The sequence below is a fragment of the Benincasa hispida genome, chromosome 6 (assembly GCF_027475165.1).
Source record: "Benincasa hispida cultivar pf3 chromosome 6, pf3_genome.v1.1, whole genome shotgun sequence".
Lineage (NCBI taxonomy): Eukaryota > Viridiplantae > Streptophyta > Magnoliopsida > Cucurbitales > Cucurbitaceae > Benincasa > Benincasa hispida.
The window spans coordinates 55,407,842-55,479,930 of record NC_143483.1 but is presented as its reverse complement, the minus strand read 5'-3'; the positions used below and the strand labels follow the sequence as shown (position 1 = coordinate 55,479,930).

The 72,089-nt window shown below is 34.3% G+C and overlaps 2 protein-coding genes across 3 annotated transcripts; one reads left to right on the top strand and one right to left on the bottom strand.

The window, feature by feature from the left end:
* The first annotated feature begins 28,942 nt into the window (after positions 1–28,942).
* Positions 28,943–32,201, top strand: LOC120079317 (adenylate cyclase). Of its 2 annotated transcripts, none has more exons than XM_039033469.2 (2): positions 28,943–29,840; positions 31,896–32,201. In XM_039033469.2, the coding sequence occupies exon 1, from the start codon at positions 29,238–29,240 to the stop codon at positions 29,832–29,834; it is 597 nt and encodes a 198-aa protein (XP_038889397.1). In that variant the 5' UTR covers positions 28,943–29,237; the 3' UTR covers positions 29,835–29,840; positions 31,896–32,201. The 2 variants fall into 2 exon arrangements, with proteins under 2 accessions (XP_038889397.1, XP_090171175.1); XM_090315049.1 differs by lacking the exon at positions 31,896–32,201 and adding an exon at positions 30,004–30,276 and having other exon boundaries at positions 28,974–29,840.
* Positions 32,202–33,050: 849 nt separating this feature from the next.
* Positions 33,051–35,582, bottom strand: LOC120080558 (uncharacterized). The gene is made up of 3 exons (XM_039035256.2): positions 35,133–35,582; positions 33,861–33,919; positions 33,051–33,777 (listed from the first exon to the last, which is right to left on the bottom strand). Exons 1-3 carry the CDS (start codon positions 35,256–35,258, stop codon positions 33,267–33,269), a joined length of 696 nt encoding a protein of 231 aa, XP_038891184.2. The 5' UTR covers positions 35,259–35,582; the 3' UTR covers positions 33,051–33,266.
* Between the last annotated feature and the right edge of the window lie 36,507 nt (positions 35,583–72,089).

The following is a 72,089-nucleotide window of genomic DNA, read 5'->3' as shown; positions in this document are numbered from 1 at the left end:
ATCAAGGGATAGGTTGTTTAAAACATATCATCGAACTTTTGTTTAGTGAAACAATAATAGGATGTCATATGCTATATTTTTTAGATCTAAGAAAAAAAAATGAAATAGAAGAAGAATAATTAGATCTAAAAGAACAACCATAGAAAGAAAATAAAAAAAAAAAAGAGAAAGGAGGAGTTGAGAAATAAAAGGGAAAATAAAGTCCATACGAGCTAGACAAAGAAAGAAGAGAGAAAATGAGAAAGACGAACCAGACGACGAAAGAAGAAAGAAGATGAGAGAAGAGGAGTAAATGTGAAGAGAGCATGAGAGAGAGAAATGACAAAGTAATTGAGGGAGTTGGGAGAGTAACGAAGACGGGCGGAAAAACGGGTGAGAGTGAGAGTGATAAAATGGTAGGTAATTAAACCCGTCGTTTTATTTTTATCAATGGTCGTCGAAGTTGGGCACACGAAGGTTGTAGGTAGAGTATGTCACTAAAGTTGCTTGTGCGAAGGTAGTCATTGGAGTTAGTCACTAGAGTTGTTGTCGGAGGTGGTTGGTAGAGCCCGGAGTTCTTCGTCGAAGTTGGTCGTACAAATGTGGAAGTAGTTTTTTTTTTTTTTACCAAGATGGTTGTCAGAGTTGGTTGCCGGAATGTCGTCGGAGGTGGTTGTCGGAGCTCGGAGTTGGTCGTTGATGTTGGCTACCAGAAAGTGATCATCGACGTATGTCGCCGGAGTGTGGTAGCATTAATCACCAACGAAGATCGATGGGTGGAACTATTAAAAACATTGGAGGGAGAGAGAATTGGGGAGAGTTAACCAACTCAACCCCAGCAACATTTAAAGTTGGTTGTCAAACATTGAGTTGGTAAAAAATACTAACTTAACACAACTCTCCTTGGTTGTCAAACACCCCCTAAATGGGAAATTGCCAGTTTTAACCCAATTTTTTTTTTCTCATTTAAAAGTAGCCTCATTTTTTAAATATACTTTTTTTAACATCTTTTCCAACTTTTCAGACTTTAAGTGGAGGGACTCACCACGTAAAAGTACAATTTTGCTCCTAAATTGAACTCGAAAAAACAAATCTTATCGCGAAAACTTTATCTTCCCGTAGAAGTTAGAGTTTTCTACTTCTTCTTCTCGTTGAGTTTTCAACCATTATTGGACTCTTTTCTTACAAAGACTCCACTACTTTTGTAAAAAAGATCCATCTTTCTTGGTCGTTGGATGTCTTTCGTTTCCCCTTCATTTCACATTTTTTGGGTGTATCGAACTTCACGAGAAAAATATCTCATCGTGAAGTTGTTACGAATGTGTCTTGTGAATTATTCGCAACAATGGGAATTTTGTAAAATAGCTTGAAAGCTCTCTGTCGTTTGTTTCGTAATGTTGTAAGTTTGTCTTGTGAAGTTACTTGACGAGACAAAAGACTGAAATCAACTCAACTTTATGAGAGATAAAAGTCATAAAGTTGAGTTGATTTCTATCTTTTGTTTCGTGAAGTAACTTTCCGAGACAAACTTATAACTTTACGAGACAAACGGCAACTATCTCATTTGTCTTGTAATGTTGTAAAGTTGGTACGAGACAACTTGATTGGTTCAACTTCACAAGACAAAAGTTGAACAAAGGAGTTGTCTCGTAAAGTTGAACCAACTCAACTTTTGCTTAAAGTTGGACAAAGTTATCTTCACGAGATATCTGCTTTGAACTTTATGAGATAAATCACAGAACACCAACAATAACTTTTCCACGTTCAATCATGTTCCAGTACTTTTCATTTTTCAATTCTCTTTACTTTTTCTCCTAAAACGTAAGAATTCTCCTTTATAACGTAAATAAGTGAAAAAAAAAAGTAAGAATTCCATTGGTTACTAAAAACTTTCTTTAACAAGTAATTTTTTGGCTCCATTTTGCCGACTTTTTTAAAAAATAAAAGACTACTTTTCAACATACTTGTTTTTAATTTAAGATATGTGAGTTAGGTAAGTTAGGTGATTTCATATTCAAGACAATTGCATGACCATTTATTGAGGGGCAAAATTGTATTTTTACGTGGTGAGTAAAATAATCGATGAAGGTTTGCAAAGGAAGTGAGGATTGGTCTCAAATCCCAATTTTTACAGAATAAACAATCTTACCGAAACAAAATAGAAACATTATGCATTTAATTAAAATTACAACATGCCAATTATGAAATTGAGAAGAGAGAAAAGGAAATAGAAATACTAACCTTTGAAGATCTAATCTTCTCATATGATTCCTCATCTCCAAAAAGTCACAAACTCGAAACCCTAATTTGGCCACCACCACAAAGGATTCCTCCTATTCTCTAGGATGAGAACCCAAGGAGTTGTGTGCTATTGGTATTTTGGAAGAGACGGAAAACTGAGAAGAAGAAAAGGAAGAACAAAGAACTAATTTCTTAGAGAAAAAACACTTTTGTGTGTTCTGTTTTCTTCTCTGTGAAATTCAAGGGAAGAAGAAGATAGTAACCACCTACTACTTTCACGAACCACTAAAAAAATAATTTAATAAATTATTTTAATAAAAAAGTTATTATATATATATATATATATATTTATTTATTTATTTGATAACTACCTTATCATATAATATATATTAAACTATATGTTATATCAAATATAACATAAGACCTATAGTTTAATATTGCATCAAATACAATTATTTTATAATGTATCAAATACATTATAGTAATTATATCATATATAATTAAATTAAATTAATTATATCACATGTAATTAATTTCCTAAATTAATTTGAACAATTCAAATTAATCTAAAATTGATTCTCATTTAATCCATAATGAGCTACAGAGGGGACTTTATGGACTTGTAGCTTAAAGCTCCAATAGTACTTGAATAATTAATTAAACTTCTTTAATTAAATTAATCAACATCCATTAATTGTCAGACACTTCACTAAAGACCGACAGTTGCACTCTTCGCACTATAAATATATTTTTATGTTCATTAGATATAACCAATCAATAATGCGATGATCCTTCAGAAATTGTTCATAAGTACAACTAGGCCAAAATTACCGTCTTGCCCTTGTATTACATCTAACTTCTTAAGTACCACTGATCCCTCTAATGAACATTAAGTCATGGTCCAACTACCTCTCTCAGGCAAGAAAAGGGTGTGGCTTCATATTGTTCTATTGGGGATGATGCCCTAAACTCTCGTTGGGTCCTGTAGTTTGTAAACATAGTTTTGAACAAACGCTTGTGATGTAATAATATATGATATTTTCTTCACTTTTTTCTATGGAACATTGTATGTTTTAATTGCTTTACCACAACCCAATAAACTAAGATCCTTGGTTGTCGTTTGTAACTTAAGCATGTATGTGGAGACATACAGGTGGATCATGTCTTAAGTGATAACCAAAATGGTCTATAGTACATGGATATAGAAGGGATACCTTATCTTGGTAACGATACGGATGCAACCCGCTTTTTATAATAGTTACAAATGTTGTGACTTGCTATAGATGGTCTGATCCTGATCATTCATGTGGAGACATGTGAGTGAGGGCGTCCTATATAAAGGAGTTTGTATAAGACCAAACCACGAAGTGTTATAGTCTCGTTATATAACGTCGTTCATGCAGATACTTCACTTCACTAGGATGACCATAGGTATCATGACCTCAATCTTGAGTGAGTTGGGAACTTCTTCCTTTGAGGGCGGTCCTTTGATTTGCATGAGTGCTAGTGGCTAGATCGCTGACTCAAACCTACCACTTTGGAGATTCATCTAATTTGGGAGCTGGGAACTCAGCTACACAAGATGGAATTCACTCCTTCCCCAAAGCAGGGGTAAGTGGATAGATTGCTCCCTTAAGGGCTGATTCTAGGGCTTGAACGATGTGGTGCCACACACCTTCTCATGACCCGAGAGGTGTCCACATATAGTAGGACTATGTTGTATTGTTCATTAAAGTGATTAGTGGTACTTAAGGAGTTAAATGTAACTACAGAGGCAAAATGGTAAATTGGCTCAGTTATACTTACGAGCATCTATGAATGGGTATCGTACTGTTGATTGGTTATATCCGATAGACATAGAAATATATCTATGGTGAGAAAAGTACATCTATCGGTCTTTAGTGGAATGTGTGGCAATTAAAGGATGGTGGATCTCATGGCTAAAGAGTTTAGTTAGCTATTCACGTATCATTAGAGCTTCGAGCCATAGGTTCATAAGGTCCCCTTGGTAGCTCAATGGATTCAAGTTGAAAATCAGTTTTTGGATCAGTTTGAAGTATTCAAATTGACAAGAGGTAGTTCGATTATATATGATATGATTGAACTGGTCAACTATATATGAAATGGTTGACATGATGTATGAGATACATTAGTTGGAGGAAAATGATATAAATATTATTTATATCTAGTGTAGGAGAAAATGACTATAGTTCATATGTTGCATTTGATATGATATTAAACCATAGGTTATAAATATAATATGATTATATTTATTTTTTAATTTAATAATTATGGGATAATTATGCTGGCTTTTTCACCGTAACCGAATGAGTTAGTGGGAGGTTGCATTCAGTTTTCGTAATTGAAGGATAAAATGAAAATGGTTTTCATTTTGCAAGGGATCCGATATTCACTCACCTATTGTGTATACTGCCTATCGCATACACGACAGTTTAGTGTTTACTAAACGATCGTGTACATGCACACATTTTCCTAAACGATCGCATAGAATTACCTAAACGATCGTCTAGCATTTTCTAAGCTATCGCGTGCTTGAGCGTTTTACTAAACGATTGTCTGTACGATCTCGCCCTTTTTACTATACGATCGTCTACCTTTACCTAAACGATCAAACATCCGTCTATACGATAGACACCCGATATCTCCTACTTGCTTGGTTATGGTAAACGATTGTTCCTTCCTCTTTCTTTCTACCAAATTCAATAGAGCCCACACCTCCTGGGTTCACACTCTGAGAATATCGAGGGTTCCGAGTGGTAGTGTCTTCCTTTCTGCCAAGTTCGTGAGGAGTCCGTTCATGGGTAGACGACAGTGATTTGGTGGATGACTGGTTTGGATGATCTCAGCGAGAGCGAGAGGTGTAGTTCGTTTGACGAGAGCGAGATTTCTATGAAGAAGGGTTCTTCAACTGGTATGTATATTGTTCTCTTTGTTGTTTAAAGTTCAAAGCATGTCGTAATTTATTGTTAAATGCATATCTAGTCTGTTTGATTGTGAATGCGGTAATTCTATAACAATGAGTTTGGAGTGATCTGGCTTCCGCTCAAAGGTACTCTTGGATAAGAGTTCTTCATGTTTAAGCCTCAGAATCAGCCCTTAAGGGAGCAATTTATCTACTTACCTAGACCTCGGAGAATGAGTGAGTTCCGTCTTGTGTAGCTGTATTCTCAGCTCTTCAATCAAACGAATCCCCAATGGTAGGCCTATTGAGTTGACGATTTGGTCACTCTCACCCATACAAATTAAAAAATCGCCTTCATAGGAAGGTGTTCACAACTCACTTAGGATTCAGGTCATGTCACCTATGGTCATCTTAGTGAAATGTAAGTCTCAATTATGAACGATGTTATATAATTAGACTAGTCGTTTCGTGGTCTGATCTTATACAAACTCCTTTGTATAGAATACCTCCGCTCACATGTCTCCACATGAATGATCAAAATCAAATCATTTGTAGCACTTTATAACAATTATAATATCTATAAAGCGGGTCGTACTTGTAGTGTCATCAGGATAAGGTATCCAGTCTTATTCATCTACTTCAACCATTTAGGTTATCACCTAAACATGATCTACCTGTATGTCTCTACATACATGTTTAAGCTACAGATGATAACCTTTGATGTTACTTTATTGGTTTGTGGGTTTAAGCTACTAAATGTCAAATAAAACATCTCATATTTTATTAAATAAATAAAATATTTGTACAATATAATTACAAACTATAGGACCCTACACGATTTAGAGCATCAACCCCAATAGTAGGTTCCTCCACTTAAAGTCTGAAAAGTTGGAAAATAGGTTTAGAAAATTAGATTTTAAAAATGAGGTTACTTTTGAATGGGAAAAAACTTTTTGGGTCAAAATTGACAATTTCCTGTCCTTAAATTTTAGTTAGTAATGATTCAGTCCATTTACTTTGAAATATGTAATAATTTACAAAAATAAATTTCTTTTGTTTATTTTTTTAATAAAACAACTCAATAAAATTTAGAAACCATAATATCAGCAATTAAAAAAATTTAGTTTCAGATTGACCTTAAGCCCTAAGAAAACAAAAAAATCAATTAAGGAACTTGCGTTTAGTTGTAACAATCCTTATAATTGAATGATTTTGCATTTTCTTAAAACTTAATTGACGAATATTTTTAGTTGTCATATTTGTTGATAGAGAATAGGAAAAAAATGTTAAAAAATACTTTTGATCCCGACTTTTATAGAATTAACATTTTAGTTTTTAAAATCTGTAGTAGTTTACTCCCTACCATGAAAAATCTTTTCAAATTCAAGTGTCAGCTTTTATTATGTAACTAGTTTCTATAGTTTATGAAAGGAATTTGGTTCCAGATTGATTTATTGATTAACATGTGTAGAAAGTTTCATGAAATTGTAATAATATTTGTTATTGCTTTTATTTGGCATGTAAATTTTCCTTTGTTCAAATATTGGATCTCTTCCAATTGACTTCGTGTTGGACTGTCCGGTTGGCTGTTTTTGGAATGATTCCGATCTTGCTGGTTTCCTTGTATGTAACTTCCTTGTTGATACCGTCATAAAAGGAAGTATGAGAATGTTTCCTTTTTTTTTTTTTTTTTTTTTTTTTTTTTTTTTGTGAACTGATTGTGGAGTTGCGGTTTTTAGTGTGCGACCATTGCAAAAAGCGAAGAAACGATGAGGTCTGCAATTTTGTTATCATGTGTGGGCAAATCCTTGAAGATAAGCATTGAATTTAGAGGGAGCCTAAACGTATAAGAGCATAAAGCCCGAGCTGAGAAAAGATTTTGAGATAGGTGCCGACAAGTTTAGGAGGAGTCTAAATAAATTGTCTATCTAAGGTTTACTGTATTACATGATAGTGGTTCTATCAATTGAGTTGTTTCTCTTGTAAACCTTCTTAATTATATCGAACTACTTTTTTATTTGGGCACTGTGCCCCATAGATATAGGTAAAGTTATACCGAACTAGGGTTAACATATTGTATGTTATTTTTCGTCTCTACTTGTTTCTTTTATCTCATTACTTTTGTCAGCATCATTATATCCATAATCATATAAACAGTTGGCTGTTTGTATGTTTTTCTTTTGGTATCAGAGGGGGTTCAGTTATTATATTTCCGTTAATTGTTTGCAATGGAACCAATCAGAGAATATGGATCTACTACTAGACCTCCAGTCCTTGATGGGACAAATTACTCATATTGGAAAGCTAGATGACTGCTTTTCTAAAATCAATTGATAGTAAGACCTATAGAGCTGTTGTAAACGGGTGGACTCATCCAATAATCACTGATGAAAATGGCAAAGTTTTCTACAAACCTAAGAAGGACTGGACAAAAGCAGAGGATGAGGTTTCCCTAGGAAATTTTCGTGCTCTAAGCGCAATTTTCAATGGGGTTGACAAAAGACTGTAGATTCTAACTTCGAAGTTTAAATATTTAAAAATAATTGAGGATGAAACAATAGCTGATTTAATGTACGTATTCTAGACATTGTGAATGAATCTTTTACGCTTGGTGAGAAAATGTCAGAAGAAAAGTTAGTTAGAAAGATTCTTCGCTCTCTGTCAAAACGTTTTGATATGAAAGTGGCAGCCATTGAAGAAGCACATGATATTGCCGCTATGAAAGTTGATGACTTGTTTAGGTCTCTTCGTACTTTTAAATTGACATTTGATTAGCAAACTGATAAGAAAGGTAAAGAGTTAGCATTGCAATCACATGTGAATGAAGACCTCATCTAAAACAAAGGAAAATAGAGTGAAGAGAGCCTTGCTGACTCACTTGCTTTGTTGACAAAACAATTTAACAAAGTATTAAAGAGACTGAATAAGCGTCTTGGTCAGTACAACACACCTCTGTCAGAGACAACACTGAAAAATTATCATAATATGCATAAGAGTTTTAAACCTTTGGGAGCGAAGAAAGACAGTGAATGAGGTTTGAATGGTAATCAAAATGGCAAGGACAGAACCTTCAATTGCAAAGAATGTGAAGGCTTTAACCACTTCCAAGTTGAATGTCCTAATTATTTGAGAAGACAGAATAAAGAACACTCAACAACCTTGCCAGATGATGATTCAAATACTCGTAATGAGTCAGAGGATGAGATTTGTGCCCTGATTGGTTATACAACTATTGATGAGTCCACGATAGTGAGTATTGATATTGAAGAAGCAGACAAATGTGTTGTGAATTGAGTTAGAATGTTCCTCAGCTAAAAAATCTTACCATTAAAGAAGTGTATGAAAAATGGGAAGAAGATCTGCTTGCACTGGAACAACAAAAAGATCATATTTAAAAGTTATTAGAAGACAATCATTGTCTTTTGAGCACTATATCAAAATTAAAGAAGGAACTATAATTGTCTCAACAACATATGGATTCAATGTCTAAATCTATTCACATGTTAAATATGGGTTCGAATGATCTAAACAAGATTCTCAACACAGGGAAGCAAGCTGTTAATAGAAAAGGAGTTAGGTTCAGTAGTCATGGGAAGTCTGGTTATAGAACCACATTGTCATTTAAGATTGTCTTTGTCTTTTCTCAAATCCTCACATGTTTGAGCTAAATCTAGATGATACCATCTGTGACTCATGCTGAAATTAGTAAGCTTCAGAAGAAATGAGTTGTGTCATTACTGTGGGAAAGCAGGTCATATACGCCCCTTTTGTTTTCATCGTCTTGGCAGAAAGGAATATAAAACATCAAGAAACTCCTCCTTGAGTCTAAGGATCTTAAGTCATGAGAACATAAGAGTTACATCTAAGATTTGTGTGGCATGTCAAAGATAAAATTCTCAAGAGAGAATGTCTTGCAATGTGGCCTTTACCTTGTCACACATCTCAAACTAAGAAGATTGGTACTTTGACAGTGGATGCATGGGGCACATGACAGGTGAAAAATATTTTTTGTCTGATCTAAAGGTATGTGGCTCTGGACATGTAACCTTTCGTGATGGAGCTAAAGGAAAAGTGTTGGGTAAAGGAGACTTGTTGAAATCTGGTCTTCCTGCTCTTCGTGATGTCATGCTTGTTAAAGGCTTAACTACTAATCTAATTAGCATAAGTCAACTATGTGATCAGAGATATCAAGTAAGTTTCTCTAATGAGTGTTTAGTAAAAGATGATAAAAACATGTTAGTTATGACAAGTTCATTCAACAGATAATTGCTATCACTAGTCCCCTGATGCTCCTATTGATATTTGTAACTCTTCCAAAATGAGTGAGGTTGAAGTGTGGTACAAGAAGTCTACGATCAATAAGGAAAGAAATAAATGTGGAAGCCATTCTTGGATTACCCTTCCTAAGCGCAGAAAATGATTCATTCTTTGGTGAATGCCAATATGATAAACAAGTTAAAACCTCTCATAAGAAAATGACAAAGTGTAGTATTAGAAGATCTTTGGAGTTACTACACATTGACTTGATGGGGCCCATGCAAGTTAAAAGTTTGGGAGGTAAGCGGTTTGCTCTCGTTTTTGTGGATGACTTTTCTCGATTCACATGAGTAAGATTTGTCATAGAAAAATCAAACACTTTCAAGGTGTTTCAAACATTATGTCTTCAGCTTCAGTGTGAACAAGAGAAAAACATCATTCGTATTAAAAGCAATCACGGGAAGGAATTTGAAAATTCTCAATTTCCTAATTTTGTATTTCTGATGGGATTCTACATGAGTACTCTGCTCCTGTAACTCCTCAACAAAATGGAGTTGTAGAAAGAAAGAATCGCATAATCTAAGAGATGGCCATGCTTCGTGTTAAAAGGATGCCCTTTAACTTCTGGGTAGAAGCATTAAATATAACCTGTCATATTCACAATCATATTTCTCTACGCCTAGGAACCATCATCACTAATTATGAACTTTGGAAAGGAAGAAAACCCAATGTGAGGTATTTCCATCGGTAGCTCATGTTATATCCTAAGAGATCGAAAAAATAGAAGGAAGTGAGATTTTAAATCTGACGAAGGAATCTTCCTTGGGTACTCAACAAATAGTAGAGCCTACAGGGTTTTCAATAAGCGAACTCAAACTATGATGGAATTAATAAACATTGTGGTCAATGATGTAACATCCACAGTAAAAAATATTAATGATGAAGAAGGTTAGATATTTTTAAAATCTGAGAAAATATTGATGATGAAGAAGGTATGATATTTTTAAAATCTGAGAAAAATAGTGAAGAAGAAATATCATAATCATTTGATCTTGATAAGGATGCAATTGGTTTTATTGATGCTCCCAACATTGTTACTGACATTCAAACTCTTGTAGCTGTTGAAGGTGTTGAAGTTGATAACAGTGATAAACCTGCACCATTCATTAGAATACAGAAGACACATCCTTCTAGCAACATAATTGGGAGCCTGGATTCAAAAATAACTACTCGCAAGAAGGATAGAGTTGACTACCTGAAAATGATTAGTAACGTATGTTTTACATCATTAGTAGAACCCAAAATTGTGAAAGAAGCCTTAAAGGATGAGTGTTAGATCAATGCCATGCAGGAAGAACTAGAACAGTTCGCTAGAAACTAAGTATGGACTCTTGTTCCGCACCTTTAGAATGTAAACGTAATTGAAACCGAATGGGTGTTCAAAAACAGGTCTGATGAAAACGAAGTTGTGACTAGAGACAAGGCCAGAATGGTTGCCCAGGGCTACTCCCAAATTGAAGGAATTGATTTTGATGAAACTTTTGCTCTAGTTGCATGATTGGAAGTTATTCGTCTTCTTTTAGGAATCTCGTGTCTGCTTAAGTTTAAATTATTTCAAATGGATGTCAAGAGTATGTTTTTTAATGGGTATTTAAATGAAGAAGTATTTGTTTAACAACCCAAAGGGTTTGTTGATCCAACATGTCCTCAACATGTGTACCGACTTCAGAAAGCACTCCATGGTCTAAAACAAGCTCCACGGGCATGATATGATTGTTTGGCAGTTTTCTTAACAAAAAATGGTTATACTCGTGGTGGAATTGAAAAAACCTTATTGATAAAAATGGATGCTCAAAACTTTATCATAACTCAAATCTATGTGGACGACATCATTTTTTGGGGAATGCCATCGAATATGGTAGATATCTTTGTTAAACAGATGAAGGGTGAGTTTGAAATGAGTATGGCGAAGGAACTCTTATCCAAGAGAACCAGTGAGTGGAAGCAAGATCTTTCTAAGCCTATTGTGAAAGAATAAAATATTTACAAACATATAACCACATTTATGCATCTTAAAGAAAATTACAACATGCTTTCTTAACTTAAATACAAAGGAAATCGAAAGACATACCGTTGAACTTTTCTTCACGTATTCCCTCGATCTACACTAGTTAGATGTCCCAACAAAGTCTACACGATCACGAACACAACGAACACCCATTGTAATCACAAACTGTATGATCCTCAAATGACAACCTTTGACACTATCTCTCGGTTACCTTGGTATCCTTGGAGTGAGAATCCAGGAGGTGTGGGCTCTGTGTGGATTTGGTAGAGGGAAGGAGGATGTATACGATCGAGTTACAAGATCGAGTAAGTGGGAGAAATAGAAAGTCTATCATATAGACAAAAGGTACTCGATCGTTTAGTAAACAAGGTAGTCGTGTAGCTAACTTGCTTGTCATTCACTCTCTCAAAAGGCTATTGTATAGCTCTCTCTTTTTCACTCGATCAATGGTATGCAATAATGCGATCTATCAATGTAATGAAAACTCTTTTCATTTTATTCTTCAGTTATTAAAACTGAAAATAACCTCCCACTTGCACGGTTAATGGAAAAAAGTAAATAACCAACTAAAACGATTATCTCATAATTGTTTTTATTATAAATAAATATAATGACTAATTTATCATATTATATTTATAACCTATAATTTTAATATCACATCATATGTAATATTTAAACCATAGTTCTTTTCTCGATTTAGTATAAATCATATTTATATCAATTTCTCCAATTAATGTATCTAATTGAACCAATTTAATTATATCATATATAATCAAATTCCCTCTTATTAATTTGAACATTTCAATCTGACCAAAAAACTGATTCTCAACTTGAATCCATTGAGCTACCAAGGGGACCTTATGGACCTATAGCTTGAAGCTTTAACGATATGTGAATAATTGACTAAACTCTTTAATCACGATATTCACCATCTGTTAACTGTCGGGCACTCCACTAAAAACCGACAACTGCACTTTTCTCATTACAGATATATTTCTGTGTCCATTGGATATAACCAATCAATAGTACGATAACCCTTCATAGATCGCTTGTAAGTACAACTAGGCCAATTTACCATTTTGCCCCTATAATTACATCTAACTCCTTAAGTACCACTGATTCCTCTAATGAACAATACATCATAGTTCTACTATGAGTGAACACCTCTCAGGCCATGAGAAAGTGTGTGGCACCACATTGTTCAAGCCCCGAAATCACTCCTTAAGGGAGCAATCTATCTACTTACCTTGCTTCGGGGAAGGAGTGAATTCCATCTTGTATAGCTAAGTTCCCAGCTCCTCAATTAGATGAATCCCCAAAATGGTAGGTTTGAGTCGGCAATCTGACCACTCGTACCCATGTAAATCAAAGAACCGCCCTCATAGGCAGGATTTCCCAACTCACTCAAGATTAAAGTCATGTTACCTATGGTCATCCTAGTGAAATGAAAGTCTCTGTCATGAACGACACGAGACTAAACATTTTGTGGTTCGGTCTTATACAAACTCCTTTGTATAGGATACCCCCGCTCGCATGTGTCCACATGAATAATCAGGTTCAGACCATCTATAGCACGTTACAACACTTGTAACATCTACAAAGCGGGCCTTATCCATAGTGTCACCAGATAAGGTTTCCCTCTTTTATCCATATACTACAGACCATTTAGGTTATCACTTAAGGCATGATCCACTTGTATGTCTCCAAATACATGCTTAAGTTACAACGATTACTAAGGATCTTAGTTTATTGGTTTGTGGTTAATGCAACTAAAATATCTCATATTCCATAGAAACATTGAAGAAAAATATCTCATATTATTACATCACAAATGTTTATTCATACATGTGTTTACAAACTATAGGACCCTACGAGATTTAAGGCATCAAACTTAACATATGGTGGGTGAGTTAACACACTTTCTTGGTTTACAGATTAAATAAATGGAAGAAAGGATTTTTCTATCTCAGGAGAAGTATGTTAGGAATATGGTAAGAAAATTTGGGCTTGACAAAGCTCAACCTAAACGTACCCTTGCTGCTACTGATGCCAAAGTCACGTAAGATTATGCAGCTGAACGTGTTGATGAGAGTTTGTATAGAAGCATGATAGAAAGTTTGTTATATCTAACAGCGAGTCGTCCTGATATCGCTTTTGCAGTGGGCATTTGTGCACGGTATCTGTCCAACCCAAGAACCAGTAATATGATAATTGTGAAGATAATTCTAAAGTATGTGCATGGTACAGTTGATTATGGGCTTCTATACATTTTTTATACGAATCCTGTTTTAGTTGGATATTTTGATGCTGACTAGGTAGGATTTACTGAAGATAGAAAAAGTACATCAAAAGGGTGCTTTTTCTTGGAAAATAATCTTATCGCATGTCAAGGCAGAATATGTTGTAGCTGGCAGTAGTTGTGCTCAATTACTTTGGGTGAAACAAATGCTAGCTTAATATAATGTGTTTCAGGATATTATGACTTTGTATTGCGACAACATGAGTGCCATAAACATTTCGAAAAATCTATGCAACATAGTTGAACGAAACACATTGACATTAGGCATCCTTTTATCCGTGAATTGGTTAAGAACAAAGTTATTACTTTTGAACATATCAGAACAAATAAGAAGCTTGCAGACATCTGTACTAAAACACAACGACCGCAACACAGCACGATCAATCAGCAAACTCAAACCCAACGATCTCCAAGAACACGAACCCAATGAACGGCCTCCAAAAACCTCAACCTCAATCGAGTTGAGTAAGACACCACCACAATGGGTACCTTGGTATTCTCGGTGTGAGAATCCAGAAGTGTGGGCTCTGTGTGGACTTGATTAGGGGAAGAGACCGGAGGAATAACAATCGTGTAAATGATTAAGCAAGTGGGAGATGACAGTAGTTTATTATATAGACGAATGCCTAATCGTTTAGCAAATACTCTGTGATCGTATAGAAAATGCTCCGCGATCGTTTAGCAGACGACCAGCTAAGTGAAATATCAAAGTGTAACTCTACGATCGTTTAGTCTCTCTTCAGCTATCATTTAGTGAATCATATTCACTTGACAGTAATCCGTGAGTGAGTTTTCGAGAATAACAACTCTCACAACTTCTTTAGCCAATCTACTAAATTTACGAAAACATTTTTCCTATTATCTCAGGTTACCATGAAACTACCAATAGGCCTCCCACTCAATTGGTTATTAAAGAAAAAAATATATAATTATCCAATAATTAATATTATTATAAATATATATGATAACCAACTAACCATATTATATTTTAATATTTCATCTCATGAAACATATAAACCATAGTTCTTTTTCTATTTCAACTTAATGTAAATCCTATTTACATTAATCCTCCACTTGATGAATCTCATCACACCGATCATATCATATATAATCGAATTTTCTCTTATCAATTTGAACATTTCAAATCAACACCAAGAACTGATTCTCAACTTGAATCCATTGAGCTACCAAGGGGACCTTATGACCTGTAGCTTGAAACTTCAATGGTACGTGAATAACTGACTAAAATCTTTAGTCACGGAATCCACCATCTGTTAACTGCCAGGCACTCCACTAAAGATCGACAATTGAACTTTCCTTACTACAGATATATTATGTGTCTATATCAACCAATCAACAGTATGATAACCCTTCACAGATCGCTCATAAGTACAGCTGGGCTAATAACCATTATGCCCCTGTAGTTACATCTAACTCCTTAAGTACCATTGATCCCTCTAATGAACATATTATGACTGAATCCTATTATGACTGAGTCCTCTCTTCCAAAGAGAAGTTGTGGCCACTATGTTCAAGACCCGGAATCAGTTCTCAAGGTAACAATCTATCTACTTACCCCTCCTTCGGGAAGAAGTGAATTCCATCTTATGTAACTGAGTTCCTAGCTTTCGAATCAGACAAATCCCCGAAAAGGTAGGCTTGTTAAGTTGGTAATCTGGCACTCTCACCTATACTAATCAAAGGATCGCCCTCAAAGGCAAGAGTTCCCAAACACAATCAAGATTGAGATCATGTCACCTATGGTCGTTTAGGTGAGATGTAAATCTCAAGTATTAACGGCGTTATATAAATAGGCTAGTCATCTCGTGGTCCGGTCTTATACAAACTTTTTATATAGGACACCCCCGCTCGCATGTCTCCACATGAATGGTCAGGATCTACCATCTATAGTAGTTCACAACACTTGCAAACCTCTACAAAGCGGGTCATATCTGTAGTGTCACCAGGATCAAGTATCCCTCCTTAATCCTTATACTGCAGACCTTTTTAGGTTATCACTTAAGGCATGATCCACTTGTATATCTCATATGCATGTTTAAGTTATCACTTAAGGCATGATCCACTTGTATATCTCATATGCATGCTTAAGTTTACATCCAATAACCATGGAGCTTTGTATATTGGATATGAGTAAATGACAAATAAAATAATTCTTATTTTATTCATAACAATGTGTATAGATTACAAACTACGAGACTTCGGGAGAATTAGGACACCAATCCCAACACCTTCCGCTGCTCAAGAAAATCCTCATGTTGGATTTCCTTCAATTAGACACATTGGTGTTTTTTAATTGAAATACTTTCTTTTAAAATTAATTTTTCCTACTCAATCGAATCTCGACAAAGTTTAAAGTAAGGAAATTGTGTATATATAGAAAAAAGGTCATTCATAATATTAAATGAGATGATAAATCTCTTACAACTACTTCTACAACTATTTTTACATTTTAATTCGATTTATATAATATAATAACTTATATTTTGTGGGATGTATACCCTAAAACCTCGTAGTAATATATTAGTTTGAATCAATGGTTGATTATTTTATATGTGAGGTTGGTAACGGGGCGGGGTGAGGCGGGGTCGAAGATGCACTTCTCATCCCCATCTCTGCCCCATTCCCCGTTTTGAGGAGTCGAGATCAGGATCGGGGTCAGGGAATCCTCGATCGGGGATTGGGTCCCCACGGGAAAAAATTCCTTGTCTATCATTTTTTATTTTTAATTACTTTTTATTTAAAATCAATAAATTTTTATATTTATATTGAAGTGATACACTATTTTAGATAACAAGTTGATATAGTTATTGTTTCATTTATTTAAATTAATAAAAAAAAATATTTTACCATTTATTTCTTTTAAAATTTAATAAAAAGTTAAAAGTTAATTATATTATGAAATGAATTTTTTTAAAAAAAAACAAAAACAAAACAAAAACAAAAATAAATAAATATAAAAGTATATATATATATATATATATATTAAAAAATTTAAAAATTATTTGGGGTGGGTCGAGGACGGGGATGAGCGAGGATACCCTCCCCATCCTACCTCGTCCCCGGTTCAGGGACCCATTTTGGATCCCCGGTTTGACACCATCCCCAGTCAAATCGGGAATCCCCACCCCGATCAGGGTTGTACCTACGAGGACACTGATCCCGCGGGGATTTTTATCAACCCTAAACAATCCATTAAAAAACATCCAAGGTTATTTTATGTAATTTAAACATGTATGTGGTAAACAAACAGGTGGATCTTAGTTAAGTAGTAACCTAAATGGTCTATAGTATGTGGATAAAGTTGGGTGCCTTATCCTAGTAACACTACTGATACGGCTCACTTTGTAAATGTTATAATTGTTGCAAAGTATTACAAATGATCTGATCCTGATCATTCATGTGGAGACATGTGAGCGGGGGTATCATATCCAAAAAGTTTGTATAAAATCGGACCACAAAATGTTGAGTCTTTCTTTATAACACTGTTGCTAGAAGAGACTTACATTTCATCAGGATAACAATAGGTTGACCTCAATCCTGAGTGAGTTGTGAACTCCTACCTATGAGGGCGATCCTTTGGTTTATATGGGTGAGAATGGCCAGATTCACCGACTTAATATGCCTACCATTTTGGAGATACGTCTGAGTGGGGAGCTAGAAACTCAACTACACAAGATGAAATTCACTCATTCTCTTTGTTAGGGCAAGTAGATGAATTGCTCCCTTAAGGGCTGATTCCGGATCTTGATCAATGTGGGCCCTCACCTTCTCATTGGCTAAAGACGAGTCTAGTTATAGTGAGACTACGACTAATTTTTCATTAGAGGGATCAGTGGTACTTAAGGAGTTAGATGTAGCTACAAGGGTAAAACGATAATTTTGATCCAACTGTACTTACGAGCAATTTATGAAGGGTCAACGCATTGTTGATTAGTTATATCTAACGGACTCAGAGATAAGTATTTGAATATGACTCAAGTATTTATTATATGAATGATATTTGTATAAAAACTGTATGTTAAAATCAATGTGAATATGATTCATATTAAATTTATATAGTTTAATGAAAGAAATTGTTATTTGGATATGATTCAAATTAATTTTGTTTTAATTTGAATTGTTATATGATTCAAATAATATGATTAAAGTTAATATGAATATGACTCATATTAATACTATAGTTATATGAGAGATTTATAAATTATATGTTAGATATTATATAAGATATGATATATGGTATTTAATTATATTAATGTAATATAATGAATTTTTGAATTTTTGAAATTCAAATTAAGTATAACTCCTTGGGAGTTATTGAAGGAGTTATTTTTTTAACTCCATTCTCTCTGTTAAATGAGTGGCAAAGGAGAAAAATAAATGAATTGGTTTTTTACGTGAAATAGAGAAGGAGGAGAATGGTTCTCTCGGTAAGATCACTTCCTCTATAATATTCATCTATGAAAAATTATCTCTCAAGATCTCTCTTCTTCTTTCCTTACCAAAGTCTATAGGCAAGCTCACCATTCTTCCTTGGTTCTCTCCTTAAGAATAATAAGGAAGACTTCCTTGGTGGTGTCCAAGAAGCAAAGTGTTTGCTAATGTGTTTGTGATGAAGGAGGAGGAGATTTTCACTGTTCATGAACACCGAAGAGGAAGCGAGAAGATGGAATTTTCAAGGGTAAGTTTGATTTATTCCCTTATTCCTCACTATTTTCTTAAAAGCATGCTTAAGATATGTATATTTATTGTTGTTTTTCGTTTGCTCTATTAATTTAAGTTTCTGTAAGATGTATTTCAAAGACAAGTGATTGTTCCCTTTCATTGTATGGGTATTCTGAAACACTTCAATTGGTATTAAAGCCAAGTCGTCTTTGAAATTAGTTTTCTAACTTAACTACAAAGTTTTTGTGGGATTTAAACACTGCATTTTGAACGTATGGTGGTTTATACTGGGTTAAATCCTAAGTGTCAGATAAAATTTCATACCATTTTTAGATTTTGATAACAAATTAACAAAGAAAATAAAATCTAGAAACTTTTACTCTCAACGACTCTAGAGGGTTTCACCAACTTTTTGGACCTACGATCTTGATTCCTCTCCTCCAAAAATAAGTGAACACCACCAAAATGGTTTTATTAGTATTTTCCTTGGACTAGTGAGATAGAAGGAGGTGAGATCCTTTGTGGGAATTTTCTACGCTGAAAAATCTCAAAGACGAGGGCCAAAGAGAAAAAAACAATTATTTAATAGTGAAAGAGCTATTTTGAGAGAGAATGGAGATAGAAGAAGATCTCTCTCCCACTCCCATATAACTCCCATGTTATGGAGTTTGTTATAACTATTTTTTATTTAAATTCATTATTTATTTATTTAATTAATTGAATTAAAACAAATTTAATTTATTTAATTAAACAATAATAAATTCATTTAATTTAGAAAAACAAATTTATTCAAATTTAATTTATTTAAATAAATCAAATAATTATTATTAATCAAGTTAACTAATAATAATTAAATATCTCGTATTTAATTAAATATGCATTACAATCATATTCTAATACATCCCTCTCTCATAACCTATAGTTTTAATGCAATTAATTTGATTAAATCAAATTTAATTTAATTTAATTTAATAATTAATTAATTCTCCAATTAATTAGATTAAATTAAATATCATCATCTCATAATTGAATCACATTCAATTATTTTTCTCTCATATTACCTATAGTTTTAATGTATATCTAATACGTATTAATGTTAACCTATAGTTTTGATATGAATTCTATTCATATTAAATTTAATATTCGAACTCCCTCAAATATTTAGTTCTCCCATAAATTAATTTTGAATCAAATTAAAAATAAATTTATATTATAAAGTTTAATTAATTATAATGTATCACCATACGTTATATTCTTTCCCTTAGTAAATTTGAACATTTCAAATTACTTTAATTACCTCAATACCCTTAATGAGCTACCAGTGAGACCTAATGGACCTATAGATCAGAAGCTTCAACGATATGAGATTAATTGGCTAAACTCATTAATCAAGTTAATCAATATTCGTTAACTGTGGGTACACTTCATTATAGACCCACAGTTGCATTCTTTTCACTATAGATATATTTCTGTGATCACAGATATCGACCAATAACAGTAAGTTAGTCCTTCACGAGTATTCATAACATCAGTTGGGTCAAATTACAGTTTTACCCCTAGGTTACCTCTATAGCCTTAAGTACCAATACAACATGGTCATTCTGGTGAAATGTAAGTCTCTACTATTAACGGCGTTATATAAAGAGGCTATTCATTTCATGGTCCGGTCTTATACAAACCCTTTTGTATAGAACACCCATGCTCACATGTCTCCACATGAATGATTAGGATCAAATCATGTGTAGCACTTTACAACAATTGTAGCATCTACAAAGCGGTCCGTATTTGTAGTGTCACCAAGATAAGGTATCCAGTCTTATCCCTCTACTACATACCATTTAGATTATCACTTAAATATAATTCACTTGTATGTCTCTACATACATGTTTAAGCTACAGAAGATAACCTTGAATGTTAATTTATTGGATTTGTGGGTTAATGCTACTAAATGTCGACTAAAATATCTCATATTTTATTAAATAAATAAATCATTTATACGCTACAATTACAAACTGCAGGATCCACGAGATTTAGGGCATCAACCCCAACAGAGATGAAATCTCAACTTCGAGTATTAAATACAATTTGGATGAAATTGTACTATAGCAGGAGAAATATGGCCTTGTTGAATTTAGTATATTTTAAGTACTTTGTTAAACATGTCTTTTAAAATTACACCCATGCCTGGCTCCACTGAGGATAAGCAATGAAGATTGAAAATTTTGAACGTTATATCCTCCAAAATGTTTTCAAAACAATGTTGGATTATAGAAGTGTTGTAAAACTAGTTTATGACATTTCAGTTTTTGAGTAAGTTAAACTTGTGTGAATATAAACCCTTGATGAAGTAAGTGTTCAAAAATATACCTAGATATGGCAGTCCTTGAGAAGTTGATAAATGGCCTTTTGGAAAGTCTAAAAATAAAATGATGTATTTGTGTGACAAATATTTATTCATTTAGAAAGTTAAAGGTTGCAGACCTACAAAAGGGTCAAGTTATATTGATGAATTTCAAGTAAAACCGCATAATAATTAACAAATATTGTTAATCATTTATTTTCATTTGTACATTAATGTGTAATTGTCAACAGATAAGTATTCATCGTAGTGTGAGAGTTATGAGATAACTCAACCTTTGCAAATGCTTACTTGAAGTCTTTCGTTGTCATATGAGATGATAAGATGAAAACTTATAAATCTTACAATAGTGGGAGAGCTATGTGATGACTCAACCTTCGTTATGATTGATGGAACCCTGTGAAGAGACCATAAGCAGAAGCGGATCGTCCCAATTTTCCAAATTTTCATAGAATGAAAATTTTACAGTAAAACAACAAAAATATACATTTAACAAATAATACATCATTCTTTTAACAATTACTGAAAAATAAAATGGGTTCAAAACCCTTACATTTGAAGAACGATTCATCAATTGAATTTCCTTGATCTCAAATTAAGCACTACCACAATGGCTACTATGTTATTCTCGGGGATGAAAACCCAAGAAGAGTGGGCTCTAGCTATTTTGGTTGAAAGGGAAATTGATTTTCCTAGAAGAGAGGAGGAGAAGGAAGGATATGTTTTTTTTTTTCACGGAACCTTTATGTGTTTTTTCTTTTAAGAAGAAGAAGATTGAAGTCATCCCCACTCATGCATATTGTGGAGAGAAAAAGGGAGAGGGAGTTACAACTCCTTCCCTAAAACTCTTTTTTCAAAAATTAAAATTAATTTTAATAATAAACCTTAATATATATATATATATATATATAATATAACTACTTTATTATATAATATATATTAAACTATATGTTATATCAAAGATAATATATAACGTATAGTTTAATTCTCTTAACAAACGATATTTAATATAAATCTCATTTATATTAAATTTAATTATATGAATCCAATTCACATAATCAATATTTGAATCATATTCATATATTTAATTTCTCTCATATAAATACTTAATATTATAATGTATCTTATAGTAATTATATCAAATATAGTTAAATTTTAATTAATTATATCATATATAATTAAAATTTAATTAATTATTTCATATATAATTAATTCCCTCAATTAATTAGAACAGGTCAAATTAATCCAAAAAATGATTCTCGTAAAATCCCGTTGAGCTACTGAGGTGACCTCACGGATCTGTAGCTTGAAGCTCCAACAGCACATGAATAATTAATTAAACTCTTTAATTAAATTATTCACCAACCGTTAACTGTCGGGCACTCCACTAAAGACCGACAGTTGCACTCTTCGCACTACAGATATATTTCTGTGTCCATTGGATATAACCAATCAACGATACAATGACCCTTCACAAATGCTCGTAAGTACAATTTGACCAAAATTACCGTTTTACCCCTATAGTTACATCTAACTCCTTAAGTACCAATGGTCCCTCTAATGAACAAAAAAATCACAATATAACTATGACCAAACTCCTCTTGGGCTAGGAGAGGATGTGGCGCCACATTGTTCAAGCCCCGGAATCAGCCCTTAAAAGAGCAATTTATCTACTTGTCTCGACATTGGGGAAGGAGTGAATTTCTTCTTGTGTAGTTGTGCTCTTAGCTCCTCAATCAGACGAATCCCCCAAAATGGTAGGCTTGTTAAGTCAGTGATCTAACCACTCTCACCTATACAAATCAAATGACCGCCTTCATAGGCAGGAGTTCACAACTCACTCGGGATTCAGGTCATGTTATCTATGGTCATCCTGGTGAAATGTAAGTCTCTATTGTGAACGACTTTATATAAAGAGACTAAACATTTCGTGGCCCGGTCTTATATAAACTTCTTTGTATAGAATATCCCCGCTCACATATCTCCACATGGATGATTAGGATCAGATCATTTGTAGCACTTTACAATAACTGTAATATCTATAAAGCGGGTCATACTCGTAGCGTCACAAGGATAAGGTATCCCGCCTTATCCATCTACTACAAACCATTTAGGTTATCACTTAAACATGATCCACTCGTATGTCTCTACATACATGTTTAAGCTACAAGATAACCTTGAATGTTAGTTTATTGGTTTGTAATGAATGCAACTAATTTTGAAATAAAACATTATATATTTTATTACATAAAAAATGTTTGTACAATACAATTACAAACTATAAGACCCTACGAGATTTAGGGTATCAACCCCAACAATGACTTATTGGAAATAAAAGTTGTCATTTTGGATGACAAGAATTGAAGGGAGTTGACAAAGAGAAATTTTGTTAAAGTCATAAATTTGAGATAAAGTAGGTACTTAATCTCAGTCATTTTTTGTAGATTTTTTTTATGGGGTCAAACTCAAAGGATATGAATGAATTTACAGGGGGCAAAAAAAAAGAAACTTAAAAGTGTAGTACTTGGAGATAGCGATCTTCAAAGTAAGACTCTTAGTATCAAATGAAAACCAACGCTAGAACTGTCGGGTGAAAATGAACTTTAAGTCAATTTCTAACTAGTTTCTATAATAGAGTCTTTATGCATTATTTGATTCGTAGTTGCATATGAGATATATAAAAATGAATAACTTCTTTTATGAAAAGGAGTTCAATGCATCTATACAATTTCAAGAGAATTTTTTCAAAGATTGGATTGCAAAAGGTATGCAAAATTGTGATGTACATTTGAGAAATAAAGTTCAAAATTGGGATCTTTGAGAATAAGGGTTTGATATAGTATCATAACCAGTGACTTTGAACTATGACGATGTTCTTATACAGGCAAGAAAATGAAATATGAGTATTTATCTATTTTATATTGATATTTGTTCATTATGAATGGAAATTAGTATGAAAGTTTGACTGTTTACAATTTCAAATAATTGATTTGAAGCATTCTTGTATATTAAAAATCCACATTAAGATATTTAGGACATGATGTTAAATTTGTCTCACGCATCTTACGTTTACAAAGTAGTTGTTTACTGTTCGACACAAATACTTCAGATGGCATGGTATTGAACCATTCTACAATGAAGTTGATATGTCTAAGGGAAAAGTTTCCTAAGACACCTCAAATATTTAGGAGATATAAATTTCACATGAGACTTCATTTGCGTTTAATATACAATTGATTAGTTAAATCGGTAAAATTGATGGCATGACCATTGAGTTTTGAAAATTAAAACCTACGAATGATGATCGTTGGTTTATAAAGTCTAAGATTTTATCTTTTACGGGTACACTATTTTATAATGGATTTAGAGAAATCCATGTTTTATCCTAGTTGTTGTAGATTGGACGATGAAGCAATATTTTGCTTGTGAAACAATGTTTTGCACAGTCATGTATATCCTTGGATATTTGAAAGATATTTCAGATATAACTTAGTTTATCCACTTTATGAGATAATATGGTGCAAGGACTGAGTCGGAGGACATATGTAAGCACCAAGTTGTAGGAAAACACAAAATGTGAGAAACATCTTGGTGGTCAGATGGTTCTTGTTGATATAACAGTTTGTATTATATAAAAGGATTCTCTAGGCTAAAGTGTGAGAGGACCTCCTAGACTGTCTAGGACGATGAGACATATCTCTAGTGTGCTAAGGCAAGTGGGAGAGCATGTAGAGTATAGAGTATGCCCTAGGATACACGTTTCGCTAGCTTATGTTTCCCCAACTTTAGTATAAGCAGAAGATTATTAGGATGTATGCCCTAAAGCCTCGTAGTTGTATGTTATTTGAATCAATGGTTGATTCTTTTATATGCAATAATCCATTAAGAAAAATCTAAGGTTATTTTATTTAACTTAAACATGTATGTGGTAGACATACAGGTGGATCATGTTTAAGTAATAACCTAAATTTTCTGTAGTATATGGATAAGGTTGGGTGTCTTATCCTGATAACACTACTGATACAGTATGCTTTGTAAATGTTACAATTATTGTAAAGTGTTACAAATGATCTGATCATGATCATTCATGTGGAGACATGTGAACGGGGTATCCTACACAAAGAGTTTGTATAAGACTGGACCACAAAATGTTGAGTCTTTCTTTATAACACTATTGCTAAAAGAGACTTACGCTTCACCAGGATGACCATAGGAAATATAACCTTAATCCTAGTCATTTGATTTGTATGGGTGAGAGTGGCTAGATTCGTCGACTCAATATGTCTACCATTTTGGGGATATGTATGAGCGGTAAGCTGGGAACTCAACTACACAAGATGGAATTCACTCATTCTCTTTATTAAGGTGTGTAGATGAATTGCTCCCTTAAGGGCTGATCCCGAGTCTTGAACAATTAGGACCCTCACCCTTTCATTGGCCAGAGACAGGTCTAGTTATATTGGGACTATGACTAATTGTTCATCAGAAGAATCGATGGTATTTAAGGAGTTAGATGTAACTACAGGGGTAAACGGTAATTTTGACCTAGTTGTACTTATGAACAATTTGTGAGGGGTCAACGTAATGTTAATTGGTTATATCAAATGGACACAGACATATACCTACAGGGTGAATAGTGCAGTTGTTGGTCTTTGGTGGAGTGATCGACAGTTAATGAATGTTGATTAATTTGATTAACGAGTTTAATCAATTAATCTTGTATCATTGGAGCTTCAATTTGTAGGTCCATAAGGTCCTCTTATTAGCTCAATGAGAACTAAAGAGAAACAAGTTAATTTTGGTTTAATTTGAATTGTTCAAATTAGTTAAAGACAATTTATTGTATAATATACAATTAATATTGAAGGAACCGATGAAGGTCCTTGAGCGGAAACGAGAATCGGTCCCAAATCCCAATTTTAGAGAACGTTACAATTTTACAGAATCATATAAAAACATTATGCATTTACATTAATTACAACATGCTAATATGAAAAAAAGAAAAGAGAGATAAAGAGGAACTAACCTTTGAAGATCTTTTTCCTCAAGTGAATCCTCTTCGAACTGGAACAATCGTGATAAAAAAATGTAAGCAAAATAGTCACAAACTCAAAACCCTAATTTGGACACCACCAATTAGAGCTTTTTGTATTCTCTGGGATGAAAAGCACAGGAGTTTGCGGGCTCTATGATTTTGGAGACGAAAAGGATAATAGAGGAGAAGAGAGATTGGGAGATTTTCTTAGAGATCTTTTTGTAATGTCACCACACTCTTCTCTGTCAAAATGAAGAAGAAGAAAAATCAATCCCAACTACCCATTCATATTACATGAGATGAGGGAGAATAGGAGAGGGAAGTTATTTCCCTCCCTAAACAAAATTCAAAATTTAAAAAAATAATTTTAATTTAATTAATATAATTGTTCAAATTAATTAACAACAATTTATTTATAAGATACAATTAATATTGAAGGAACTGATGAAGGTCCTTGAGCAGAAACGAGAATCAGTCCCAAATTCTAATTTTAAAGAACGTTACAATTTTACAGAATCATACAAAACATTATGAATTTAAATTAATTACAGCGTGCTAATATGTAAAAGAGAAAAGAGAGATAAAGAGGAACTAACATTTGAAGATCTTTTTCTTCACGTGAATCCTCTTCGATCTGGAACAATCATGATAAAAAAAACATAAGCCAAAATGGTCACAAACTCAAAACCCTAATTTGGACACCACCAATTAGAGCCTTTTGTATTATATATATACATATAATATAATTATATGTTATATCATATATAACATATAACCTTGGTTTAATATTGTATTTAATTCTCTTGACAAAAATATTTATATAAATCCTATTTATATTAAATTTAATTATATGAATTCAATTCACATCATTAATATTTGAATCATATTCAAATATTTATTTCCTCTCAAATAAACTTTATAATGTATCAAATATGTTATAGTAATTATATCATATACAATTAAATTAAATTAATTATATCACAAATAATTAATTACTTCAATTAATTTGAACAATTCAAATTAATCCAAAATCGATCCTCATTTAATCTATGTAGAGCTACAGAGAGAACCTTATGGACCTCTAGCTTGAAGCTCCAATGGTACTTGAATAATTAATTAAACTCCTTTAATTATATTATTCAACATCCATTAACCGTCGGGCATTCCACTAAAGATCGACAGCTGCACTCTTCGCACTACATATATATTTATGTGTCTGTTGGATATAACTAGTCAACAACGCGATGGCCCTTAAAAAATTGCTCATAAGAACAACTAGGCCAAAATTATCGTTTTGCTCCTGTAGTTACATCTAACTCAAGTACCACTCATCCCTCTAATGAACAATACGTCATAGTTCAACTATAACCAAACCCCTCTCGAGGTAGGAGAGGGTGTGACATCACAATTTTCAAGCCCCAGAATCAGCCCTTAAGGGAGCAATTTATCTATTTTTTCTGACGTTGGGGAAGGAGTGAATTCTATTTTGTGTAGCTATGCTCTTAGCTCCCCAATTAGACGAATCCACAAAATGGTAGGCTTGTTAAGTCGACGATCTGACCACTCTCACCCATTAAAATCAAAGAACTGCCTTCATAGACAGGAGTTCACGACTCACTCAGGATTCATGTCATGTCACCTATGGTCATCCTGGTGAAATGTAAGCCTCTATTATGAATGGTGTTATATAATGAGACTAGTCATTTCGTGGTCCAGTCTTATACAAACTTCTTTGTATAAAATACCTACGCTCACATGTCTCCACATGAATGAACAGAATCAGATCATTTGTAACACTTTACAAGAATTATAATATTTAAAAAGCAGGTCGTACTCGTAGTGTCACTAGGATAAGGTATCCAGTCTTATTCATCTACTATAGACCATTTAGGTTGTCACTTAAACATAATCCACCTGTATGTCTCTACACATATGTTTAAGCTATAGATGATAACATTGGATGTTAGTTTATTGGTTTGTGGGTTTAATACTACTAAATGTCAAATAAAATATTTTATATTTTATTAAATAAATAAAATGTTGTACAATACAATTACAAACTACAGGACCCTACGAGATTTAGGGCATCAACGCCAACAAATATAATGTATGTTGATACATTATAATGTATATTGATACATTGAATAATGTAATGTATGTTGATACATTATAATTATATGAAAGAGATAAATATTTGAATATGATTTAAGTATATATTATATGAATGAGATTCATATAAAAACTATATGTTAAAATTAATGTGAATATGATTCATATTAAATCTATATAGTTTGATGAGAAGTTATTATTTGGATATGATTCAAATATTATTATATCAACATGATTCATATAAAAACAATAGATTAAAATTAATATGAATATGATTCATATTAATATTATAGTCATACAAGAATTATAAACTATAAGCTATATATTATATAAGATATAATATATGATATTTAATAATATTAATGTAATATAATTAAGTTTTGGATTTTTGAAATTCAAATTATCTCATTGGAAGTTATTGAAGGAGTTATTTTATATGGTTCATTAACTTAGTGTTAGCTCGAAATTTATGTGGTTCACTAATAACGTGTTAGCTATGTCCACGGCTAGTAGAAGAACAATTTATTTACTATTGAGAGAATAATATAGATTACAGAGTCCACGTTCAATAATTAGAGAGTTTATATAGTGTATTTGTCTAAACCTTAGAGTCAAAATTGTAAATAATATAGAAATGACAAAATGCTTAAATAACTTGGTTTCGAACTTAGTGGTTCGAAGCCTCGTATAAACATTCCAACAAACTATTTGAATCTAGATAGACTAAGACTATAGGATGTGGGGTTGTTTGGGGCGTTGAGATAATATAGGATGTAGGAAATTCTGATGTCTGGAGATGTCTGATTGAATAAGAACGCAAGCACTGAGATGATATACAATATACGGAAGGGAAATGATGGTGAGATACGACACATGTTCCGAAAATGGGTCCACAAACAATTAAAATCGATGAAATAGGATAATGAACCTCCAAACACTAAGATGATATAGGATGGGGATATACCAAACAACTCCTAAAATTGTAATTTAATTATAAGTTATGCGAAAGCATCGTCTTCCCTAATTTTCCCTCAAAGCTCTGTTTCTTCTGCTTTGTAAAGTGAGCAGTGAGCACTACTGAAATGCTGAGAAGACAACCCAGCAAGATCGAGGTCAAAATCGAAGACAAGGAAGAACTCGAACAGACTCGCAAACGCGCCGCCGCAACCACCACCACCACCGACGCGACCTCTGCCGCCGCCTCCCTCCTTCATAACATCAACCGCAACAAAGATCAGACCTCCAAAGCCCAGCGCCTTGGCATCTCCTCTTGAAACAATCGAAATGGAGGTGGAGGTGAAGCTTCGCCTTCCTGATACCGTTTCTCATGGTCAGGTATCAACCCTTCTTTCGCCATTCCATGTTAAGACCCATCGTCAAGAGAATTTCTTCTTTGACGGCTTGTCCGATGAGCTCTCGGCTCGGCGAGCGGTTCTCCGTATCCGATTCTACGACGGGGATGCTCGTTGTGTGATCTGTCTTAAAGCCAGAGCGGTTCTGGTTGACGGCGTTAGTCGAGTCGAGGAAGACGAAGAGGAATTGGAGCCGTCTGTTGGCCGGGCCTGCGTGGAGGATCCACATAGGTTGAAAGAAGTGGAGTCTAGGATTATGAGAAGGGTTAAAGATGAATTTGGGGATTCTGGATTTGTGGGGTTAGGAGGGTTTAGGAATGTGAGGGATGTGTTTGAATGGAATGGATTGAAGTTGGAACTGGATGAGACTGGTTTTGAATTTGGGACTTTGTATGAGATTGAGTGCGAAAGCAATGATCCAGATGCAGCCAAGAAAATGCTCGAGGACCTACTGAAGGAGAATGGAATTGCGTACTCGTACTCTGAAGCTTCAAAGTTTGCGATTTTTCGATCTGGGAAGCTGCCATAGTAGAGAGTAAGTGATCTTTTGGTTGATGGTTTTTATGTGAGGCGTACCTTTCTCTTCTTTTGTCTGAATTTCTTATGTACTTCTCTTCTTTTGGTTTTGAATTTTACCATTAAACTATTTCGAACTTGTTCAAGTAATGGCATCTGGTATTTGGTAAAAACATAACCAGATTTTGCAGGGACAGAAAAACTCAAGCAATTATGCCATGCCTTATTGTTTGAATTAGGAACGGGGGTGCATTTTGATCCCATCGTCTTGGTGGAGGATAGTTCAAGAATCAATAACAAGCATCCTAGATCAAATATTGTCGATCCAAATAGCTAAAAACATACTTCTTTTCTGTTCAGATATTGTTCCATATGATACATTTTGGTTGGTCATTTTTTTGCAAGCTGTTAATCTTTGAATGAAGTTCTCGAGCAGTTGAGCTTATTTGCTCCTATGTCTGAATTGCCTTACTATTTCAATTACGAACAAGGGGTGCATTTTTATCCTATCAGCTTGTTGGAGGATAGTTCAGGAATCAATAACAAGAAAGCCTAGAACAAATTATGTCAATCCCAAGGGCCAAAGGCCCAAAACTATAATTCTTATAATCCTTTTCTTTAACATATTGTTCCTGTGGCACATTTTTGGCTGGTCATTTTTTTTACCAGTAGTTAGTTTTTGAATGAAAAGGTTATCGAGCTTGTCTGAATTGCCTGACCTCGACAAACAAGAATAGTAAAAGACAACCGAAATACCGGCAATGGAAGAGTGAAGCATTGAATGAGATGTTTGGTACTTGCCCTGTCCGACTTTTAAGCATTGGAGTTTATTTTGACTAACATCACATTGTTGGTTCTCAGTTCTTGCCTTGCAAGTATGTTGTAGTCCTTGTCTTCTCCTTTAATATTATCGTTTGTGGAGGTTGGGGAGTGCCAATATGGAGCAAGTAAGATTGGACAACTTCCAAATAAAATTTCCGCAGCTACCCTTCCCACGTTTTTACCTGAAAAAACCATATCTTCCCACTCCATCCCTGAGTAGCACATTTTTTTATATACAGTATTTAAAAAGCCCTCTCAGGCACGCAACTAGGCCTAAGGCGCATGTCTGACGCCTCACCTGCCTTGGAAAGGTGAAGCTCACAAAATAAGGCGCATACCTGTTGTGAAGCCCCAAGGCTCAAATCCCTAGGCCTTGGGCTTTTTCATTATTTAAAAAAAAAAAGTAATAATTAAGGGTTTTCCTTTTTTATTAACAAAAAAAAAATCAACTTTACTTAACCTAAGTGTAAAATTTCTTGTATCTGGGGTCTTTTTTTTCTATATTTTCACTTCAACTATGTTCTCTTTTTAATGTAATATTTTTATATATAGTGCACCTCACAGAAAGAGTGAAAAAAAAAAAAAAAAAAAAAAAAAGCCCACACCTTGCGCCTTGACACCGGAAGGCCGTTGTGCCTTGGGCATTTGAAAACACTGTTTATATTTATAACTGCCACTCTGATAACAATAGTCTTCATCCACTCACTGATTCTCGTGATTCAGTTTCTGTGTGATAAGATGATGACTAACTTGTTCATCTACCCTGTTATCTCAAAGATGCAATTGTTAGTTTGATACGTTAGGGATTCAGTTTCCTTCTGAATTCAGTTCTTCCCTTCACCTCTGAGAACTTAACGTGGCAAGGCAAAAGATTAGTCTGATTTCTTCAAGGGTCCAGTATTTACTGCTTGTTAAGCTAGTTCATCTCCATATTTACTCATTTTTTTTCCTTTATTGGCTTTCTTTGGCTTTAGCATATGAAAGTTTCCCAGCCCGTTTTTCTTACTATGATATCAGTGATGGCTGCTTCTTCTGATACGTAGAACTTTTGTTAAAACATCTCCATATTTACGCATTTGCAGACATTTTTGGTCTATAGTTGTCTACATTTGGTTAATGAGATTTGCTTGTTTCTTCTCAATGTTGATTTCTTTTCAAGTCCTGATAATTTTTTTTTTTTTTTTTTGGTTGGATTGATCTTAAACCTGGCAATGCATATCTAAAAAGTGCATTCCTGTTTTCATTTCTTTAGGATATCGATCATGTGGCTTCCAAGGGAACCATGAGTTGAGAGATCTTGGCGGCCAAGCAAATGGAGAGACAGAACCAAGAAGGCACCATTGTTTTCTTCATCAAGTCTCTAAAAGTACATTCTGCTGTTTCACTATTTATCAGTATTGCACATTGGAAAACACCATATACTGACTATTGATATGCTGATATTTCTAATAAGCTTTTCTGCACTGCCTGTGGATGAAATGGTTTGGTTTAGTTGAATCCTCGTTGACAGTTATTTATTAGTTGAAAAAACTGGAGAACTGATTTGTGATTGCCAAAATCTGTTTCTACCTGGGATCAATCCACCCTAATTATATTTGCTACCATGATTTAAATGTTAAGGATTTCATTGTTACATTTCTGAGAATATCAAGACTGAGTTCTTCCAAAACAGAAGTATAATAAGTATAATTATACAGGACAAAATTTGAAACAAACAAACAAAAAAAGAAAGAAAAAAAAAACCCAATTTTGTAAAGTATAATGATTAGAGGAGAAATATAGTTTTAGGAAAATTTGAATGGTTAGCTATATATTTTTAAAAATAATTCTAAATATGGATATTTATAGAAGTAATCACAAATGTTGCATTTTTTTTTTAAAAAAAATCACAGATAGAAAAATGTCAAACGTCAAATTATTTATAAAAATAGCAAAAAAAACACCTCTATTACTTCTATGAAAGAAAATTAAATTTTGTTATTTTATATAAACGATTTCTTTTATTTTTCTATTTTTGAAAATCTCAAAAGAAAAAAAACTAAATAAAAATATCTGTAACTTTAAGATTTTGAAATTTTAGAAAGAAAACAATGGTGGCAGTTGACGAAATAGGAGGTTCTTACGGTAAGTGAAATCAAATTTGAAAAAGGTAGAACCGAGTCTTGAATCTTGACCAATGCCTCTTCAATTTTAAGTACTTTTAAAATAAAAACTATAAACTATTAAAAAAAATGGCCCGGTCTATTCAACATTTCTTTTTCTTATTTGGCCACTTAAATCAATTCATTCAAATGAACATTTTTACAGCTACCAATTTTTTTAAAAAAATAAAATAAAACTATCGTATTCTCAGGTGAAATGTTAGTTATCAAACAACCTGGTCAAACCCACAATCCCAAACGATAAATTGTAAAAATATCAAGTGCTTTTTAGCCAAATAAATTGTGATATATTGTGGATCCACAACATAAATTTAGGAAGTTCATTAATAACAAGGTCAACAATCTTCTACCCCTACATGCCAAGGCTGACTAGCTAAATTCCCCTCACTAATTATTTCAAACTCCAGACACAATGGGGAAGTGAACTGATAACAGAAAAAGTAAAGAACCAATCAACATTTTCACTTTCTTCTCTTGGCTGGTGGTTCAAGTGTTTCCTCGTCATCATCTTCATCCTCATCGTCTTCATCCTCTTCTTCATCATCGTCGTCATCATCTCCATCGTCGTCGTCATCGTCGTCGTCCTCCTCCTCCTCCTCGACACCTTCAATTCTTCCATTACCACTTGCTTCAGGGTCATCCTCCTGATCACCCTCATCCCCTTCTTCAGCCGAGAAATCTTCGTCGTCGTCGTCGTCATCGTCATCTTGATCATTTGTATCATCATCATCATCTTCTCCGTCATCTTCCTCATCTCCTCCAGCCCTTCCATTGCCACTCGCTTCAGGGTCATCTTCTAGATCACCGTCATCCCCTTCTTCGGCTGAGAAATCTTCGACATCTTCCCCACCATCCTGGTCATTTGCATCATCATCATCAACTTCATCCCCATCTTTATCATCCTCTGTTTCACTCCCATCTACATTTTCTTCACCAGGACTATTCTTTGCGTGAAGTTCTTCAAAAGGAAAGCTGGGAGAGAAGTAAAAATCAGTAATCTCAGAACCAACTAAGAATAGAAAGTAAAAAGACAAACGAAATGAAACATTAATTACCTTCTTCCAATTGCAGTGAATCCTGGTGGAGCATTGACATCATTTAACAGAGCTCCTGCCTGAAGAAAACTTAATTATGTTGGAAAATGAATTGAGATTTAAAAATCTTGTTCATTGCATTCAATTAACATCAGACACTGTTACTTCAACAAGATTAGGAAACTGCACACTGGATGATACTATGATAAATTACACTAATCAGTTGAGGCAGGCATCAGATATAATAACAAATTTCCAAATACGGCTCACAGAAGAGTACAATCAGAATCAAATTCAGACCTAGAAGAAAAGGAAAAAATGAAAAGTCTTATAAGATGAGGTTTAAAGAAACATAATATATGGAAATCATGTGAAATTTGCCGATCCCCCTTCCTGCAGCAGGTCGATTCGACGATATGTTAGAAAAGGAAAATCTTAAAGATTCCGACATGACTTTATTTTACTTCCGTTGATTGCAAGAACAAAAAAAAAAGAGATTGCCCACAAACAATCAGAGAGCATAACCTGTATTGACCAGACAATAAATTCTAACATACGGGAAAATGAACTTACAACCAAAGCGCCAAGGTTCGCTAAAACATGACAAACAAAAGGCACAAGAGGTAGATAAAATATTTAATGTGGCTGCAGTACACTCAAAGTCGGATAATAAAAATGGATATTTTATAGATACCAAAGTACACCAAAGTCTAAAAGAACCAGATGCAACATTGGCCATTCCACAATCCACACAAATAGTAAAAGCGAATTCTGTGCTCGACCCATCAAAATGGACCTTATAAATATAACCTCCAAATTCTCATTTCTAACGTACCATCCCCCAATAAGCGGGATTTTTCCAATTTTTCCTTGTAATATGGAGTACGATATAAAGCCTGAGAAAGAAGGCTTCTTCATTGTCTCACAATTTGAAAAGAAGTTAAAAACATAGCCCCCCATCCAAATTAACCCACTAGAGACTAGAACAAACACTTCTATCGGTCTCCATAAACAAGTCGATGCTCAACATGTCCAGCTAAAACTTCACATCAGTAGCAATTACAAGTAACAAATGGGGATAAAAAAACAAACAAGTAACCACATCCAAAGGCAAAAAGCTTGTAAGCTGCAAAAACCAGTAAAGAGGGAGAAAAGAAATGAACAAAGTCAACACAAAAAATGCAGAGAACCACTAAATTCGAGCTTGAAGAAGTAAAAATCAGGGCGAAGAAGTAGTAGAAACCAAAAAACAAACAAAACCCATCAAATAAAAAGGTGAAAGGAAAGGCTCACCGTGGTAAAAAACCAAGCAAGAGAGTTAGCAGCAGTGAGAAGTGTCTCCACCGTTAAAGCTTCCAAAACAGAACGAAGCCACAAAGAGGAGTCGTCCAAGCAGTAACCCACTCTGTCTAACTCCATGGCGGCGAAAAGAACAAGCTCAAAGTGAAGGGAAAAGCAAGGGAGAACGAAGAGAAAGAAAAAGGGTAGTTGCAGAAAGAGAGCGGGACCTGGAAGAAGAAGAAGATGGGGGAGAAAGCGAATGGTTTTTTCTGGAAAATTGGGAGAGAAAAGATGGGTTTAGTGGTCCGGTTAGAGTAAACCCTAGGGTTTGGTCCGATTAGGGCTTTGTTTTCGTTGGCATCTGAAAGAGAAAATAATAATTTGTTTTAAAAAATAAATTAAAAAAAGGGAGAAAAAAACAAATATTAAATAATAGAAAGAGATGATCCTCCAATCAAAATTATCTATCTCTTTTTTTTAGGGTTTCTTTTTGCTTTCAAATTTTCGGATCCGGATATTTTATGTGTTGGATCTGGGTTCAGATCCGACCCGACCCGTCCAGTGGAATTCAAATTTACTTTCCCACTTTTAAGACATCATACTTTTTTTTTTCCTCCAAATTTAAAATATACATATATTTTTTATCCTATTTCTGAATTTCAAAAAGTTACATTTTCATTTATTAAGTTTTGAATTTGATTTCAATTTAGTTATGACTTTATCTTTGAGATTTTAGTTTTCTATCAATTTGATCATTAAATTTCAAATTTTTAAATTTAAATTTTGATTTTCTTTACTAATTACTCACTTTAAATTACGGTAATATCTATTAATTAATTTTAAAAGGTTATGAAGTGAGATTTTAAAATTAACTTTTACTTAATGATGAAAAAATGGTGAAACTTAATTATTTTTAATTCTTTTAATTCTTCTGAGTTAATTAATAAACATTAATACTAAATATTGAAAGTGGGTGTTTAACAAAAATTCGAGGTTAAAAGTGTAAATTTCGAGACCTATGAGCAAAATGATAAAACTCAAATCTCAAGGAAAAAATTGTGACATTTGGAAACTTATGAACTAAATTCAAATCAAACTCAAGTCTTAGGACCAAAAATGTAACATTTAAAAATTTAGAAACCATACAAATTAAACCTAAAATTGAAGGACTAAAAATACAATATTTTGAAATATAGAGAACAAATAGGAATTAGATGCAAAACTTAGGGATTAAAAATATTTTTTTCCTCCATGTGTTAAGTGGTAAATATTAGATTAAAATACCATTTTGGTCCTTAATAATATTCTTGGATTTGTTCAATTTTTGTCATTGTACTTTCAATAAATCTTAAATTTATTTTCTTCAAATTAATTTTTGTTAAAATTGGTTAAATAAAAATACTTATTTTTGTTGAATGAAATATAATGCGTTAATATGTTTTCAATATTTATAATAAAAGGGATGATAATAAATAAAAGAATATTTTGAAAATAACAACGGACTAAATTTAAAATTTATTAAAAACTGAGGAACTCAAATTAGAAACATGAAATTCTAAAAGTACGATAACTATTTTTAACCTAAATATTTAGGTACTTTTATTTGAAAGTAGTGGCTAGATTAACGAAAAATAAATATATTATAAAAAGCGCAATATTCAATCAAGTCTAATATAATGTTCAATTTGATGAATTTGAAGTTTTTGGGTAAAATCTGATACAATGTATCAAGTTTATGAGTACAAATCAAAGTTTTTTTTCTTATGAGACAGGAAAAAACAGCTAGATTACAAACTTAACTTCCCATCAAATCAAACTTTGATAATTTTGTATGAAATCAATTTAATATATTTGTTCTTGAACTTCAAAAGTATGATGCATGTCTAAGAACTGTGATTTTATATAGTTTTAATTTTATTATTGGCACCATTAATTTAAACAATCATGTAGATTTAACATCAACATAACTCAAGATAATATTCAATAGGTTTAAATTTATTTAAATACTTAAAGTGTTTTTATCAATATTAAATTACTATAACGAACGCGTATAAAATATTATGAACTTATAATTTAAAATAATGATCGTTGAAGTTTGTGAAAATAGATGCCGATCAGAGGTCCTCGAAATTGGTTGTCAATGGTGGTGGTTGGATGTGGCTAGAGTTAGCCACGGACAAAAGTCGTCGGAGTGACAACGTAGGCATCGGTGTGATGAGGTTGAGCGTGTTGTTGGTGGACACGAGCATAAAATATCAGTGACATATAAAATTGACCCTTCAGACATTATCTCAACCCATAGTAAACCAAACCCTCACCCCTAAACATCTACTAGTTAAACTATGCATGAGTTGTGACAGATACATCCACTCTTTCCCTCTTAAAGGTCACAAGTGAAAAAAAGTAAAAAATAAAATAAAATAAAAAATAAATAGAGTTAAACGAGGGAGAAAAACAGCCAACAATAAGAAACAAAATTAAATATTAAAAAAACAAATGAAATGTCAAAATAAGCTTGACTCAACGGTAATTAACACGATCGTTTTCTAAATATTCAAAAACTAACACCATTTCAATGCTCCTTTTCAATATGCATAAACTAAAATGAAGGATTAGCATGAAAATTAAAGCTTCTATAAAGGTAGATACATGAATGATTCCTATTATCTAAATATAATTAGGTATCTTATCTATATAAGATGTGGTAGAAAATCTATTTTTACCTTTCTCTCTAAAGGTCAAATGTTTAGTCTTCTATCCTCATAATTATTGTACTAAAAAATACATATAGAATTTCAAATGAATTAAAATGACTAACATTCCTGTATTTTAGAAAATAATAATGACGATAATTGGGACTGCATTTTAATCCCTTATAAGGCAATCAAAGTACACTAATTTGACCTTTTACCAGATAGAGACTAATTTTATCTATAGCAATTGGAAAATGGTAATTAAAGATAATAATTTTTGTAAATTCATGTAAATTCTGAGCTTGTTATTTAAAAGTAGGGAAATTTTAAATCCCATTATTACTAAAATATTTATATACTAATCAGCTATATTCGATTTGGCTACTTTAAATTAATAATTAAATTATAAGTTAATATATTTGTATTATTAATGAAGACATTGAATGCAAGCAATTATTTTAAGTGAATTCTAACCATATTGATCGACTTTAATTTAATTTTCGAACAAATATACATTTATTTATTCCAATATTAGTTTTTTTTATTTATTTAGATATTTTCTTTCTCTTACTTCACTCCAAACTTCATTTCAAAGCTAAAAGCAAAAAGAAAAAAAAAAAAAAAAAAAAAAAAAAAAAAAAAACTATACTACAAAAACAAATTATTGTGCAAAAAAAAAAAAAAAAAAAAAAAAAAAAAAAAAAAAAAAAAAACTATACTACAAAAACAAATTATTGTGCACAAGAAAAAAAATTCTTTAGGATTAAGCAATAATTTTGCAGATATGTATTAAAAGTGAGCAAATTTAGAAGGAAATGGACTAAATTGATATTTTAACATTTTTTTTAAAAAAATATAAAACCTTCATTTCTTCCTCTTCTCTTTACTTTCAAACTTATTATTTTTATTTAAAAAAAAATCTTGCAAGAAATTTGATCTCCGGCCCCCAATTTACATGAAATTTGACGAAAAAATTTATAGGACGTGAATTAAATAGGGGCAAAAAAGTCATCTCATCGCCACCTATTCTTTTTAACATCTCCAATTAAGACATATATCTCTACTCAAATATTAAAGATTCAAATCTCCATCTTCACAAGCCATTGAACTTAAAAACAAAATATATTATTTGATAACTAAGACATTTATATCTTCCCCCAACTTAAACACGATTCAATTGATTAAATTATTACACATATATTTTAGGCTAACTTACATTTTTGGTTCATGGTTTTGCATATTCTTAAATCACTAATTGACCTAAAAACTAAAGTTGGTGGATGAAAATAAATTTAATTATATATCATCTAACACTCTTCCTCATTTGTGGGCTTGAAATATGAAGCGAAAGACCCCATAGAAAGGAATCCTTGAGCGGAAGCGGATTGTCCCAATTTTCCAATTTTTTACAGAACAAGAATTATGCATTTAATTCAGAAATTTACAACATGCTCTAAAAAACGAAATACAAAAATAAAATTGGTTCGAAACCCTTACCTTTGAAGACTGTTCTTCGATGAAACATCCTTCGAACTCCAATTGGACACCACCGTGAAGGAGACCTTGGTATTCTCTGGGTGAGAATCCAGGAGGATGTGAGGCTTTGATTATTTTGGATAGGGAGATAGAGAGATTGAGATAAGGGAGGAGACAGTAGTTTGGAGAGAGCCATTGATCTTACAGAACCCTTATGTAAAACACAAAGAGGAAGAAGATGAACAAACTACACAACTCCCTCCCATTATCACATTGTAGAGAGAAAAATTGGGAGCCTCCCTAAAACTATTTTTAAAAAATAAAATCAAAATTAATAAATCAAATTAATTTTAATAAAAACATTAATATATAATTATATGATAACCACTTTATCATATAATATATATTAAACTATATGTTGTTATATCAAATATAATATATAACCTATAGTTTAATATTGTATCCAATATAATATAACCTATAGTTTAATTCTCTCAACAATGATATTTAATATAAATCCCATTTATATTAAATTTAATTATATGAATCCAATTTCATATAATTAATATTTAAATCATATTCAAAGATTCATTTTCTCCCAAATATTCTTTATATTATAATGTATCAAATATATTATAATAATTATTTAAATTAAATTAAATTAATTATATCATATATAATTAATTTCCTCAATTAATTTGAATAATTCAAATTAATCAAAAAACTAATTCTCATTTGTTCCCATTAAGCTATCGAGGGGGATCTCATGGATCTGTAGCTTGAAACTCTAACGATACATGAATAATTAACTAAACTCTTTAATTAAATTATTCACCATCTGTTAACTGTCGGACATACCATTAAAGATCGACAGTTGCACTATTCACACTACAAATATATTTCTATGTCCATTGGATATAATCAGTCAATAGTACAATGACCTTTCACAAATTGCTCGTAAGTACAGTTGAGCCAAAATTATCGTTTTGCCCCTACAGTTATATCTAACTTCTTAAATACCATTGATCCCTCTAATGAACAATATATCATAGTCCAAATATGACCAACCCCTCTTGGGCCAGAAGAAGGTGTGACACCACATTGTTCAAGCCCCAGAACCAGTCCTTTAATAAAGCAATTTATCTACTTACCCTGATGTTGGAGTGTAGTTGTGTTCCCAACTCCCCAATTAGACGAGTCCCTAGAGTGGTAGACTTATGGGGCCGACGATCTAGTCACTTTCACCCATACAAATCAAAGTATCGCCTTCATAGATAGGAGATACAATTCACTTAGGATTCAAGTCATGTTACCTATGGTCATCCTAGTGAAATGTAAGTTTCTATTATGAACGACATTATATAATGAGACTAAACATTTCGTGTTTCGATCTTATACAAACTTCTTTGTATAAAATATCTCCGCTCACATGTCTCCATATGAATGATTAGGATCAGATCATTTTGATGGAGTAATATAACATGCAACGGAAGATTTCAAAATCAATAAGCACTTAAACTACATTTAATTTGAGTTTTAAACATGCTATTCATATGACATTCATAAGAGAGTTTGAAACACATATTACCTTTGAAGATATTTTTCACGAATTTAGCAAAATTTCATCAAGATCGAGCTTGAATCTTCAAGATGACCACCACCAAGATCTTCTCCATTATGCTCAAGAAGGAATGTGTGATGGAAACACTCAAATCAAGGTGAATTGAGGATGATCTAGTAAGGGTTGAATAAGGTTTTCATATTTTTCACTCTAGTAAGTACACTCAAATCAATCTATAATCTTTTTACATGAAACTTCTATATATAGATAGAAATCATGCAAACCAATAGGGTTGCACGAATGACACCACCTACTTGGTGATTATTGCAAACTTCAATTGGAATTTAGTGAGAATCTAATAAAATGTAGTTAGTGGATTTTCCCCAAAATTTGGAAAAATCCACTAACATGATTTCAAAAAGCATTTCATTTTATTTATTATTTTATTTTAAATTAGTTTTATAAAATTAATTCAAAAACAATTAATTTAAATAAAACTAAATTTAATTTTTAATTAAAAGAATATCAATTTAATATCTTAATATTAAATTGATAAAACACCAATTTCACCAATATAAATCAATTTCATATTTAAATCATAATTTAAATATTAATTGATTTCCAATTTCGTTTAACTTCAATTAAACTAAACGTTTTTAATTTTATCATATACAATCAATTGAAAAACCCTAAAATTGAATTTGTACATTTTAAATTCATAACCCTAATTCCATACATCAATACTCAATTTGTTATTCTAATTTAAGAGCTAGTAGAGAGACCTAATGGACATACAGATCATGAGCTCTAACGATTTGTAATTAATTCGTCAAACTCTTTAATCGAATTAGTTACTATTCGTTAACTATCAAGGCACACCACTATAGCTCGATAGTTGCACTCTCTTCATTATAGATATATTTCTGTCCATGTAAACCATAATCAATAAGTCGATCCTTCACAGGTCGTTCGTAATTATAACTGGGTCAAAATTATCGTTTTACCCCTGTAAATACATCTTGTTCCTTAAGTTCCCACTGACCCTCTAATAAACAGTTGATTCATAATACTATTTATGAATCATGTCCCTCTCTATTATGAGAAGGCGGGCCCCAATTGTTCAAGACCTGGAATTAGCATTTAAGAGAACAACCTATCTGCTAACCCTAAAACGGATAGGAGTGAATTCCATCTTGCAGGGCTATGTCCCCAGCTATCTATCCGGTCTTATCCCCAAAATGAAAGACTTATTGAGCAGTGTTGTTGGACTACTCTCACCCATGCAGATCAAAGGATAATCCCGAATAAACAGGAGTTCATAGCTAGCTCAAGATTAAGATCGAGTTATCCTAGGTTACTTTAGTATGAAATAGTCAATTTTAACAGTAAATGGTCGTTATAAAGAAATGTGACTATTTCGTGGTCCAGTCTATATGCAAACTCATTGCATAGGATGCCCCCACTCACATGTCTCTACATGGATGATCTGCGGATCACATCATCTGTATTACCTATACAAAATGGGCCGTATCCAATAGTGTTACCAAAATGAGATACCCAATTTCATCCATATACTTATAGACTATTTATGTTATATACTCTTAACTTGATCCTGTTTATGTCGCCACGTTAAAGTATTCATACTATAGCTATGAATATGTTTATTGGATTTTCATAATAGAATGCAATATCAACTACTTTATTGAATAAAATACTCAATAATATTTTATTGATAAATAGAATGTTTAACACATAATTTACGAACTGCGAGTTTTAGGACATTCCCAACACATTCCTAGCACTTTACAACAATTGTAACATCTACAAAACAGACCATACTCGTAGTGTCACCAGGATAAGGTATCCAACCTTATCCATCTACTACAGACTATTTAGGTTATCACTTAAACATGATCCACCCATATGTTTCTATATACATGTTTAAGCGACAAGATAATCTTGGATATTAGTTTATTGGCTTGTGGTTAATGCAACTAAAATTAAAATAAAACATCATATATTTTATTAAATAAATAAGATTTTGTACATTACAATTACAAACTATAGGACCATACGAGATTTAGGGCATCAACCCCAACATGAAGAAAAGCCAAACAAATAAAAATTAATTAATTGGGGGGAAACAACATTGCAAGGGCTTGAACACATGACCTCCTAGGACCACATACTTTGGTACCATGTTAATTTTGTATATTATTGAATAAATCGGAGTACATGATCAACTTTTACAATTTGAATAAATAAACATCAATAAACCACTAAAGAAAAATACATAAATGAAAAATACCACAAAGAAAAATAATAATGAAAAATAATAATTAGTAATAAATCCTAATTTTATTTTAACACCTTCCCCTAAACTCAAGGCGGTAGATGTTGGAATATACCATCGTGCAGAGAAAGTGACCAGGATCCATAAGCACTCTAATTCATTAATTTTGGCAGAAATGAAAGCATGCTTCAACAAAATTAAATGGGTTTTATGACATACCTTTGTAGAACTTCCTCAAATCTTGCTAATCTATTTCCTACTATCCTCTAGTGCTCTAGATTGAGTAGTGGGACTCAAAATAAGCTGGAATCAAGGGAATTTGGAGACAAGCTCACAGCTGCAACCCAAATGAAGAACACCTTTCTTCTCTCGAATTTTTCAGAAAAATTTGATCGGTTGCGTTACTTCGAATTCACTCCAATCTCTTCAATATATTGCAGACCCTCATGCAAAGAGATTTGCTGCATGAGATGTAGCTCATGCTTGGAGTAAATGAAGCCGGAAGATGTGTGTTGTTACTGAGCTACTTGGAAGAAAACAATGAAGAAAATCAATTTCTCATTATGTGTTTTTCTTTCTTTTTCAATTTTGATAAATATTGATTTCACAAATCAATTCTTTTAATAAAATTAAAAATATTATTAGATTTACAAAATTAATTTCATAAATTAATTTTCTTAATAAAATTAATAAATAATTATTTAAACAATTTAAATAATTATAATTAATTTAATATCAAACATTAAATTAATTTTCACACAATTCCATCTTCAAATATTTAAATCATATTTAAATACTATTTCTCCAAATCCATTTAATTATAATTTGAACACTTCAAATTAACTTATCACACTATTCTAGAGCTAATCCATTTACAAGCTAGTAGGGGGACCTTGCAGACCTACAGATCGGAGCTCCAATGATCCGAGATTAATCGGTTAAACTCATTAGATCGATCTAACCCCCATTCGTTAACTAATGGGTGATTCCACTAAAGCTCATAGCTAAACTCCCATCGCTATAGATATATTATGTCCACTCGATATAACAATGATTAGTAAGTTAACCCTTCACAGGTTGTTCGTAATAACGGTTGGGTCGAATTTCTGTTTTACCCCCGAAATTACCTTTTGTTTCTTAAGTCCCACTGATACCCTAATGAATAATTGATTTGTGATCTAATCAACAAATCGAATCCCTCTCGGGCCAATGCGAGGGTGAGGCCTCTTGTTCAAGACCCATAATCAGCACTTGAAGAAAACAACCTCTCTACTAACCCTAATCAGGTAGGAGTGAATTTCGTTTTGCACCCTATGTCTCTACTATTCATCCGATCTTATCCCAAAAATTGGAGGCTTATTGAGCAGAGGCAGTTGGTCTACTCTCACCATTTGCAAATCAAAGGATAATCCCGAACAAACAGGAGTTCATAGTTAGCTCAGGATTAAGGTCAAGTTACCTAGATCATCGCTTTGAAATAGTCAGTCTTAAACAGTAAACAACGTTATAAAGTAAGAGTGGTTGGTTTCGTGGTCTGATCTTGCACAAAACTCATTTGCACAGGACGCCCCCACTCCTCACGTCCCAACATCAACGAATTAGGATCACTTCATTTGTAGCACTTTACAACTCTTTGTAACAACTACAGAGTAGGCCGCATCCAATAATGTTACCAGAATAAAGTTTTCAACCTTATTCATATACTATAGATCATTTTGACTATTTACTCGAACCTGATCCACTTGTATGTCTTCACATAAGTTCAAGTACTCATGTTATAGTCAAGAGACTTTGGTTTATTGGATTTCTAAAAAACAATATATTCAATAACAACTTATTGAATTTTCAGAATAAGTTCTATTGTTTACAAACCACGAGTTTTAGGACATAAAACCCAAAAAACTCCCACTTGGACTAAAACTCTAGTGGTAACTTATATATCTGATATATATGACTGAGTTTCTAAGTTTTTATAGAGAAATACAATGAACTAGGGCATCCCATACCCATAGTTTACCATTCAATATCTCATACCCGATATTTCTCCCACTTGCCCTAAGTTATTAAACTGGTATTTCTAGTCTTACTAGGTGATTCTCAAACACTTTAGTTGAGAGAATCATTGTAACATATTAATGTGTAATTGGCTTCTATTAAACTATATGGGGAATGCATCTAATTCTCTATAATGACAAGGAAACACACTTTCATCCCACTACATTGAGGTACTCTCAACTTTTTGATTAAGATGCGTCTGATCTGTCTTAACAACTCTTGTTAACAGTCAGATCTAGAAATCTTTAAACTTATTATACTTCGATCTTAGCCGTTTATAAATATCTGAATATTTCCAAATGGCTTTTAACAATTTTGATTCTTAACAGAAGTTGCTTTGAGATAGAAAAAACATATTTCTTGAAAATGAACATTTTATTCAAAACAAAAATATGTAGAATATGTTCATTACAAGATTTACAAAAGCAGGTAATATCATCATCAGCAGCAACTTCTCCCACTAGTCAAGTTGAGTAAACGATCCCTAAGAACTAGTTAGCATGTTTACCTTTCTCTGCCCTCTTCTCAGCAAGGTATTTAGGATAATTTCTCTTTCAGTGCCCTTCCTCTTTGCAGTGGAAACATTTTCCTTTCTCTGCAACGGTTTTCTTGCTTTTCTTGCCAGCGGGCTTCTTCTTCCCTTTCCCTTTGTCTTTCTCTGCGAATAGAAGGCAACATCAGGCTTGGAGGATGTTCATCTCTTCTCAGCGAAGCAACATTTACTTTCGATTCCATACCCTTAGTTCTCAACATGGTCTGGAAAGCCTGTAACTCATTCAAAAGAGTAGTCAAGTTGTATTCAATTTTATTCATCATTGCATTCGTACAGAATTGTAGAAAAATCTTCATAAGAGATTCTAGAATAAAATCAACTTGACTTCTCTCATCCATCACAACATCGTTTACTTCTGTCACATCATGTCCAGGACATGTTCACGAACTGAGGTCCCTTCTCTCATGCAACTATTGTACACGTATTTACTAGCATCATGTCTCAGGGTGAAGAACGGTTGTCCAAACATCCTTCTCAAAGATTCCATAATCTCTTTGGCAGTACTCATATCCTCGTGGTTTTTGCCAAAACGTCAGACAAGCTGGCGAGAATATAAGCACGGGCTTTATCATTCGCCCTGATCCATCTATCAAATGCTTCCCGAACAGTTCGGTTGGAATTAGAGCTAGGAATGGGAGGACATTCCTCTGTTAAGACAAATCTCAAATCGTCTATCGTAAGTATCATGTTCAAATTTGATTTCCATGGCACATAGTTATCCCCAATCAGTTTGCCCAATGCCAACAATTGTATAATTGAACTTGTCATTATGAAATCATAAACAAATTCTATAAGTGAATTTCTTTTAAATCCAATCAAGTTTAGCAAAGTGATAATGTACGCATGATCATTATTTTTGCAACGATACTTAAATGATTTAGAACAATTGCTATCGAGGGACAGTCAAGAATTCCTTCACAAAATCAAGACAATTCTTGACCAAATACTATCTCAGGAATAACTCATATTCTGATAGTCATTTAGTTATCATTTTCGGTCAAGATCATTACTAACACTTAGTAAGTCTTGTAAGTGTAGACTCACCATTTTCAGATCTTACAGAACGATATGAGTATGCCTCTGACAGAACGATATGAGTATGCCTCTGAAATAGAAGACAAATACCCAAGATGGAACTATAAGACCCTATTCATTTTACTGAAGCTTGGGTTGATCTGAAGCCTATGTTACAACTGGTAATCTGGATTTTATGAATGTTTCTAAATAAGCATAGGTGTGGATATGAATGAATGATGATCATGCAAGCTCATGCTGCCATAAACTTGATGACTTAGAAGATGGAAATGGAATGTGGATGATGTGTTATGCTTATTCATACTTTATGCGATACTACTCCTAGATGTATGCATTATTAATGAAATGCTTGTAGTATGCTATGCGTTGTCACAAGTTTTCTAACGTTGAAACCAAGTATAATTCCAACACAAGTTTCTTGAAGTAATCCGAGGTCGAACACAGGGATTGTTGTCGTTAATGCGTTACGTTCGTGATATATGCGACCGGTTTATACAATTAATGAAAGATTGGTTTGTACATGAATTTAAATTGCGGTAAAGTAAAATTGTGCAGTAAAATAAAGTTGCGATAATAAGATAAAAGTGCATAAAAGTAAACCTAAGCTATTATGATACAGGATACAGGATACTGAGTTTGAGACTGACTGTGAAGATTATACAAAGGATCGTGGTATGCGGTGGCAAGTCTTTATGTATGAAATAGAAATAGAAAGGATAATTAGTACAAACATCGCAAGTTACTAATTGCGTTAAAGATATAACTAAGGTTCCGCTTTCCCTTGGCGTACACCTCTCGGTGATCGGCCGTGTTCCCACATCTCTGTGGTGAAACAGGGATGAACGTAATGAACGCAAGGTTGCTTCCATCTCTGGATGTACTTCTCGCTTTAGTTAACACATTCTTCCACCTTCTCTCGATAGGAGGAATGGCATCTTCACTTATGCTCTCACAGGTGAAGATGCCATCTAGCATGCTTTAGCTAAACATATTTATTTCCTTAGCACAAATTTGCTTAATTCTTACTAATTACCAGGGGATTAAGAAAACATCATGGAGAAAGCGATTTACGAATAAACGGAAATAGACAGAAAGGGGGAGATGAAAATGATCATGACATTCAATACTAAGATTTAGCGTCTGATACATGGTGTGAATGATAGAGATTAAGAAGATGAATACAATTGATGATAAAGAGATAGAAACAAATACAGAAGAGTGCCAACGTCTTGACACAGATCTGGATGGTGGATTTTCTTACCGGCGTAGGGAATGGATGAAGAGAAGAGCTTCCCTCTCAAGCTTACTCGTCGGGTAGAATTGACTTTGGTACAGAGCTTCAACGGCGGGGATTGAAAGGATTTGCCCTGAGACTCACCTCTCGGCCCTGTCTCTTAATTCTTCCTGGATCTACTCTGATCAGGCTCTTCAGACCAGTCTCTCTTTCAATATACAAATATCAAAATATGGCCGTATCAAGTATATTTTCTCAGTGGAATGGCCGGAGCTATTTATAGGATCAGCTTTGACTATCTACAGTGTGGACCCCACTTTATTATTATGGCAGCTTCTGAAATGGTGGAATGAATATTCCTTCTGTTATGCAATCAATCCCGTCAGAAATGCATAACGGTCAGCTGTACACGTGTCAGAATCCTCCACAATTGCGTTGCTCTTTTGCATCTTCGATCGTTGCCCGCATGCAGTGTCATTTTTTATTACCGCATGCGTTTGAAGTTAAGCTCTGGATCGATTGTCACACGCACCATCATTGCATTGATCGTCTCTTCATTATTGATTGACGGGCGCAATGCAACGGAGATGCGTTGTTCTTTTTATCTTGATCCATGAACGCATGCGGTGACTTGATTTCCTGCAAAATAGAATGGAAACATCTTTTTCTACCATCACAATGGTGTTAGTGGGTGTATTTACGATAATTTATAATTCTTGCATTTCTTAGCTAATTTCTATATAATTGACGCAACTTTCTTTCCTTTTGGCTGCAATATTTAAATAGAACAGTATAAATAACTTGTATTTCTACAAGTTATCAACAACCCTCCATGGGGATCGTCGCGGTTAACGACTAGCTAGTGCCGCATAAAAACGACAGCAGGTGCAACATAGAAATCTCACGGTTCAAACTAATGGAGGAGACCATAGGACAGTGTTGACACATTTCCTTCACCCACTTACTAGGAACGACTTCCCCTATTCACCTTGTTATTGACCCATGCAAACACTTTCTGAATGGAGCAGTCGAGGTAAAATCGACATGAAGCCGAGCATGGATCTCACGGTGTGAACTCTTGAGGACATGTGAACTCTTGAGGACGTGAGAACTTTTATTCTCCTACTGAAGTGTTCTAAATGTTTGGGTAAATTTATACTTAGGTTCTTTTTGGCTAATAAAAACAACCCTAAGTCTAAGTGGTTTATCCAAGTATAACTTTTATAAATGGATTTTAAACCTATGATGTCTAGGAGATAAACCGTTTTTATTACCTCACACCGCTCACGTATTCTCCTAAAATCGGTCACCAACACTCAATTATTCAGCCATAATCCCCAGGTAGGAAGTGTTTCGTAGACCGTCATCTTTAGTACCCTAAGCCTTTGATAGGATTATATACCAGTTGAGTTTGTAACCCTAGTTTTACAAGTTTAACGACCTATTTTAACTATTAAAACAAGTGGTTAACCTAAGTGAGCATGCATTTGTTCTTTGTTATGGATTTTAACGTCTAACCCAATTTTATAACAACTTACAAAATTTTAGACATGTTAAACATCCACGACAAACAACAAAGGCATTCAATATTTAATATAACTATTATATTAAATAAAAGAAACCCTAACATGCATACTATATATTATAACATTTTATAACATACTTTCAATGCATGTAACATGCTTCCTATAATGGGATTTTAAATCTACATGGCATACTGTATGCACATACAAGATTTATTTAATTATAACATACATCATATGCATAAATAATTAAACACTAAATGATATGGCTTTTGCTTTGGCATAAACAAGCAAACAAAACCTAATTATTATAAAATAACTTCTAAACCGCTTCCAGACCGCTCAATCCGCTCCAAAATGAACTCATGCAGCTTGAACCGGACCCGAACCGTCTGAACCGGACCAGCCAAAAACCATCCGAGGCTGAACCAAATCGGACCCCAAGAGAACCGGTCGAACCAACAGCTCTCACTCAAAATCTCGCCAAGTCTCATCGTTTAGCAATGACGACCATCGTCATGCGTTTTTTCTGATCGTTTAGTGCTTGTGTAATCGTTTAGCAACTACCGCATAACTCCTGATCAAACTACACGATCGTGTAGTGTCTTTACTCTATTGCATAGTATCATCGTCTAGTGCCAGAGGATGCTACACGATCGCTTAGTGCCTAACACTATCGCGCAACTCCATCGTTTAGCACGGACAATTTACTACATGATTGCTTAGCGCCATCGTCTAACACCTGGTCTTGATCATTTAGCGCGCACTTAAGGTAAACGATTGCTTAGTGCTATCGTATAGCAATCGACGTATCACCCAGCTGCCACACATAGGTAAACGATCACGTAATGTTATCGCTTAGCATATCAACGCATCGCTTAGCTACCGCATAGAGGTAAACGATCATGGTAACGCTATCACTTAGTTCTTCAACACATCGCTTAGCTCCCACCCGAAGCTACATGATCGTGTAATGCCATCGTATAACAATACAACGCATCGTTTAGCTCCTGCAGATACACAATCGTCTAGCGCACAACACCTCGACGATCAACGACCGAAGCTACACGTCGCTTAGCTTTTCTTCACATCGTCTAACGCATAAAGCTAAACGATCGTTTAGCTACTGAAGCTCAACGACGATATGAATATAGGCTGATTTTCTGGAATCTGCAACTCGGCCTCTTTGCTTGTTTCTTTGATTTACAGCTTAATTTCAACTCTAATGACTCCAAATAAATTATAGACTCTTGCACATATAAGCTCATCAAGCAAGAGCCAATTAAAAATTTAAATGAGAAATCAAAGAGAAATTAAAAGCCAAAACTCAAAGAACCATATCAGTATAGTAGTTTCATATTATTCATACCCACCTAACCAAAACTAAACCGAATTGAATGCTTATAAGATGCTCTGATACCAATTGTTATACCATCGTGCAGCAGAAGTGACCAAGATCCATAAACACTCTAATTCACTAATTTTGGCAGAAATGAAAGCATGCTTCAACAAAAATAAATGGGTTCCGTGACATACCTTTGTAGAACTTCCTCAAAGCTTGAATTCCAGCTGCTAATCTCCTCTGAATCTTGTTGTAGACTATCTCAAGATCTTCTCTACTATCCTCTTGGTGCTCTAGATTGAGTAGTGGGACTCAAAATAAATTGGAATCAAGGGAATTTGGAGACAAACTCACAGTTGCAACCCAAATGAAGAACACCTTTCTTTTCTCGAATTTTTCAGAAAAATTTGATCAATTGTGTTACTTCGAATTCACTCCATTCTCTTCAATATATTGCAGACACTCATGTAAAGAGATTTGTTGCATAAGATGCAGCTCGTGCTTGGAGTAAATGAAATTTGAAGATGTGGGTTGTTAGTGAGCTACTTAGAAGAAGACAATGGAGAAAATCAATTTTCCATTACGTGTTTTTTCTTTCTTTTTCAATTTTGATAAATATTGATTTAAAAAATAAACTCTTTTAATAAAATTGAAGATATTATTAATTTTACAAAATTAATTTCATAAAATTAATTTTCTTAATAAAATTAACAAATAATTATTTAAACAATTTAAATAATTCTAATTAATTTAATATCAAATATTAAATTAATTTTTACACAATTCCATCTTCAAATATTTAAATCATATTTAAATATTATTTCTCCAAATCCATTTAATTCTAATTTGAACACTTCAAATTAACTTATCACGTTATTCTACAGCTAATCCATTTACGAGCTAGTAGGGGGACCTCGTGGACCTACAGATCATGGGCTCTAATGATTCGAGATTAATCGGCTAAACTCATTAGATCGATCTAACCCCCATTGGTTAACTAATGGATGATTCCACTAAATCCCATAGCTGAACTCCCCTCATTATAGATATATTATGTCCACTCGATATAATCATGATTAGTAAATTGTCCACTCGATATAATCATGATTAGTAAATTAACCCTTCACAGGTTGTTCATAATAACGGCTGGGTCGAATCTCTGTTTTACCCCCAAAATTACCTCTTGTTCCTTAAGTCCCACTGATCCCCTAATGAACAATTGATTTGTGATCCAATCGACAAATCGAATCCCTCTCGGGCCAATGCGAGGGTGAGGCCTCTTGTTCAAGACCCATAATCAACACTTGAAGGAAACAACCTCTCTACTAACCCAAATCAGGTAGGAGTGAATTTCGTCTTACACCCTATGTCCCCAATTATTCGACTTATTGAATAGAGGCAGTTGGTCTACTCTCACCGTTTGTAAATCAAAGGATAATCCCGAACAAACAGAAGTTCATAGTTAGCTCAGGATTAAGGTTAAGTTAGCTAGGTCATCACTTTGAAATAGTCAGTCTTAAACAGTAAATATCGTTACAAAGTAAGAGTGACTGGTTTCGTGGTCCGATCTTGCACAAAACTCATTTGCACAGGACGCCCTCACTCCTTATGTCCCAACTTGAACGAATTAGGATCACTTCGTTTGTAGCACTTTACACCTCTTTGTAACAACTACAGAGTAGACCGCCTCCAATAGTATTACCAGAATAAGGCACCCAACCTTATTCATATACTATAAATCATTTTGACTATTTACTCGAACCTGATCCACTTGTATATCTCCATATAAAGTTCAAGTACTCATGTCATAGTCAAGGGACTTTGGTTTATTAGATTTCTAAAAAACAATATATTTAATAACAACTTATTGAATTTTCAGAATAAGTTCTATTATTTACAAACCACGAGTTTTAGGACATAAAACCCAACAGTAGATTGGCGAACAACTTGAGTTGATAAAGATAACATCTGAAACAAATTAGTAGATCTGGGATGGAAACAGAAACCCACGAATAACAAAAACACAAAGTAGACTGGAAACATAAACCCATGAAGAACAAAAACAAACTTCTAGGATGGAAACAAAGATCCTCATAGAGTGATCAATAACAAAACCTGCGAAGAACTTCTGGGATGAAAATAAAGACCTCATATAGAGACCTAAAATAAAACTCTCGAACGACCAATTTGAAAATGAAACAAAGACCCAAAAGATATGAACACAAACTCAACGAAGCAGTGAACCAAACTGGTCTAACTAAACCAAACCGAACAAGACTGACTAAAGCAAATCAAACAAACTGAACAAAATCGATTTAAATGAAATGAACTGAACTAGGATAGCTGAAGTAAACTAGATTGAAGAAAATGAACCAAACCGGACCAAGTTGAATGAACCAAACATGTATTATCTAAAACGAACCTATGGCAAAAGTGGATTAAATGTTCCATGAGAAAAAATCCCACAAAATTATATATAAAAACGACACAAATCTCACGGCGTGGATCTGAAAATCGAAAGCAAAAATCTCGGTAGGACGACATCGCTATGAACAACCGGATTTGGGAGCAGGTGCAGCGGAAGGCTATGGGTAGGGTCGAATCCACGACGTGAGGTTTGAGCGGAGGTAAAAGACACAAAGCTTGAGTGGATTTGAGAAACCCACGGCAAATATGAAAGCAATGACGAATGAAGATGAGTGGGTGGTAGATTTGGACGACCAAAGGCGAATCTGAGCGTATGACTAGGCAAAAAGGAAGGGTGAGCTGATCTGGATGCACACAAGATGGATCTGGTCATGAATGGTCGGATCTAAGCATGATGGAAGACTCACGAGCATAGTTGGGAGGCGTACGCAATGGCATGGGTGGCCATCATAGGGAGACTGAGACGAGAGATCAATGAAGAGATGCGGCGAAGTATCTGAGGTGGGCGATAACAAGTTCTGGGCGTGACAGAAAACTACTGAAACCTTAATGGGTGACGGGTCTACCTCCATCGAGTCAATGGAGGCAGAGAACGAACATACTTTGGCGACTAGGGTTTAATGAGACAAAATCTAATGCTCTAATACCATGTTAACTCGCCAATTGACCCAAAAGCTTAAGCTGGTGGTGAAGGAATGTGAATTTTCGTAGCGAAAGCGGGGATCGTCCCAATTTTATTTAATGTTTTTTTACACAAAATAAAAATTACAGAACATAATTATGCAAAATACAGAAAATCTACAGCATGCAATTGAAGGAGAATAGGAATTAGGGTTAGGAACAATACGTACCCTTGAAGAACAATTTCTTCGTGTGATTCCTCTTCTCCAAATTGATCACAAACACGACAATGAGGACATCACCACAATTGATTCCTCTGTATTCTCTTTTGGGTAGAGATTTCTCAGGAGGTGTGGGCTTTGAGTTTTGGGAGATGAAGAGTAAAGATAAAGAGGAGAAGTGTCTGGGAAAAGTTACAGAGGGCTCTCACAATGGATATTCTGTGAATAAGAAGGAGAGTCTCTAAAATTGAACCACTTCACCACGATCTGATGAGAGAATTAAAGAGAGGGAAGTTATTTCCCTCCCTTTAAATTAAATCTAAAATTAATTTTAATTTAAATAACAATTATATATATATATATAATTAATTTAATTATGTATGTATATATAATAACTAACTTATTATATGTTTATATAACTATATGTTATACCATATATAACATATAACCTATAGTTTTTATATTGTATCAAATACAGTATATCCTATAGTTTTAATTATCTCAATCATTTGTGGTATTTAATATAAATTATATTTATACTAAGTTTAATTATATGAATCTCATCCATATAATTAATATTGAATCATATTCAAATTTAATTCCTTTCTAAATAAACTATATACTATAATGTATCAAATACATCATATTAATTATATCACATATAATTAATTTTCTCAATTAATTTAAACAATTCAAATTAACCCAAAATTAATTTTTAATAATCCGTACTGAGCTATAGAATGGACCTTATGGACCTGTAGATTGAAGCTCCAATGATACTTGAATAATTAATTGAATGATCAATTGAATAAAACTTTGAGTGGAAATGGATCATCCCAATTCCCATTTTTTTTTACAGAAACAAACAAGAAATTATGCATTTACAAAAATTGATTCAACATACTTTTAGAAACGAAATACTTAGGATTTCAGAAACCCTTACCTTTATAGACTTATTTTCAAGAATCCCTCGATCAGTAATGGGCACTACCACGATGGAGACCTCGGTATCGTCAGGTAGAGAACCTAAGAGTGGTGGGGCTCTGACTATTTCAGAAAGAGAGGGATAGGATTGTGAGAAGAGAGGAAGGGAATAAAAATTTCTCTGGAGATCACACATAGATAGAACTGTTTTTTTCTGTATTTTCTTTTTCTTGCAGGATGATCATCTTCTCCAAGAGAGTCTCTCTCCCGATGTATCAAAACAAAATTTCAACCACCCACTTACTTAATTAAATCAACTTTTAATAATAAAAAATAATTTAATACATATTTAAATATGATAACAAATTTATCATGTGATATATATATATATATATATCAAACTATATGTTATATCAAATATAACATATAACCTATAGTTTTAATATTGCATCTTATACAATATAATATATAGTTTCTTTTCTCTCATATATGACATTTAATATAAATCATATAATTTAACAAATATGAATCCAATTCATATAATTAATATTTGAATCATATTTAAACATTTATTTTCTCTCACAAATGTATCAAATACATAATAATTATATCAAATATAATTGAAATAACTTAATTATATCATATATAACTAAATCCCTCATTTAATTTGAAAAATTCAAATTAATCCAAGAACTGATTCTCATTTAGTCCTATTGAGTTACCAATGGGACCTCATGGACCTATAGCTTGAAGCTCCAACGGTACATGAATAATTAATCAAACTTTTTAATTAAATTATTCACCATTCATAAACTGTCAGGCACTCCACTAAAGACCGACAACTGCACTTTTTTCACTACAAATATATTTTTGTGTCCATTGGATATTACCAATCAACAGACCATCGATATTGATCTACCCAAATGCCACTCGTAGGGTAACAACCATGGTGCCTTGAGGCCGAGTGTAGATCTCACGGTGTGAATTTACAGAGAGAAACGTGTAGAGGATAAAATTAAGTATCATATACCCCTGTTGAGTTTTATATCCTAAAACTCGTGGTTTGTAAACAATAAACTTATTCTAAAAATTCAATAAGTTTTTATTAAATATATGAATTGCTTATTTCATTTTAGAAATAAATCCAATAAACTAAAAAGATCCATGAATATTATATGAGTACTTGAATTTTATGTGAAGACATAAAAGTGGACCAGGTTCAAATAAATAGTGAAAATGATCTATAGTATATGAATAAGATTGGGTGCCTTATTCTGGTAATACTATCGGATGCGCCCACTCTGTAGATGTTACAAAGAGTTGTAAAGTGCTACAGACGAAGTGATCCTAATTTGTACATGTGATGACATGAGAAGTTGGGGCATTTTCTGCAATGAGTTTTCAATAGATCGGACCACGAAATAAGTCACTCTTACTTTATAACGTTTTTTACTGTTTAAGACTGACTATTTTAAATCGATGACCTAGGTAACTTGACCTTAATCCTGAGCTAACTATGAACTTCTGTTTATCCGGGATTATCCTTAAATTTGCATAGGTGAGGGTTGGCTCAACAACGCTGGCTCAATAAGCCTTCCATTTCAGGGGTAAGAGCAGGTAGATAGCTGGGGTCTTTTTCGACCAATTGCAGGGAGCTACGGTGTTCTCAAAGATTGATCTTCGGTCAAGATACGATCAGCTGAGGATAAAGGATAGTGATATACACAAGATAGCCTTCCGTTCGAGATATGGGCATCATGAGTTCATCATGACGTCGTTCGGTTTGACGAATGCCCCAGTAGTGTTTATGGACCTGATGAATAGGGTGTTCAAGGAATTCCTCGACACCTTTATGATAGTTTTCATTGATGATATCTTGGTTTATTCTAAGATCGAGGCAAAGCATGCAAAGCATTTACAAAAACTAAGCGATCATTTAGCTCATTGCTTAGTTGCATATCCGTCGCCTATAAACACTAGACGATCGTTCAACTCGCTCCAAGTTATCGCTTATTAAATTCTATTTACTTGACAACTTCCATGAGATTACTTTCCGAGAGAGAAAATCTCAAAAACAATTTTTCAACATTATCAAAACTTACTAATCGAATTACTTTCCCACTCAATTAGTTATTAGAGAAAAAGAATTAATTATCCAATAATTAATATTATTATAAATATAAATGATAACCAACTTATCATACTATATTTATAACCTATATTTTTAATATTTCATCTAAAGAAACATATAAACCATAGTTCTTTTTCTATTCCATGGTACTTAATGTAAATCTCAATTACATTAATCCTCCACTAGATGTATCTCATACACCATACCGATCATATCATATATAATCGAATTACCTCTTGTCAATTTGAACATTTTACATCAACACCAAGAACTGATCCTCAACTGAATCCATTGAGCTACCAAGGAGACCTTATGGACCTATAGCTCAAAGCTCCAACGTACGTGAATAACTGACTAAACTCTTTAGTCATGGGATCCATCATCTTTAACTGCCAGGTACTCTAATAAAGACCGACAACTGAACTTTCCTTACGACAGATATATTATGTGTCCATCTTAACCAATCAGCAGTGTGATAACCCTTCACAGATCGCTCGTAAGTACAACTCGACCAATAACCGTTATGCCCCTATAGTTTCATCTAACTCCTTAAGTACCACTGATCCCTCTAATGAACATAAGTCATAGTCCTACTATGACTGAGTCTTCTCTTCCAAAGAGAAGTTGTGGCCACTATGTTCAAGCCCCAGAATCAGACCTTAAGAAAGCAATCTCTCTACTTATCCCTGCATCGGGAAAGAAGTGAATTCCATCTTGTGGATTGAGTTACCAGCTCCCAGATCAGACAAGTCCCCACAAAGGTAGGCATATTGAGTTGGCAATCTGGCCACTCTCACTCATACTAATCAAAGGACTGCCCTTAAAGGCAGGAGTTCCCAAAACACTCAGGATTGAGGTCGTGTCACCTATGGTCGTTTAGGTGAGATGTAAGTCTCTAGTATCAACGACATTCTATACAGAGTCTAGTCATCTCGTGGTCCAATTTTATATAAACTCTTTATATAGGATACCCCGCTCGCACGTCTCCACATGAATGGTCAGGATCTACCATCTGTAGTAGTTTGCAACACTTGCAAACCTCTACAAAGCGGGTCGTATCCATAGTGTCACCAGGGTCAGGTATCCCACCTTAATCCTTATATTGTAGACCTATTTAGGTTATCACTTAAGGAATGATCCACTTGTATATCACATATACATGCTTAAGTTCACATAAGATAACCAAGGAGCTTTGTTTAACCTCATCCCTTTTCTTCTTCTTTTTATCATTATTTTTTTTCCTATCTTTTTCCTTTTTCTTTTCTTCTTTATTTTTTTTTCGTTTTCGTTTTCGTTTTCTTTTTCTCTTTTTCTTTTTCTTTTTCTTTTTCTTTTTCTTTTTCTTTTTCTTTTTTTTTTTTTCTTTTTGTCTGTTTTACATTTTTTTTTCATTATTTCCATTTGATTCAACTTTTTTTTATAACAAATATCTTTCAATTTTTCTATCACCCTTCTTTTTTCATTTTTTTAAATATTTCTTTTCCAATTTACTAACTTGTTCCATTTTTTTCTAGTTGTGAATGAAACAAGAAGTGGTTCAGAGTTTCAATTTTAGTGTCCCTTCGGCACTGACCTTAGAGTTCTGCCAGATTGATCATAGTCTGTGACTTGAGGATTTCGTCTTAAATCTTTGAGGATCTCACGTTCTACTAGTTTCGATCTTAGTGTGCACCCGAAGATTCAGTCGGTTTTGACTTTAGTCTTTGACTCGAGAATTTCGTAGGTTTCAAACTCAGTGCTCTACCGACTTTGATCTTCGTATTCTATTAGCTTCGACCTTAGTGTGCGACCTAAGGATTTCGTTGGTTTTGGTTTCAGTCTTTGACTCGAGCATTCCGTCAGTTTCAAACTCAGTGCTCTACCGGCTTTGATCTTTGCATTCTTTAGCTTCAATCTTAATGCGCAACTTAAGGATTTCGTCGATTTTGGCTTCAATCTTTGACTCGGGCATTCCGTCGGTTTAAAACTTAGTGCTCTATCGACTTTGATCTTAAATACTCTAATTACATTAATTTTAGTGGATTAACATGCAATTCAAAAAATAATAGAAATAGGGTTTAAAATACAACCTTTAAGCTAGTATTTATCAACCTCAACATGTAAATTAAAAGAGAAAGAGAATTTGACACTAAATTCCTACTTAGGAAGGTGGATTAGGTATGAGAAATGGAAAAAAACCCACCTTCACATTTTAAAAAAAAATTAATTTCCCTTTTAATTCAATTTTAATTTTCAAAAAAGAATTCAAATTGAAATTAAATGGGAAATTGAGAATTGAATTTGAAAATTTTCAAATTCAAATTTATTTAAAATATGTTATTTTAAATAAATAATTAATAAATAATTTTAATTAATTAATATCAAATATTAAATTAATTAAATACCTAATCTAAAACTTGAATTCTTATTCATGTGATTAATACTTAAATCTTTTTTTTTTTAAAGAGATACTTTTAACACTAAAAAACCGTTCAATTCGTTAATTAAACGTTTAATTATATCGAATATAATAATCCAAACCCTAAAACGAATTTGAATATTCAAATTCTCTCACTATTCTAAGGTTTAATCCTTTTATGAGCTAGGAGAGGGACCTAATGAACCTACAGATCATAAGCTCAGCTCCAAGATTTGAAATTAATTGGTTAAACTCTTTAAACCAAATTAATCAATATTTGTTAACTACCGAGACACTCTACTATAGCTCAGTAATTTCACTTTCGTCACTGTAGGTATATTTCTGTCCACTTGATTTAAATATAATCAGTAAGTCGATTCTTCACAAGTTGTTTGTATTTACAGCTCGGTCAAAATTACTGTTTAACTCCTGCAATACATCTTGCTCCTTAAGTCTCCACTGACTCTCTAATGAACAATCGGTTTATGGTCCTACCAATAAATCGAGTCCTTCTCAGCAATAGAGAGGGTGGATCCCCTTTATTTATGACTAGGAGTTAGTACTTGAAGGAACAACCTATTTGCTAACCCTAAAACGAGTAGGAGTGAATTTCGTCTTATAGGACTATGTCCCCAACTATCTATCTGGTCTTATCTCTAAAATGGGAGGTTTATTGAGTGACAATATTGAGTCATTCTCACCCATGCAGATTAAAGGATAATCCTAAATAAATTAGAGTTCATAGTTAGCTCAGGATTGAGATCGAGTTACCTTGGGTCATCGATTTGAAATAGTCAATTTTAACAGTAAACGGGCGTTATAAAGAAAAGTGACTATTACGTGATCCGGTCTTATTCAAACATCTTTTGCATAGGATGCCCCCACTCGCATGTCCCCACATCAACAACTTTGGGATCATATCGTTTGTATCAATATACAAAACGGGCTGCATCCATAGTGTCCCTAAAATGAGGTACCCAACCTTTCCATATACTTATAGACCATTTTGGATATATACTAAAACTTGATCCTTTTTTATGTCTCTACATAAAGTTTAAGTATTCATATTATAGCCATGGGTTCATGAGTTTATTGGATTTAGGAATTTATAAATGCAATTTATATGTTCAATACAACTTTATTGAAACAATCTCAATAACATCTTTATTGTAAATAGAGATATGTTTAAAGTTTACAAACAACGAGTTTTAGAACATATAACCCAATACGATCTTAGTGTGCAACCTGAGGATTCCATCGGTTTTGGCTTCAGTCTTCGACTCGAGCATTCCGTCGGTTTCAATTCAGTGCTCTACTGACTTTGATCTCCACATTCTATTGGTTTCGATCTTAGTGTACGACCTGAGGATTCCATCAGTTTTGGCTTCAGTCTTTGACTCGAGCATTCTGTCAGTTTCAAACTTAATGCTCTACCAACTTTAATCTCTGCATTCTATTGGCTTTGATCTTAGTACGCGACCTGATGATTCTGCCGATTTTGACTTTAGTCTTTAATCTCAAGCATTCCGTCGGTTTCAAACTCATAGCTCTACCAGCTTGGATCTGTGCATTCTATTAGCTTCGATCTTAGTACGCGACACGAGGAATCCATCGGTTTTGGCTTAAGCCTTTGACTCAAGTATTCGGTTGGTTTTCAAACTCAGTGCTCTACCTGCTTTGATCTTCACATTCTATTGTCTTCGATTTAGTAGATGTGATAAAGCAAAACAAACTAAACTTGTTCTTGCATATAAGCCAAAGCTTGGTAGATTGGACATGGAGCCTAATAATAGACCCTTCTTGGAATTTTGCATCGAATATTTGACAAGCATCTTGTCAATGTACGATACTTAAGACAAGACCAACCTTTTGTTCTTACAATCTCTTATGACTTGGATTCCTAGAACAAACGGCGCCTCTCCCAAATCTTTCATTTGGAATTAGGCAGCTAGCCATTTCTTAACGCCAATAAAAAAACCTACATCATTCCCAATTAGTAGGATATCATCCACAAAAAGCTATTGAGTTGTTGATGATTTTCTTGTAAACACAGGGCTCAAAATCATAAGATTTGATCATTGTATCAAATCGTATATTCCAAGATCTAGATGCTTGTTTCAGTCCATAAATGGACCGATTAAGCTTGTAAACCTTTTGCTCTTGAACTTATTCAATGAATCCTTCTTGTTGAACCATGTAGATGGTTTTCTCAAGATTACCATTCATAAAGGCAGTCTTGACGTCCATTTGCCATATCTCATAGTCATAATATGTGACTATGGACAGGAGAATCCTTATAGATTTTAACATGATAACATGTGAGACTAATTGATAGATTTGTTACAAATTTAATCTTTTATTGATAGATTTGTTACAAATTTAATCTTAGACAAAAGGTCCCTTATATATAGATTTGTTACAAATTTAATCTTTTATTGAAATCAATTTGATCCTATTAAACTGATATAAAAGATTAATCTAATTTCTAATCTCACTAGAAAATTGTGAACTTAGGTCTATCTCAATCAAATTTTAAAACTCTTTTAAAACATGATTAAAGCCTAAATTTGCATGCAACTCTTTCTTATCGATTTTAATTATAATTTCATTAATTATAACACTTATAAAGAATGAAACAATTAAAATCAACTACATTGTTAAGTTAGCCATCCTCAAGGCATTTCTAACTTTTATAAATAAACCTAAGTGCCATGCTTCATGCAATGTTCATTCATTACTAATTTATATAACTCTTATATAACAAGTAATGAACTAAGCATACATGCTAACATATATCTTTATATTATAACATTTATAATAATGATGATGCATGGATTGTTGGGATTGGTATCCTAATTCTCCTGGAGTCTCGTAGTTTGTAAACTGTACAATTGTTATGAATAAAATAAGAGTTATTTTATTTGACATTTACTCATATCTAATAAACAAAACTCCATGGTTATTGTATGTAAACTTAAGCATGTATGTGAGATATACAAGTGGATCAAGCCTTAAGTGATAACCTAAAAAGGTTTGTAGTATAAGGATTAAGAGGGATACCTGGTCCTAGTGACATTACAGATACGACCCACTTTGTAGAAGTTTGTAAGTGTTGTGAACTAATCCTGACCATTCATGTGGAGACATGTGAGCGGGGGTCTCCTATACAAAGAGTTTGTATAAGACTGGACCATGAGTTGATTCGTCTCTTTATATAAGGTCATTGATACTTAAGACTTACATCTCACCTAAATGACCATAGGTGACATGACCTCAATCCTGAGTGTTTTGGGAACTCCTTCCTTTGAGGGCGGTCCTTTGATTAGTATGGGTGAGAATGACAAGATTGCCAACTCAACATGCCTACCTTTTTGGGGATTTGTTTGATTTGGGAGCTGGGAACTCAGTTACACAAGATGAAGTTCAATCCTTCCCCGAAACAGGGGTAAGTAGATAGATTGCTCCTTTAATGGCTGATTCCGAGTATTGAACATAGTGGCCACAACTTCTCTTTGGAAGAGAGGACTTAGTCATAGTAGGACTATGACTTATGTTCATTAGAGAGATCAATGGTACTTAAAGAGTTAGATGTAACTACAAGGGCATAACGGTTAATTGGCTCAGCTGTACTTACGAGCGATCTGTGAAGGGCTATCACATTGTTGATTGGTTGATATAGACACAAAATATATTTGTAATAAGGAAAGTGCAACTGTCAGTCTTTAGTGGAGTGCCCGACAGTTAACGGATGGTGGATCCTGTGACTAAAGAGTTTAGTCAGGTATTCACGTATCGTTGGAGCTTCAAGCTACAGGTCCATAAGGTCCCCTTGGTAGCTCAATGGATTCAAGCTCCAACGGTACGTGAATAACTGACTAAACTCTTTAGTCATGGGATCCATCATCTGTTAACTGCCAGGTACTCTAATAAAGACCGACAACTGAACTTTCCTTACGACAGATATATTATGTGTCCATCTTAACCAATCAGTAGTGTGATAACCCTTCACAGATCGCTCGTAAGTACAACTCGACCAATAACCGTTATGCCCCTATAGTTTCATCTAACTCCTTAAGTACCACTGATCCCTCTAATGAACATAAGTCATAGTTCTACTATGACTGAGTCTTCTCTTCCAAAGAGAAGTTGTGTCCACTATGTTCAAGCCCCGGAATCAGACCTTAAGGAAGCAATCTCTCTACTTATCCCTGCATCGGGAAAGAAGTGAATTCCATCTTGTGGATTGAGTTACCAGCTCCCAGATCAGACAAGTCCCCACAAAGGTAGGCATATTGAGTTGGCAATCTGGCCACTCTCACCCATACTAATCAAAGGACTGCCCTCAAAGGACTGCCCTCAAAGGCAGGAGTTCCCAAAACACTCAGGATTGAGGTCGTGTCACCTATGGTCGTTTAGGTGAGATGTAAGTCTCTAGTATCAACGACATTCTATACAGAGTCTAGTCATCTCGTGGTCCAATTTTATATAAACTCTTTATATAGGATACCCCGCTCGCACGTCTCCACATGAATGGTCAGGATCTACCATCTGTAGTAGTTTGCAACACTTGCAAACCTCTACAAAGCGGGTCGTATCCATAGTGTCACCAGGATCAGGTATCCCACCTTAATCCTTATACTGTAGACCTATTTAGGTTATCACTTAAGGAATGATCCACTTGTATATCACATATACATGTTTAAGTTCACATAAGATAACCAAGGAGCTTTGTTTATTGGATATGAGTAAATGCCATAATGAAATAACAATTATTTTATTCATCAAACAATGTTCATCATTACAAACAATGAGACTTCGGAAGAATCAGGACACCAATCCCAACAATCTCTCACTTGTCCTAATGACTCGGGAGACTAATGTACAATATAATAAAAACATGTACAATATATAATAAACTAGGGCATACCCCAATATCATCTCCCACTTTCCCTAGACAAGATGCCGTATGTCTCACAGACCCAGACTCTCCAAGTGACCCTCGAACACTTTAGCCGTGAGGGCCTTTGTAAAGGGATCAGCAACGTTGTGCTCTGATGCGATCTTTGTGACTATCACATCACCGCAATGCACAATCTCCCTGATCAGGTGATATTTCCGTTCGATATGCTTACCACGACGATAACTCCAAGGCTCCTTCGAATTTGCCACAGTCCCATTGTTATCACAATAAAGAGTGATAGGCAAATCCATATTTGGAACAACTTCCAAATCTGAAAGGAATTTCCTCAACCAAACACGCCATTTAGTTGCTTCACATGTGGCTATGTATTCAGCTTCCATAGTGGAGTCTGCAATGCATCCTTACTTGATGCTTCGCCAGACTATAGGCCCTTCATTCAGAGTAAACACCAACCCCGATGTCGATTTGCGAGAATCTCTATCGGTCTGAAAGTCAAAGTCCGTATATCCTGTAAGGATCAAATCCTTATCCCTATACACGAGCATGTAGTCCCTCATTCTTCAAAGATACTTGAGGATCGTTTTGACCACCGTCCAGTGATCAAATCCTTGATTGGACTGATACCAACTAACAATCCCTATTGCATAGCAAATGTCGGGTCTGGTACACAACATTGCATACATCAAGCTTCCCACAGCTGAAGCATAGGGAATCCGTCTCATCTTCTCAACCTCTTGAGGTGTCTTAAGACATTGATCCTTAGACAAAACGATTCCATGCCTGAAGGGTAACAAACCCCTTTTGGGATCCTACATCTTGTACCTGATCAACATTTGATCAATGTACGCTGCCTGAGACAGGGCTAACCATTTGTTCTTACAATCTCGAATGATTTGGATCCCTAGAACATACTGTGCCTCACCCAAATTTGAACTAGGCAGCTAGCCATTTCTTAATATCAGTCAGATACCCTACATCATTCCCAATGAGTAGGATATCATCCACATATAGTACCAAGAAAGCTACTGAGCTGTTGATGATCTTCTTATATACACAAGGCTTATCAACATTCTAATCAAGGCCAAACAACTTGACAACAGTGTCAAATCTGACATTCCAAGATCTAGATGCTTATTTTAGCCCATAAATGGACCTATTAGGCTTGCAAACTCTTTGCTCTTGATCTGAAACTATGAACCCCTCTGGTTGAGTCATATAGATGGTCTCCTCAAGATTACTATTAAGAAAGGCAGTCTTGATGTTAATTTACCATATTTCATAATCATAAAATGTGGCTATGGACAGGAGAATCTTGATAGACTTGAGCATGACAACAAGTAAGAAAGTTTCTTCATAGTCAACTCCCTCAACCTGGGTATAACCCTTTGCCACGAGTCTAGCTTTAAAGGTTTGAACCTTTCCATCTACACATTTTTTTCGCTTATAGATCCACTTACATCTAATAGGTCTTACCCCATCAGGTGGATCAACAAGCTCACAGACGTTATTGAAATACATAGACTCCATTTCCTGGTTCATGGCTTTAACCCATTCATCTTTGTCAACATCCTCCATTGCTTTCTTAAAAGACAACAGATCCTCGACCCCATCATTCGTAATGATGTTTTGGGCTTCAGTCAAACCCATGTAGCGATCCGGTGGGTTCATAACCCTCCTACTATGTCGAGGCAGTCTCAACTCTTGAGCTGGTTGACTAGATGTTGTCACCTTAACAACTCTTATTGATCATCGGCCTGTTCAACAACTCTTGTTGAACCCTCAGCAGTCTCAGTCTCACTAGAGATCTCACGTAAAAAGAGCTTACTTTGTGGCTTATGATCCCTCATGTGATCTTCTTCCAAGAAGATAACATTCGTAGAAACAAACACTTTGTTCTCACTCGGATCATAGAAGTATCCACCTCTCGTTTCCTTGGGGTAGCCTACAAAGAGGCAAACCTTCGAACGCAGTTCCAACTTCTTTGGATTAGTCATCAGCACATGTGCCGGACAACCCCAAATCCTGAGGTGGCGTAAACTACCTTTACGACCTCTTCAAAAGGTGTTTCAGAAACACTTTTCGAGGGAACGTTGTTCAGGATATAACATGCAGTCTGCACTGCAAAACCCTAATATGAATCTGGAAGATGAGCATAACTCAACATAGACCGAACCATGTTCAACAAGGTTCCGTTTCTCCTTTCTGATACACCATTCTGTTGAGATGTACCAAGGACCGAGAGTTGGGATGCAATACCATGTTCTATCATATAGTTTTGGAATTGGAGATTCTTATACTCTCCACCACGATCAGATCGTAGTATTTTTATCTTCTTAGATAACAAGTTTTCAACTTTAACCTTGTACTCCTTGAACTTGTCAAGGGCTTCAGACTTACGTTGCACTAGGTAGAGATACCCAAATCTTGAATAATCATCTATGAAAGAGATGAAATATTCATATCCACCCCGAGCTCTAACATTCATCGGACCACATAGGTCTGAGAATGTACAAGTTCCAAGGCTTCCTTGGCTCTGTAATCTTTTCCAGTAATTGGTCATCTTGCCTTCAAAGCATGATTCACATACCGGCAAAGAGTTTTCTTTGAACTTTTTAGAAATCCACTTTTCACCAACTTCTCAATCCTATTGAGGTTGATGTGACCTAACCTCAGATGCCAAAGATGGGCATTTTTCTTAGGAAAAACCTTTGGTCTTTTAGTTGTTGTTGTCATACTGAACATTTCAGGGTTAAACAAGGCTTTTATGACTAACGACCTTAGTACATATAAGTTACTTTCCAGTGAACCATAACCAATCTCCATTCCATTTTTGAAAATAAACACTTTATTCTCAGAAAAAAAGATGGTATAGTCTTGTTCAATGAGACAAGAAACCAAGATCAAGTTCCTCTTAATATGAGGAACTACAAAAACATTATCTAGTAACAAATGACGTTTCTTGTCAACAAATAACTTCAACTTGCTTACAGTAACAGCTGAAACAACCTCATCAGTGCCAATTCGTTGAGTCATCTCTCCTTGTGGCAACGTTTTCCAGGAACTAAATCCTTGGTAAGAGGAACTGACATGATTAGTAGCACCTGAATAAAGGATCTAGGCAGAATCATCATTCTCTACCAGACACGTCTCCAAGAACAATAAATCAGATTTACTGTCTTTCCTCCTCTTTTGGAGAGTAGTGGGATCAGTGTCAAAACAACTGACACTTTTGGTATTTTCATCCATTCCTTTATGCTCGAAAAGTAAGAACTGGCATTCAAACAAATCTTGCAGTGTGTCCATGATCTCACGTGCAATGATCATGTGCTCAACCCTTTTGGCCAAAACATCAGGTATGTTAGCCAAAATGTGAAGTCGAACCAACAAATTGGCCTTCATCCACACCTCATACGCATTGCAAACACTTTGTGGTGCATCAAGGTTCGGGACTTAAGGACACTCCTCAACCATGACAAATACGAGGTCGTTTGACACGAAATACATTTCACACGATTCTTTCCACTGTATGTAGTCGGTTATATTCAAAGCACTAAAAAGAAATACCAACGAGTTGCTGAAAAGAAAAACACATTGACCTACGTTAGGTTTTAAGCAAATACACATTGTAAACAAAACAACATCCAACAAGGTTTTAGCAAAACTAATATGAACCCCGTGTGACATCTAGTTTCGCAATGACGCTTCAAATGTTTAGGACAAAAGCCGTCGAAGGGAGGTTAATTATCCCTCCTCTGAATTAAGAAGTTCTCAACCAGTCATTAATACCAGAACAACTCTTGCTCCTATAATGACTAGCCATCATTGATTTGGCCAAGAGATCATTAACTTACTCAACAATCTTCCGTAAATGTGACCCGCCATTTTAGGCTCTAGAGATTCGCCCCAAAAAGCCAATCCGAAGGGAAAAAATCCGATTGGGGAAAAACCTAAAGCGACCCTATCCATTTCTGGAGTTCACTTTGATCTTGACCAACTGCACAAAATCCATCCGAAAGGGGACGCTCAAAGACGACACGAGAGAGTACAAAATGATCTGGTGTGAACCAATGACAGAGATTATAGGACGTGTTGACACACACCCTTCACTTACTTACTATAAACACTCTCTCCGTCCACCTTGATATTGACTCATGCAAACACCCTCCGAAGGGGGCCACGAGGCCAAGCATGAATCTCATGGCGTGAACATTCAGGGAGAAACGTGAGTGGAATCATAGACGTATAAGATACATCTCTTCCTCCCACTGAGTATTTTATAACCTAGGGTTTAGCTTACTTAGAAAAAACACGGCTAAGGATTTTAACTAAGTGACTTTTAGGTTTTCCCAAGATTAACTTTTACCTTGGATAGTTAAACAACTTTCGATCATCATCCATTAAACTTTTTAACGGAGTCTTTGACCAAATCGTTACATGCTTGTTGAAAATCTATCTAATTCACCTTTCCAGGTAGGTTCCCAGGTAGGGGTGTTACACTTCCATCAACTTAAGAACCCCAGCCTCGCCAAAACCCACCTTAGACAAAAGGACCCTTATAGATAGGTTTACAACAAATTTAATCTTTTATGCCAATCAATTTAATCCTATTAAACTGATTTTAAAAGATTAATCTAGATTACTAAACTCTTTAGAACCACTTGAACTTATGTCTATCTCAATCCAATTTTAAAACCCTTTTAAAAAACTTGAGTTCACCCTAAGTCCGCATGCAACTCTTTCTTATTGATTTTAGGTCTAATTTCCTTTATAACACTTATAAACGGAAACCAAAATCACAATGTTAAGCTAACACATGCAAGGCATTCATAACATTTATAAACAACCTAAGTGTCATGCTCAATGCATTGTATATTCATTGCTACTTCTTTTATATAACACTTATACAAAACAACAATGAAACAAGCAAAACATGCTTCCATTCACCCTTAGACTATAACACTTATAATAAAAGGATAATGCATGATAATGCTCACTGCATGCAAAATATAACTCTTATATTTCATGATGCATGTGCATGCTTTCAAGTAATTTCTTCATGCTCAATTATAATATTTATAATACATGATGCATGAATAATTGAAAAATCTAAGGTGGGTTTTAAACTATATGTCAAACACTTTGACATATAAGCACCATACATCACATGTATAAGAAATAAATGTTGATGAACCGGGTAAAGTTGCGTTAAAATCACAAAATCAAAGCTAACTATACAAAACCAATGAGACTTTGGTTCAAACAGGCAAACCGGGTCTTGAACCGTCCGAGCGAAGTAACTCGTCTCCAACCATCATGTACTAAACTCCCCGCGATCGTCTACACGATAAAACAAATGTTTTGTTCTATCGCTTACCAACACTCCCAGAGCTAAACGATCGTTTAACAAATACTACACTATTTTTACTAAGCGATGAAGCCTAAGGTACGCGATCGCTTAGCGCGCTCCGCACGACCCCCGCCTTACGTGATCGCTTAAACGACTACGATGTGGCAAAACACCATTGCCTAAACTATCGCTTAGCTAGCGCCTCCGTTTCTTATACGTGTGATCGTGTAGGTAGTAACTAAGCGATTAGGCTTGTTAATTACACGATCGTCTAGCGCGCACCTTTTACTAAATGATGAGCATCACATGCTCCCACTATGATCGTCTACCTCTAGCGTCAACGCGATCGGGCAACCAACGCTATGCAATAGAGTAAACGGTTTACCCCATCGCTTAGCATTAGCTAAACGATCATTTAGTAAATACTACACGATCTTATAGAAAAATCTACACGATCATTTACCTTAGGCTACACGATACGACCAACGCTTGGTCTTCTTCTTCGTTGAGAACCGCATCTCAATGCTTCGAAACTTCATCACGAACGACTCAATTAACTCAAACTCTTTGAATTACAGACTCGATTGCAAGTTAATTACGCCCAAAAACACAAGGGCCCTTACAAATTAATACTTTGTAATTGAAGAAATCTTTAGTTAAAGGCAATTAAACCCGGAACATTCATCAACTCCATCCACAAATGCACTTAACAATTAAACACAAATGCAGAAACCCACCAAGACTGTAAAATGAAGTTCAAAGCAAACTTATGATTTGGAATATCAGAACAACCTGGCTCTGATACCAATTGAAGAAAATCGATCACGAGAATTTCCACGAGCAGCGGAAGGATCATTCCAAATTACAATCATGTATGAACTTTACAATCACAATCATAAATAGAAACAAATAGTTATGCATTCATTACAGACATTACAACATGATAATACAAAAACCAAGGAGAAATCTACACACATTTGTAGACTCATCGCCAAGCTCCTTGCTCATGAACGCTCGAACACATCAACCTCGAACGTTGTCCAACATGATCGCTACGCTACACGAACACCGCACACTCAAACTCAGCGATCACCTCGATCACGAACACCCCAACAGTAGGAACGGCCTCCACAGAACCTCGACGGTGTCGAGTTGAGTATGACACCACCAAGAAGGCTACCTTGGTATTCTCGATGTAAGATTCCAGAGGGTGAGCTCTGAGTGAACATGGTTTGAGGTAGAAAATGGAGGAATCAACAACCGTGTAAATGATTGAGCAAGTGGGAAAAGACATAACCTATCATATAGGTCGATGCCCAATCGTTTAGCAAAAGCTAAACGATCGTCTAGCAAAAGCTAAGTGATCGTTTAGCTCATCGCTTAGCTGCGTGTCAGTCACCTACAAACACTACACGATCGTTTAGCTTGCTCCAAGTTCTCGCTTAGTAAATCCTATTTACTTGACAATTTCCGTGAGATTACTTTTCGAGAGAGAAAAATCTAAAAACAAAAATTTCAACCTTATCAAAACTTATTAAAATTAGGAAAACAATTTTCCTTTTATCTCACGGTTACCATGAAACCACCAGTAACCTCCCACTCAATTAGTTATTAGAGAAAAAGAATTAATTATCCAATAATTAATATTATTATAAATATAAATGATAACCAACTTATCATACTATATTTATAACCTATATTTTTAATATTTCATCTAAAGAAACATATAAACCATAGTTCTTTTTCTATTCCATGGTACTTAATGTAAATCTCAATTACATTAATCCTCCACTAGATGTATCTCATACACCATACCGATCATATCATATATAATCGAATTACCTCTTGTCAATTTGAACATTTTACATCAACACCAAGAACTGATCCTCAACTGAATCCATTGAGCTACCAAGGAGACCTTATGGACCTATAGCTCAAAGCTCCAACTGTACGTGAATAACTGACTAAACTCTTTAGTCATGGGATCCATCATCTGTTAACTGCCAGGTACTCTAATAAAGACCGACAACTGAACTTTCCTTACGACAGATATATTATGTGTCCATCTTAACCAATCAGCAGTGTGATAACCCTTCACAGATCGCTCGTAAGTACAACTCGACCAATAACCGTTATGCCCCTATAGTTTCATCTAACTCCTTAAGTACCACTGATCCCTCTAATGAACATAAGTCATAGTCCTACTATGACTGA

Bases quoted from the DNA above. Each gene is read 5' to 3' on its own strand.
- LOC120079317 (XM_039033469.2), top strand. From the start codon at position 29,238: ATGGAGGTGGAGGTGAAGCTTCGCCTTCCTGATACCGTTTCTCATGGT.
- LOC120080558 (XM_039035256.2), bottom strand. From the start codon at position 35,258: ATGGAGTTAGACAGAGTGGGTTACTGCTTGGACGACTCCTCTTTGTGG. The intron at 33,920-35,132 runs GTGAGCCTTTCC...AGTTTTCTTCAG, and splicing joins TTGCTTGGTTTTTTACCACG to GCAGGAGCTCTGTTAAATGA. The intron at 33,778-33,860 runs GTAATTAATGTT...CTTCTCTCCCAG, and splicing joins TTCACTGCAATTGGAAGAAG to CTTTCCTTTTGAAGAACTTC.